Source organism: Phaseolus vulgaris, chromosome 3 (genome assembly GCF_000499845.2).
Source record: "Phaseolus vulgaris cultivar G19833 chromosome 3, P. vulgaris v2.0, whole genome shotgun sequence".
Lineage (NCBI taxonomy): Eukaryota > Viridiplantae > Streptophyta > Magnoliopsida > Fabales > Fabaceae > Phaseolus > Phaseolus vulgaris.
In genome coordinates, this window is record NC_023757.2 from 4,607,191 (window position 1) to 4,669,658 (window position 62,468).

Genomic DNA, 62,468 nt, shown 5'->3' on the forward strand with positions numbered 1-62,468 from the left:
TAGTATATCAATACCTAATAATATTAAAAGCATATAAATATTAGTATAACAATCTTTAGTCAATGTGGATCTCCAACACACCCCTCACGCCGAGACTGCCAACTCGTGCGTGGAACTATATATTTTGGGTGGTCCGATAGCGGGTGACACGATAGGCCCAACACAAACACTCGAACACTCGCTAGGATAAGCTCGAAATGACTCTGATACCATATTAAGAAGTGGACTTTAAGCCTAACTCAACCCCATAAAACCGGCTCGATGGGGTTAAGGTTTGCACCCACTTATATATCATGAAAGACTCTAATCTCTAGTCGATGTGGGATCTCCAACAATATAGTCCATATAATTTTTAAATTGTTTTATTTCATAAATTTTTCTTTTTAATTATGAATTTTTTACTTGATAATAACAGCTAAAATAATTAAATTATAGCACTTTAATGTTGTATTTACTGCTTATCAAAAATCTATTTCATAATAAAAAAATAATTTGTTAATGGTTACTTACATAGTCACATAGTTATAGTTATATTTAAATCTTTCCTTTAATTTAAACATTTTAATTATGGTCACAATTTTTTTTATAAAGAGATCTAAGTATCTAACATAAAAGCTATAACAGATAGATTTACATAATAGCTATAACATGCAAACTAATTAAATTGGTTTAAATCTTATATGGTTACTTACATAGTCACATAGTTATATAGTTATATTTAAATCTTCTAACCTTTAATTTAAACATTTTAAATATGTTCACAATTTTTTTTAAAGAGATCTAAGTATCTAACATAAAAGATATAACTGATAGATTTACATAATAGCTATAACATGCAAACTAATTAAATTGGTGTCATCATGTTGCTGTGACTTGGTCTGCAGTAGAGTGATGGGGGTCAACATATTGTAGCTACAAGCATCAAAAGTAATGTATATGGAGTGATGGCCCTGATGTTTCCTGGGAGTTTATGGTGCAATGATGAAGAATGAGCCAATTGTTTGTTTTTAAAGGAAGAGCAAAAATATCTTACTCTGTTATTCAATAACATACCATCATATAAACATATTCAATAACATACCATCAATAAACTCTGTTATTATCTGACTGCTTCATTTTTTTTTTTTGGCTGGAATTCCTTTTAAAATATTTATGCTGTAAAATGAGGAAGGTTGATACAGATAAAACTTTGACAATTCATTGCAAGTTGGATCAGATTTTGGGTTATTTATAGGTAGATAAATATTGAATTAATAGTTATAAATTATATAAATTAATAATAAAGATTTATATTATTATTTTTTAATTTTAAATATTTTGTATGATTGTGTTTTAACTTTACCTTGTACAAGCCTCATAAACTCCTTCCAAAATACATATTTTCCAAAATACATATTTTCCAAAATATGTATTTTCCAAAATACATATTTTCCAAAATACATATTTTCCAAAATACATATTTTCCAAAATACATATTTTCCAAAATACATATTTTCCAAAATACATATTTTCCAAAATACATATTTTCCAAAATACATATTTTCCAAAATACATATTTTCCAAAATACATATTTTCCAAAATACATATTTTCCAAAATACATATTTTCCAAAATACATATTTTCCAAAATACATATTTTCCAAAATACATATTTTCCAAAATACATATTTTCCAAAATACATATTTTCCAAAATACATATTTTCCAAAATACATATTTTTGAACACGAGTATTGTTAGCCGTTAGATTTAAATTAAATAAAAAATCTTAAATTTGGTGTCAGTTGTTTAATATATATTTCACACTTTTATTCAAATTTTTCTTCACATTTGTTTTAATATATATATTCTTCCTCACCACATCAAAGACATTTACTCAAAACGGTGTCAAAACAGTTTTGGTTGGGACAGGGTGCGTTAGCTTGAATCAAATAAATTCAAAGAGCAGATTCAGAAGTTAAATCTTCTTGAACCCAAAGAAATTGAAAGATCAGATTCAGACGTGAAAGCAATTAAAAAAAAGTGAGATATTGCAGTGATAAAGGGCCTGAAAGATCACAGAAAAATCAAATTCAGACGAGTGACACTGCAGAATTTGATTTCGCAAGTTTATGAAAAACGATTGATTGGACCGTAGGGTTATCAGGATCCATTCAAGAAGCTGAACTTGCACTTTACAATTCTTCAAATTTCAGAAAAACAAACTAAACCTAAAAACAGAGAGCAATGGTGCACGATGCAGAGATAGAGATGAAACAATTTGGTGCTGTTTATAAAGGCGTTCTCGCTAGGGTTTGTGTTTGCATATGGGGCTACAGGGCCTTCAGCCCAATTATTATCTTAGTTGTGAGGGTATTTCTTCCTACACCCCAACAATGCACCCTATCTGAGAAAAAGACTATTTCACCCCTTTTAAAATGACTTTATTTTGAAAATTAAAAAAATGTGTTTTGAAAAAGATATTTTAGAATGATTTTTTTTTTTCGAAAATACTTTTTACCTATGGAACATCCTTATTTCGGAATTAGCCAAAACTATTAAAACTTTGATATTTTGAAGAAAGTAGAGGTGCAGGAAGAAAATTGTAAGATTAGGAAACTAAGGAAACTAATTGTGATTTGATTTCTGCAATATAAAATTGCATATTTCACTCTTGTTTTACATATTTTAATAGTAAATATACATTGTTAAAAGAATATAGTATACTTTATTCAGTGGAAGTTTAATTTTAAAAATCAACACCAAACACTTTTTATTATGATATTTGACATTTTTTATTCTTAATTTTGCACTAATATTATATTCAAAATATAATCGGACTTTCTGTGTATTCTTAACAAAAAAATACAAATTACAAATGCCAAAGAAAATTTCTAAAAATTAAAAGTCCTCCCTATGAATGATTGTGTTAGTTCCACATAATTTATTTTTAATTTTCTCAACATAATTCCAAATTATCATTCTTTTTACAATCTCTTTATAATCACAGTCCCATTGAAAAATAACATTCTTTGTTTTTTTCCTTTTGTGTGATTTTCTGTACTTGGCGAAATATTTGTGTTATTATGCTGTTTATAATCTCTTTATAATTGTAACATTTTATAAAATTTGTTTTTTCTATGAGATTTAAACTAAAGACTTTTTTTCCTCTTTCATTGCCTAAATCGTTTAGTCGTTTAACTTGATTGAGTTATAAAATGATTTTTCTTAAAATAGTTATCTGTTGCTAAATATATTTTAAAAGTAATATGACAGATATTGTATTTAAAGTATATTCCATGATCAGTCTATTTCATGATCGAGCACACGGTACAAAGAAGTCAATACAGCTGACTCCAACTATAATTTTTGACATTGTTTAAGTCAGCCAACAATAATAGATACATTAAATGTACCTTACTACCTCAAGAATCAGGCATCAATAGGCTTCCAATAAGTGTTAATACGAGGACTCGAGCAAGATGAACAATAACATCATTGGTTGCATGACATGGCAGTTCCTGAAAAGAAAAGTGTTGTTAAGCCAAGACAAATTAATTGCATTTCCCTTTCACCGTTGTAGCGGGTGATATAAATCCGAGCAACTGCTCACACAAAGATATTAAATCACCACTAGTAATCCTGGTGACAACCTCTCCATCAATAGGTAAACCTAATACCAATTCCACATCTTCCAAAGTAACAGTTGTTTCACCGAGACAAAAGTGAAAGGTATGGGTCTCTATTCTCCATCTTTCCACTAATGTTGTAAGTAGTACGTGGTTGAAGTCAATGTTCTTAAATTTTAACAAATGTCCAAAATCAAAATGATTAATTAACTGTTTGACTCGTTGGTCAAGTATGTCCTCGTGCTTTAGTACCCAGATTGAATGTCTTATGGGTCTCAATAGTCTTTCATTACATTCCCATACGCCTTTAGTAACATGTTTCTCTTGGAGTCGCAATATAGACATATTCGCGGACGACGATGAGATGTCATAAAATTCTAATAAGATGATTCTTGAAAATACAACCAGTTTTTATAGTATTTTTTTAGATAATTCCTATAGAAAAGAATATTCCTTTGTAGATATCAAATATAAATACATTTTAGTTATTTTTTATTTTATTTAATAAAATTACACTTTAAATTATATTATACACTATTGTCAATAAACATTTATTTTTTTAAAATTAAAGATAAGAAAAAAGATATGTGTGGCTATGATATACTATAAATCTAATGAAAAAAGATTTATGTTTGGTCCAACCTAATGAATCCAGTCAAAATTTTACTTTGTTATCCCCATATGAAAAACCATGAACTTTTATAAATCACTTTACAAGTTTCTCTATACAAATATTTTGGGGAGAAAATTATCATTGTATGTACCTTGGCTCCTCAATGCTTGTTGATGTAATCTCGGACTTTGGATCCCTCACAGTAGAGGGGTCCCATTTTTCTTACTCCATAACCTCCCTTCCATTTCTGAAATATTCATCAATGGTATCAAGTTCCAACCCATTAGCACCCATTAACCAGTGAAACAAAGAGAATTCGGTGGTGAGTGAGAGAATTGAACGATCTCTTAAACTTGATAGCAATGTATTGAAAAGCAAATTGAGCTAAGAAAGGGTTATTGCCATTGCTACAACCTTTCTTCATATAGGGACTGATAAATGGTTTGAAATCACTAAACCATTCACATTGTGCATTGTGCTAGAGGAATGTGTTCAATCTTTTTCCTCAAGTAGATCAAATTTGGTGAGTGAGAATTTTTTTGTTATGGAAGGCTGGATGTGCAATGATGTTTTCAAAGAGAGCCTTAGCTACCAACATTTTGTTGGTAGAAACCCCTTTACTGTCTGTAATGTACTGATCATTCATAGTCAGATAAAGCAACTGAGAACATTACAACATCCGTGTCTTCAAACATCTCCAACCACTTGCACTTTGCTCCAAGCCTTTTAGATGTAATCTGATAAGTTGGTATCTATAAATAGAACATAAAGTGGGGGGTAAGAAATCACCTAACAAGTTAAAGCAAGTACACATACAGCATAAATAAATGTGTATGTATAATGTAAGTATCAGTTACTATATTCCTAATGAAGTTGGTGAGAACCTGAGAGAAGAGTCATGTTGATACTCAGCATACAAAGAATCCTCACTGCTTAATTTAGGAAAAGAAAATTCCATTGAAGTGAGGCTGTTGGATAATGATATGCCCTCGGCATACAAGATGTCCATATCAGATGGCTCATAGTATGTCTTTGAAATTTCAACAGCCTGCATGTGAGAGAGATAATGAGACTTTGATGAAAACCTTGTGTTCATTGATGTGATGCACCTACCATACTGATAACCAAATACCTTCACAATCAAAATGATTTATTCATCTACTGCTGAGCTGAGACAATAAATTGTTCATCAGATCATTATAAGTAAAGTTTATCACTTGAAGAAAATTTTACCACTGCTTAAATTCACAAAGTCTCTAGTAATCAAGTTAACTGATTTACATGGTCATGAACCTCATTGAAACACAGCATTCAAAAGGGATTGAAAGAGCAAAAGAAAAGAACAAGACTGTGAGTGTACTAATACAAGGATAAAGCTTTATTCAAATTCTATGCAAATTTATTGTCTAGTTTCATCTGATTATGTGTCAACTAATCAATGTTCCAAACTCCATGCTGAAACAAGATGAGCAGATGGACCACCAAGTATTAACTTACACGGTCTAAAAAATAGTTTGCACTTCTAGGCAGCATTTATAGTTCATTTCGCCCTTCGTACGTTGCTTGAATGGCTTTATTTATCCTTCCACAAGTGGTCCATATTCACCTATAGCAGCAGGAAATATTGCATCCAGGTTACCGGAGACCATGTATTTAAGTAGCCAATCTCAGAAAGCTTTCAGTCATGGGCCAATGGAATAGAGTGCTGATATTCCTGTTGCAAATTGAAATTCATGACTTCGCTCCATAACACTAATCTCCAACCCCACTAATACCAGACAAACTTCTTATATCATCTAATTAACAAGTGTCCCATCTTTTAGGACCAATGTGAAAACATAGGCACAAAACTGAAGGTGAAAAAATTTCTATTAAAACTGAAATCACATTACAAATAACTCTTGATAAAGTCTAAAAAACAATGAAATTCTGAAAAATAATTTTGTACTAAATTACTAATACAAATCAGATAGATTAAATAGTTTACTAATACAAGGAAAGCCGTACATCTATTGCAATTCTAAAACCCAAACATACATAGCTTAAGCATTTCTAGTTGAGAAACATATCAAAGTTGACAATACTTCTCTTATTTTGAAGATTGTCGAAGGAAGGTTCAAAAAATTGTTGTCCCCCCTACTTCATCCAAAGTCCAAATAGAAATAGTTTTCTGGTTAACATTTTATAGAAGAGAGAAACAATTACCTGATGAATTCAGCCACAGGCCTTTTTCTCCCCTCCAGCAGTATACCAAGGTAGGTAAAGAGGTTGCTTTGGATCACCAACTTGATATTTTGGAGCTCATTTTCAGAGAGAATATTATACAGAAGCTTGGTCTAAGATAAATGATTCAGTCTTTAGTGTCATCCAAAATGAAGGTTTTAATTTAAAGCATAAAGAATTATTCCGAACAGCAGTCACATATACAACAGAAGACGAATGTAAACTCCAAACTTTTGAAAAATTTCAACTTAACAAATAAATTTTGAAAATATAGATGAAGCACTCCAAAGTTATCTGGACCTCCTGAAAACTAGCAATGTGACTGCTAAGAATCCACAACTTGAGCTGTTATGACCCTAACATTGAGACTAATGGGTAAATTCAAGAGCTGTACATGAATTGGACTATTCCTCTGCATTTAAAATCACAGCAAACGCATGTGTTCTTCCAGTTCAGTAAACTGCATGCATTCGAGCGCATGAATAAAAGAAAAAAATGAGTTTTCTCAAGAGAAATTTACACGTGTTTTACAAAAGAAATGATACACGCGAGTCAAAGTAACCAAGAGAAAATTATGAAGTACTAATGAAATGTAATATAAATAACAAGCAGTCAAGAAATGTTCCAAAGAATATCACACGATATCCAATTGACATGTGACACTCAGTTCCAAAAGAGTCTAAGAGAAGATGAAGAAGCTTGAAGACGTGTGTGAGACTCTGGGTAAAAGAGTTGAAGATGAGATGAATTTCATTATATTTTTTTATTTCTCTTCGCTCTTCAACTTCTTTCTGCCCTTCACAAAAGGGCAACATCATGGAGCATTGTGATACTCTTAAAAGAGAGTATATTGAGGTCATAGTAAACCAACTATGGTCTTCAATATACTGGCTCTCTAATGAGATAGAAATAGAATCCAGATTAGTATCCTGCACATCAAATTAGTAACACATTATTTAAATAATGAAATCAAACATTTTAAGTCATAAAAGAATATGTCTAGCATAATACTTACTAGATGCGGATACTTCATCTAAAAGAACTAGACTTGTAGAAGAGTAACCTATATAAAGATCTTCGGATATCGTCCTTCCAATATTGTTAAGGACAGTAACAGTTTCATGGCTTATGTCCAACAAACGAAGCAAGTATTGTGCGGGGTTGAATTCCACACCAAACAACAACGTACCATCATCTCTGTGAAACAATAGAAAAGGAAATCCCAGTATATGCTTATGAATGTCAGGATTGATGCCAAATAAAGTTGAAGAGTACACGGTTAAGGGTTTGTTACTATTTTGAACAACAAATATCCCAACAAATACCCCGCTTTCACAGAGTTGAGGATGATAATGAGCGGCCACCAAACTATCAGCAAGTAAAAGCTCCCCAAAAACTTCAGTTTGAGGATCAAATGTCAGAATGAAATAATACCATGCGTTTTCAACCCATTTCTTCGCACCCCAGTGCAAAAGTCCATAGTAAACCACACCATTATAACCAAAACTCTCAGTAGTACAAAGTGAACAATTAGGAATTTCCAGAGGTCTCCAATCATCTTCTACATAAGTATAGACCCAAGCATTGCGCGGAACATTGCGCGGAGGAATGAGCTCACCTTTATCATTACGGTAGTAATACTTTGGATCTGAATCAATTTTAACAACTAAATAATCGGATAATCCACGACTAATAAAGCCGTAAGAGTAGATGGATCTACTACTAATAGAACCGTAAGAGTAGATGGATCCATCTTCATCATCATGTAAGGCAAGTTCAAAACAATACCGAATCATTGGATTGATGAAGAAGATATCGTGATTCCTTTCCATGCATATAATACCATTACATATACCGATAATTTTGTTATGAAAAGTAGGATGCACGAACGGCAACGTCAAGTTCTGAAACAGAGTTAGATGATCGTCATCCTCGCAGAGACAGGGGGTGGAGGAGGGCACAAGAACAAAAAACTTGTTGCGAGACTTGCTGTGATGTCGAGAGATAAAATCCGGTGAAATGAGTAAGGAATGGTGTAAATGGGAGAGAATCATGAATCTCACTATTGCCTTGCATGGAAGGTATGAAAATATCTCCAGTTGAAGATCAAGGGGAAGAATGGGAAGAGACATCGACATCCGTTATTAAGTGAGAGTGAGTATGAGTTTAATGGGAGTATTATGTATACATTAATATTCAAATTGTATACAAAATATCATTTATAATTTTTTTTAATTTAAAAAAATTATAAATTTTATTTATTATTTACGTATTTTTAATAAGATTTTAAAAAAATAGGTTGTTAAATATTATGATTTATTTGATTTTCATAAGAAAAATAAAATTCGAATTACAATTAGAAGATGAAATAAATAAAATAAATAAATAATGACAGTAGAGAAGAAAAAATAGAAATTGGTGAGTCACGAATTTTCAATAGAGAAACAGAAAAGGTAAATAATTTATATATATATATATATATAATTTTATTTTAGTTTTCAAAACCAAACTAAACTATAATATCATTCTTAAAATAAAGAGGAATCATTTTTATATATAGATATAATATATTCGTATTTATTAAAATAAATTATAAATATATATTTTTAATATAAATATGCAAATAATAATATTATTTTATTTGATTTTAAATATTAAAAAAAATTATGTAATTTAACCATTAATATTAATAAAACTAAATTTTAAATTTACTAATTTTATAAAAAAATAAATTACATTAATAAAATTAAAATCAATAATTAATTGTATCCACTAAAGCACTAAAATAGTGATTAGATACTATTATAGATATATAACAGAAATAATTTTTTCAAAATTCAAATTTAAAAAAAAAAAGAAAAAAAGTAAGGGTTAAGGAACTAACCATTAAACCAAGTTTTAATTCAAAATTTTATTTTACTTATTCTTTTCAAATAGACATAATGCATCTCTCAAATAATTTTTTTCAAATTTAATATTAATTTTTTTAGTTTTAAATTTAAGTAATTATAAAATAATGAAATAACCAAAATAAAATAATAAAATGAAATATTTACATCAGAATAAAATAGGAATAAATTTGTGTGAAAAAAAACAACAATAATGAGAAATATCCTTTATATATAATTATAGATATTTAATTTTATTATTTTTAATTTTTTAATTATTTTAAAATACAGTAGAGATTTAAGTAAATAATATCTCATCAATGCAATTTATTTTTTTATAAAAATAGTAAATTTAAAATTTGCTTTTATTAATATTAATAGTTAAATTACATAATTTTTTCTTAAAAATTTAAAGAATCTATATTCAATAATCTAAATAGAGAACAAATTGTGTATGTAAACTAATATTTAAAATAAAATAAAATATTATTATTCTCATATGTATATTAAAAGTATAAATTTATAATCTATTTTAATAACTACAATCTATACCTATATATAAAAATATTCTCATCTTTAACTTCTCTTAATTTTTTTTCTATTTTATCCTTATATCAATATTTGATTTTACTTTATGATCATGGGCATTGCGTCATTTTTTTTTTCTAAAACATTTGGTGTAGGCTGATTTTGAATTGAAAGAAAGGTGGAGGGGCATATTTTACATTTCAGTCATTTCCTATTTTTTAAATATTTATTAAATAACTAATTATTCTTATAATTAATTCAAAATTATTTTTTTCTAAACAAAAAACTAATATAGTGTCATTTTGTAAAAAACCAATTATCAATTTTAAAATGTAGAGTACGGACACGAAGATACGTATAATCTCTAAAATGTAGGAGACGGGGACACAAATCTATATATTATATAATTTTGAATTATATAAATTGAAAATAAATATTTATGTGCAAAAGTATGTTTCAGATTCTTTTGGGAGAATAAAGATATTTTTCATGACTGGTTCAAAAGAATTTGTTCTTTATTTTTATAATCATAATAAAAATTTATACAATAAATTTTAAATTTGAGTTTTTAGAAAAGTATTGTCCTACGAGTGTCCTACGAGTGTCCTACGAGTGTCCTACATTTTAGAGATTAGAGTGTCCTACGAGTGTCCTACGTTTTAGAGATTATATATATCTCTGTGTCCGTATGGTATCAGTGTCCGTGTTAAGTGAAAAAAATTAAAATAAAATTTTCAAATTAAAAAACTTCTTATTTAATCAGTTTAAAACATAAAAGTAACCAGTTAGGTGAACACAAAATAAAATTAACCTACCAATGTCATTTAAGTGTGAACAAATAAAATAAAATTTTAAAATTAAAAAACTGCTTTATTAACTTCTAATAAAATTATAAAATATCCAAATATCCAAATAACCAAAATAAATTAATAAAACAGAATATTAAGTAAGGATAAAATAGAAAAACAATTTAGAGCATTTAAAGAGGAGAATCCCTTTATATATAGGTATAGATTTTTGGTGTACACAAATTGTTTTCCTATTTTATCTTATATCAATATTTTATTTTATTTTGGTTATTTTGTTTTATAGTTACTTAAATTTAAAAGCAAAAAAAAAAGTTAAAATTAAATTTGAAAAAAACTGTTTAGTGGATACAATTAATTACTAGTTTTACTTTTATTAAAATATTTAATATTATAACTTTTTTTTAAATAAATTATTTTAAAATATAGTAGAGATTTAAGTAAAACTCCATAAATATCTCATCAATCAATTTTTTTTTATATAAAATTAGTAAATTTAAAATTTAATTTTATTAATATTAATAGTTATTTTATTTGGTCTTCCCTTTAAAAAAAATAATTTAATATTTTTTTTTCTTTAAAATACACATATATATATTTTTTTATTTTCTATATTTATTTATTTTTACATTTTTCTTCTTATCATTTTTAAGCATTAAGTGTAGCAATTGCATCAGTTTTTTTTTAGGATTTTGCATTTATGGTAGATAAACACTTCAATATTATTTGTGCGCTCAATATTAATTAATACTAATTGGCTTTGATTTTTGTATAATTATGTCCTGTATTTTTTACTTGAAATTAACATGATTAAGTCATCAATAACAATAAAAATAAATACTAATTTATGTTTATAGATTCAACTTTTATGTTGTTGTAGAGTTTAATTTTTAATTTTCTTCATTCTTAAAAACAAAATTTAAACTAAACATTTTTAAATTTATTACTTTTTTATTTTTATTTTGTAAATCTTATTTTTTTATTCATTAATTATATTTCTAACTATTTTAAACATTAAAAATACTTATTTTTTTAATGTATTCAAAATTAAAATTATAAAAGAAAATTAATTTATTATTTATTTATTTATTTTTGAAATGGTGCTAGATAGGGAAATAAAAAATTAAAGGGTGCTAGATAAGGAAATAAAAACAAAAGGGTGCTAGATAGGAAAATAAAAATAAAAAGGTGCTACATAGGGAAATAAAAGTGTAAATGGTGCTGGATAGGAAATTGAATCCACAATAGGTATCTTTAATTTAAAAAAATAGGGAATAAAATCAGTTTAAATCAGAATAGTAACGTACTCATCCTTCCACTCTCTCCACATCTAGCAACCACTAAGTGACAATAAAAAAAACTGAAAAAAAAAATTTCTTTTGTTAACTTTTAAAATTACAAAATAATCAAAATAAATTAACAATAATATAATAAAATAAATATAGAAGGATATTTATAAACTAATTTGAAGTAGCAAACATAAGATAGATAATTAATATTAAATGAAATATAAATAACATTAAAAATAAGATATAATGAAATTCAATAATAAATAATAAATTTCTATACATTTAGAAGGGTTTAATTTTATAAAGATAGGGAAGGAGGACATTGTAGATATCTTTAATTTTAAAAATAGAGAATAAAATCAGTTTAAATCAGAAAAGTAACATATCAATCCTTCCACGTCTAGCAACCATTATTTTTTTTTTCAAATCCAATTTAAAAAATAATTATTCAAATTAAATAAATAATTCAGTTTGTGTTCTTTTATCTTTAATTTTTTTCAAATCAAATATAAAAACCGATTATTCAAATTAATTAATATCTTATCATTCCGTTTGTTTTGATTTTTTTTTTTTTTATAAAGTTTTCGTGGTAGGCATCACTATGCAACTTGACATCTGAGCTAAGCTGACACCTCAAGTAACAACAATCATCTGCCATCACATAAAAAAATATTATTAAAAAAAAGAAAAAAGAAAGAAAATACAAAAATATGGGGGGACTAGACCAAAACCTATATGTTAACACAAACGATACATAGGTAGATTATACCTATTCATAAAGAATTCTAAGAACAGACTAGCTGAGAAGTATATTATACCAATGAAAAGATTCTCTATGAATAAATCCTAAATTAGCCAACTTATCAGCACACGCATATTATTTAATTATATTAAAATATGGAAAAAAATTAAATACAAAATTTAATCAAATTAAATAATATCTTAATATTTGTGTTAATATTTTATTACTTATATTTATATTTATTTTTAATTAAATAGGTTTAAAATAATTAAATAAATATATTTTGTAATTAGACAATTTTAATATTATTTTTATCATAACAAATCGACTGTAATATTATTGAAGAACTTAATATTTTAACAATGTGATTCTTAATGAGTAAAGAAATTGAAGTTATTAATTTATAAAATAAACTAAACATGTTTATTGAACAAAATTAAATAAAATGTATGCATTACGGAAATAGGAAAAGCAAAATAAGATAAATAAAAGAGATGAAATGTGAAGAGAATAAACAATACACAGTTTCAGATCTCAAAATTAGGGTTTTTGAAGCATTGAGGAGGCGGAAGACACGGTGGAGTGACGATGATGAAATGTGAAGAATAACAGTAATACACTGCTTCAGAATCTCAAAATTAAAGGGTAGAGCCAAGAAAAACTATGTGCACTTGCATTTAGATGTTGGAAGGGTCGCTAGTGAAGGCATTTGCTCACGCAGTGCTGCATAACTTTTTTATTTCTTCCTCTCCTATCTTCACTCACTTTGATTTTTGACTCGTTGTTAGGGTTTCGATTCTTCCTTGTGTGCTTCAGAAATATACCTTTGTTATGAAAGAAGAGGCACCGAAATTGAATTTGCACGCAGTTAGGAATATCAAATAGCACTCGACAACAGTTTTTTTTTTATTTATATTCTTTCTCTCACAGTCTTCTTATATATCACTCTTTTTACCTAAAATAGTTAACCGTCCATAAATCCACATTGTCACATTTCACGTCGTTAGCAGTCCATTAACCCATGTTTCACTGTCACTCCACTCTTATTTAATAAAACCTCTCAAACCATTTATTCCAAATTTAATTTTCAAACTCATTTTTTTAATCATTTCAATTTAAGTCACATTCCAATTTTACAATTTTAAAACAAATCAATTTTATTATATTTTAATATTATAGAATTTAGATAATATCTTGAATTTTTTATTTAATAGAAAAGAATATCACTATCATAAAATATCCAAATAATCAAAATAAATTAATAAAATAATATATGAAGTAAGGATAAAATAGAAAAATAATATAGAGAATATCTTGACTTTTTTATTTAAATAGAAAAGGAGATCATTTTAAAAGAGAAAGTAACATATCAATCTCTCCACTTTTCTCCTGTCAATTAAATGACAAAAAATAAAATAAAATTTTAAAATTAAAAAATGCTTTATTAACTCTTAAAATTATAAAATGTCCAAATAATCAAAATAAATTAATAAAATATGAAGTAAGGATAAAACATGAAAAGAATTAAGAAAATATCTTGAATTTTTTTATTTAATAGAAAGGAGATCACTTTAAAACAGAAAGTAAGGTACCAATCTCTCCACTCTCCTGTTAAATGACAACAAATAAAATAAATTTTAAAATTAAAAACTGCTTTATTAACTTCTAAAATTAAAAAAGTCCAAATAAAAAAAATTAATAAAATAAAATATACAATGTATAGGTTTATTAATGTTGAAAATGTCCAAACTCTCAGCTGCAGCTGCACATTTGCAAAAAAGAGATTAGATTGAGGGGCATAATTTATATTTCTCCCACTTAATATACTACACTTTGATTATATTAAGGGCATAACTTATATTTCTCATTTAGAGCAGATATTTTTTTTTTCACGAAGAATAAATTAAATAAACATGAATATTTAAAGAGATGTTCTAATCCTTAAAAGAAAAAAAAAGAAAAAAAAGGACACATCACCTAGCACAAACAAGGTGGCTTGCTTTTTAGCAAACAAGTATGTGCAATCCATTGCAAGAGGTTCAATTTCATCTACTTCTGACTGAGTATCACGACAAAGACAATTTCTCCTTGCAATTAACTCAACTATGTCATTCACCTCTTTCTCCATACTTGTGATTAATACTTCCTGCTCCTCAAATTTCCGCATCAGTTGAAAAACTTTCACCCTCATTGCACGGACTTTATCCTTTGTTGATTTCTTCTTCGTAATTCGACACCCAATTTGGTCAAAAGCTTCTTCAACAAATTTACTGCAAAGTTCTTCATTGGAAACACATAACTCAAGAAGAACCTGTTTGTTGACATATATAATTCCAAAATTAATTATCTACATTCAAAACAACATTAATGTAATACAAATTACAAAAAAAAAAACATACCTTATTTTTACGTAGACCACGTTCAAGTTCATGGTCACCAACTCTAACATTCATCCAATGCATGATACAGGGATATTTATTCCCACTCGTAGGTACTTGACGCTTATAAGAGAACAAATGTTCCATCGCCCATATCTGAACAATGAATACTAAAAGGCATTTATTAAAAGGTCAACACAGATGCACAATTATTACAAACATTTACCAATAACAAAAATGTTTCATTTTACCTGCAAGAGGTAAACGCAACCATCCACATGGATATACGACATATTTGCCCGCGTAATCCATTTTGAAGCTGAACACAAACTATCAACCAAAATCTCATACACTAACCCCCCCCCCCCCTCCCCCCTCCCTAACAAGGTTAAACAACCCATCATGAACTAAACCCAATCTAGTAGGGAGAATAAACTCCGACAAACCTAACAAGACATACAACTTACAAAAGTCCTCTGAGAAAATATCATTCCCAAGTTTCAAAATAACACAATATATCATTTCCACAGTTACATGACCTTCTTCAAAAAAACTCATTATGTGAGATATAATACTAGTTTTCCTTAAATCAATTTTTCTACCACCTACTCTAAGACCTACACCTAAACACACATCTACCAAACTAAACGACACAAATTGATACTGAATTGATAAACTTTGCTTCCTCTCCACCCAAGAACTACATAACTTACTTAAAAGTCCACAGCTCAATTTGATGTCCTCACGAACAAACAAAAGCCATCCAAATGGGGTGGACTGTATAATACTCTTTTGTTGCAAAGTTATAACCATGTTCACAACAGCCAAACGCTTTGACCTGCAATTATGCCTAAACACCTGTATATCAAAATCAAATACAAATACACTATAATAATTAAAATTAAAGATAAATAAATGTAATTGTTATGTCTACTTAAAAACAAAAAACATCATTTCAAAGAAACCTTAGCTTGACCCTCAGGATGACGATCAATCATAAGAATCTCCTTATCTGAACATTCGCTAATTGACATTATATCCTCAAACAATTTTGTGAATGTTTCCTGTTGAGAACGAAACCAACATACACTCTTATGACATCAGTATGCTTATGCTTCAATAATAGAACATTCAGTAAATTTAGAGCAACATGAATTGTGTAGGATGCCTACTTTTAATGGGAAAGTGGACTTACAAATACCTTAATTCTTAAATATATGTGCAGTTCTATTAATAAATAAGTTTTTTATTCTACATGCAGATTTGGGTCTATGCAAACAGTTTTGAATATTTTTTGGTGGCAGTGGTGGTCCTTCAAAGAAAGGCCCATGAGGATTGGGCAGTGAAACATAATTACAGTGTCTAATAATACAAGGCTTTTGAAATCATAGGGATTAAATTGCTCAACCTAAATAATCTCAAGGACTACCAACAGCTTACTCGTACTTATTTCAGTTGTGATCTTATACTATACTTTTATCTTGCTGGGTAAATATGACGTTGTTCATATTCTCTCACTTTTGATATTTTTGTCAATAATGTAAAATAGACATAGTTCAAGTCCCAGTGTTAAAAAAATTAAAACAATAATATAAAGCTATATATATATATGATACCCCAAACCTATTTAATCTTCGTTGATTTAAAATTAACAAAATAAAAAGTGTGTGAATGTTTTCTGTTCAGAACCAAACCAACATACACTTCTAATAAAGTTTTCTCCATACAAAGGGGAATCATATCTCTATTTGAATCTCACTAGTAAGAAATTATTTGTAAAAGATTGTCTGGAGGACATTACAGAATGCATGTAATCAATTTTAAATATTGGAAGAAGAGTTAAGGATCAGAATTACTATAAACTACAATTTAATTCCAAGCAATTACTAAGCAGTATGATCACAAAAGTGGCATCAATTGGCACTTGTCTTCAGCTCATCAAACAGGGCAACATACACTTACAAATGGGAGCAATCAGATTTTCAATTAACCAAGCCTTTTTCATCACCAGGTGGCGGCACATCATTAGCAACTACAAAGGGAATTAGAGAGAACATAAAACAATATTGTCCCACAATTTCATCAATAACTAACATAAAAGAATACTACCCTATAGTTGTTTGTTACATTAGTGTCTCACAAATTTAGGAACCAAATAGCAATTTCAACATAGTTGCAAATTTTAAATGAGTCAAATGTAGACCAAATTTACTACATCACCATGATAACTGGCAACCCTCCTACCCTCTGCAAAAAAACACTTCCAACTGTACCATCCAGCTTAGATCACGTATTCCACATGGTTGCAGAAAAAACATCTCAGCATAAAGGTATAGCACTAATGACCTCAAGAGGGAGTCCTAGTCCTGTGGCAATTGGCCTCAAAAGGCTCATCCACTGATGCCAAACTTCTTTTCCAAAGACACCAGCACCCGCCCCACACAAACAAAACCCGAAACCTCCCTTCATACATGGTAACACTCTTCATGGCCTCATAACATATAACGTTAGTCCGGGGATCTTTTAGTCTTTTCTCTTGATGGTTATGTTGTGCTGGTCACACCTACCTGTTAGCATGTTTTCTCCAGCAGCTTTCTCTCGCCACCAGACTTTTCTTTTGCTGGTTTTATGCAGATTCAGTTTTTGGGACTGAGTATCTTTAACTAGTTTAAGTTTTTTTAGTTAAGTGAATTGTTGAATGCCCTAAAGTGTTTCTTTTAAATTCTATTAATTCATTGCTGAGATTCAATAACCCAATATAACATTACACAACCTGCATAATATATCTTTCTTATGTACAGAGCAAAGGCCACCAAATCAACTCTTGTATTGTGCATATGCTCCACTCTACTCCACGTTGACGTCATGGTCCAATATTCTTCCAGCCCCTACACAAATGAAAACCTTCCAGCAAGAAAATCATGTCTAAAGATTATACCCTCCCTGCATATATTTTGCCTGAATAAGATCTGTTGTATGCATCTCCTCCTTAACACTTTTCCTCCAGACTAAGACAGGCTTCTACTGCTGGACCTCCAGCTCCTTCATTGCCTCATCCTCCTCTTTCATAACGGATATACGTAAAAATTCTTCCAAACCAGAACCTGTCTGCATGGGAGCATACAGTTGTTACTTAAAATCATATGACACATATGCACAAGCATACAAAAGTATCTGAGCAAGCAAAAAGAAACTGTTTTTTCCCATGAGATTTTCCCCAGCAAACAAATGGAAGGCAAGGAAATAGTTCCTGACCAAGACTGATAGTAAGATCCTTTACATTGAAAAACCCCAAACAACTTCACCTTGGCATGTCTCATGCTTAGGAATGAAACAAACACCCACAATTTATTTTTTCTAAGGTCATACAAGCAAAAAAGTAATTAGTTAGTATGTGTGAAGTACATGAAATCCACCCTATGTAAGTAATGCCATAATTATAGTAATACTGAACCAAGGTTTATTTCTCTTTCATGTTGAGATTCTGTGCTTCTTTTAGTATATTAGATTTATGGCTGGCTGTCTTAAAAAGTGGATTTGCTCCTATTTCAACACTATAAATGGACTTGTAATATAAGAATTGTCTCACTCATGTATTTTAACTTGGTCTCCCAATAATGATCCAACGAAAACATGATAGACCCAACAACAATACTTTCCGGGTAGCGTATATCAGGAAACACATTCTGAATTGAAGGAGTAATAGTGACTGTACCGTATTCTGAATTTGGTTGAGAGGTTCTTGCGTAACTTGGTCTCGTCAGTTTTGAAATAAATCATCCAAGGACTTGCATAAGGTGGCATTTTTACTGACCTCGAAATGAAGGGCGACTAAAAAAGGTTAGTAAAAGGTCAAAAACGTTGAACTGGAGGGAATAATGAGTGTGAGAAACCAGTTATTACAAAAACAAAAACATGAACATCAAAGAAAGCTAATTGTCTTAAACAATAACCGTAAGCAGTGAATGAGAGACCGTGAATGAGAGGCAGTGGATGAGAGAGAGAACAAAGAGAAGAATAAGAAAATAAGAAAACGAAAGTGATGTAATTGCAGTGAATTTGAGGTAGTGAATGAGAGAGAACAGAGATAGAAAAATAAAGAGGGTATAATTAAGTTTATAGTAACATGTTAAATACATACACAACATTATTACTTGATAGTTTGTTTGTCAAGAGAAATCTTCATCTATATGTTTTTGCATGTAAAAGTTAAAAAAAAAAATTAAAATACAATTCAACCCTCTATTGTGTTTTGGCATGTTCTCAATAATAATAATAAAAATAAAAATAAATAATAAAAGAAAGCAATTATATTATGACAAACGATTCTTATATCACATGCTCTTATAAGTTTTATATATTCTTAATATATGAATTAAAATTAATAATAAAGTTAAGATAAAACGCACTATCTATATAACCGTTAGACAATGTATAGTCTAACTAAACTAACACAACACTACTAAATACTCCTTTATATGTTTTTGATAAGGCGATCATGATTTATAGTCAATGCATCATTTATTCCAAACAATTTTTTAACTACAATTAAAGTTTAAAGTTTATGACATAAATTATATAATCCATTCAAATCATATACAAAATCTCGGAAGATTGTTTTCATGTATGAAAGAAAGAATAAGAGACATTATTAAAAATTATATAACTATATGTTTTATTATTCATTATAGAATTGTTTATGAAAAAATAATTAATATTTAAAATAATTTTAATTTAATTATTAAAAAGTGATTGGAATATAAAAAATATTACATATGTAATTTTAATTTTAATAAATACATTCAAGTATATAAAATTGTAATATTATTACAGTAATTATAATGTAACTAAATATAATGAAGATGTGAATATTTTCTAAAACACACTACGAGAAAAGGCTAATTTAATTAATGATGGTTGTAATGTTTTTTTGTTAACAATCTTATAAACATATTGATACAATTCTCTTTAGACTTCATTTACAAGATTTCATATATATTGACTATTATTTTTTAAAAATAAAGGTTTTGAACAAAATCGTCATGTGTATACTATGTATAGGTTTATTAATGTTGAAAATTAGTACACAAATATGAGGAAAGTTATGGTAAAATCGTTATGATATTCTTTTTTTTTCTACTATTCTCAATTAAACAACCTCATATATTAAACAACCAACCAAATTCAACAATATTATATAAAAAATATATATCAACTAGCATAAAACAATAATAAAATTAATTATATCAAAACGAATTGTAAATAAGTATTTCAAATGTGAAAAAAATTTAAACATAAAAATCATAAATAAAAAATAAATTTAGAAAACAAAGTTAATAAATTATTTTAATATTACTTATCCTAATGTGATGTAGAAATTGATTAAATAGGTTTCTCATCATGTTGATATAACCTATTTAATGGGTTCGAAATCAAAAATAGTTGTACATTGATGAAATAGTGCAAACACATAACTTCAAATTAGTCCATAAACTAGACTTAATTTATTTCATAATAAATTAGTTAAACATAATGATCTAGATCTAACATCTTTCAATAATGACTCGTATAATGATTGTTATTTATTCCATTATATAATAATTACACATTTTTTTAACTTGTTTAATACATTACCATTCAATAATAATCTAATTAATATATTTAATTAAAAAAAACAAGCAAAAACAATGTACATATAATAACCTAATTAATATATTTAATTAAAAAAAAAAGTTAATGTGCATGTAATAAGTCGCCTTGCAAGACAAATTAATTTCATCCTTATATGTGGGGACTTTTTTCCACTATCCTTACAAATAAGCAAATCGAGAACTAAAAACTTACTTTAATATATGACGCTGCCAAAATGAACATACTAATTAAAAAATACTAAAATAATTGTTAAGAATAATTTATATATTTATTAAATATTAGGTATAAAATATAAAAAAAAAATTATGAAGATAAGATTTATTTTTACAATAAAAAAATCTTATTTAACAATAATATGTGAAGTGAAAAGTTATCACTCATTTTGTGTCGCCTTGGTTTCAAACAATGAAATGAAATTTTTTATACTACCCATTAAAAATATTCAAATGGTAAAATGACGTTTTTATTTCATTTTATTCCATTTCATCTTATTATATTTCAATTCATTTGTTTTATTTCATTGCATCCCAATATATTCTAATCTATGTCATTTCATTAAGAATCACGCATCCAAGCATACAATTAATGTGATGGAGATTGAACTATTCTTTTTTATAATAAAACCAGAGTCCAAAAGGCCCATTACCAGTTTTCTAGACAGCAATAATCGTAATTATGAAGAATTAATCTATCAATCCTCTCTTCTAGCTTCCCGTTTTTGAGAAAGAATGAGTAAAGAAGTATCATGAAATAAATAACATCATTATTTAAAATTATTTTAGTTAAACTAATTAATAAATAAACCATATTGAAACAAATTTAGTTCAAAATATAACCTGGGTCCCTGCAACAAATTTTGCAAAGATGCTGTCGAAAAATATAAAATAAATATATAATTAAAATTAATGGTTCAACCAATTTGGTCATCGTACAAAATAAATGGTAATTGTACAAAATAATATTATTTTACTTCCACAATATACAGGGAAAAAGAAATTATGGTTCAACTAGTTCAATCCAATTTGAAGAAACATTATTGACTTGTTTTTCTTTATATATTTTGAATGTATTAAACATAGTGTTTGACATAAGTACACAATTGTTTTTGTACGTAGCAATAAAAATAATCTAAAGAAATTTATTTATTTATATATATATTAATAATACTAACTAGATGTATTTAGTAATGAATATCACATCATATTAATTTGAATGTTTTTGTGTCGCCTTGGTTTCAAACAATGAAATGAAATTTTTTATACTACCCATTAAAAATATTCAAACGGTAAAATGACGTTTATTTCATTTTATTCCATTCCATCTTATTATATTCCAATTCATTTGTTTTATTTCATTGCATCCCAATATATTCTAATCTATGTCATTTCATTAAGAACCATCAATCCTCTCTTCTAGCTTCTCGTTTTTGGGAAAGAATGAGTAAAGAAGTATCCTGAAATAAATAACATCATTATTTAAAATTATTTTAATTAAACTAATTAATAAATAAACCATATTGAAAAGATCTGTCGAAAAATATAAAATAAATATATAATTAAAATTAATGGTTCAACCAATTTGGTCATCGTACAAATCAAATGGTAATTGTACAAAATAATATTATTTTACTTCCACAATAAAATGACGTTTTTATTTCATTTTATTCCATTTCATCTTATTATATTCCAATTCATTTGTTTTATTTCATTGTATCCCAATATATTTTAATCTATGTCATTTTATTAAGAACCACGCATCCAAGTATACAATTAATATGATGGAGATTGAACTATTCTTTTTTGTAATAAAACCAGAGTCCAAAAGGTCCATTACCAGTTTTTTAGACATCAATAATCGTAATTAAGAAGAATCAATCCATCAATCCTCTCTTCTAGCTTCCCGTTTTTGGGAAAGAATGAGTAAAGAAGTATCCTGAAATAAATAACATCATTATTTAAAATTATTTTAATTAAACTAATTAATAAATAAACCATATTGAAACAAATTTAGTTCAACATATAACCTGGGTCCCTGCAACAAATTTTGCAAAGATGCTGTCGAAAAATATAAAATAAATATATAATTAAAATTAATGATTCAACCAATTTGGTCATCGTACAAAATAAATGGTAATTGTACAAAATAATATTATTTTACTTCCACAATAAACAGGGAAAAAGAAATTATGGTTCAACTGGTTCAATCCAATTTGAAGAAACATTATTGACTTGTTTTTCTTTATATATTTTGAATGTATTAAACATAGTGTTTGACATAAGTACACAATTGTTTTTGTACGTAGCAATACAAATAATCTAAAGGAATTTATTTATTTATATATATATATATTAATTATACTAACTCGATGTATTTAGTAATGGATATCACATCATATTAATTTGAATGTTTTTGTGTCGCCTTGGTTTCAAACAATGAAATGAAATTTTTTATACTACCCATTAAAAATATTCAAACGGTAAAATGACGTTTTTATTTCATTTTATTCCATTCCATCTTATTATATTCCAATTCATTTGTTTTATTTCATTGCATCCCAATATATTCTAATCTATGTCATTTCATTAAGAACCACCAATCCAAGCATACAATTAATGTGATGGAGATTGAACTATTCTTTTTTATAATAAAACCAGAGTCCAAAAGGTCCATTACCAGTTTTCTAGACAGCAATAATCGTAATTATGAAGAATCAATCCATCAATCCTCTCTTCTAGCTTCCCTTTTTGGGAAAGAATGAGTAAAGAAGTATCATGAAATAAATAACATCATTATTTAAAATTATTTTAGTTAAACTAATTAATAAATAAACCATATTGAAACAAATTTAGTTCAAAATATAACATGGGTCCCTGCAATTAATTTTGCAAAGATGCTGTCGAAAAATATAAAATAAATATATAATTAAAATTAATGGTTCAACCAATTTGGTCATCGTACAAAATAAATGGTAATTGTACAAAATAATATTATTTTACTTCCAAAATAAACAGGGAAAAAGAAATTATGGTTCAACTAGTTCAATCCAATTTGAAGAAACATTTTTGACTTGTTAATATAAAATAAATATATAATTAAAATTAATGGTTCAACCAATTTGGTCATCGTACAAAATAAATGGTAATTGTACAAAATAATATTATTTTACTTCCACAATAAACAGGGAAAAAGAAATTATGGTTCAACTAGTTCAATCCAATTTTAAGAAACATTATTGACTTGTTTTTCTTTATATATTTTGAATGTATTAAACATAGTGTTTGACACAAGTACTGTTTTTGTACGTAGCAATAAAAATAATCTAAAGAAGTTTATTTATTTATATATATATATTAATTATACTAACTAGATGTATTTAGTAATGGATATCACATAATAATAATTTGAATGTTTTTGTGTCGCCTTGGTTTCAAACAATGAAATGAATTTTTTTATACTACCCATGAAAAATATTCAAACGGTAAATGATGTTTTTATTTCATTTTATTCCATTTCATCTTATTATATTCCAATTCATTTGTTTTATTTCATTACATCCCAATATATTCTAATCTATGTCATTTCATTAAGAACCACGCATCCAAGCATACAATTAATGTGATGGATATTGAACTATTCTTTTTTATAATAAAACTAGAGTCCAAAAGGCCCATTACCAGTTTTCTAGACAGCAATAATCGTAATTATGAAGAATCAATCCATCAATCCTCTCTTCTAACTTCCCGTTTTTGGGAAAGAATGAGTAAAGAAGTATCCTGAAATAAATAACATCATTATTTAAAATTATTTTAGTTAAACTAATTAATAAATAAACCATATTGAAACAAATTTAGTTCAAAATATAACCTGGGTCCCTGCAACAAATTTTGCAAAGATGTTGTCGAAAAATATAAAATAAATATATATTTAAAATTAATGGTTCAACCAATTTGGTCATCGTACGAACTAAATGGTAATTGTACAAAATAATATTATTTTACTTCCACAATAAACAGGGAAAAAGAAATTATGGTTCAACTAGTTTAATCCAATTTGAAGAAACATTATTGACTTGTTTTTCTTTATATATTTTGAATGTATTAAACATAGTGTTTAACATAAGTACACAATTGTTTCTGTACGTAGCAATAAAAATAATCTAAAGAAGTTTATTTATTTATATATATATTAATTATACTAACTAGATGTATTTAGTAATGGATATCACATAATAATAATTTGAATATACTAACTAGATGTATTTAGTAATGGATATCACATAATAATAATTTGAATGTTTAGTGTGCTTGACTTGGATAAATTATGAGATAAGAGTATTATGAGAAGTTTATGATTTCCTTTAGATTCTTGTATTATAGAGAGCTGACATTTTCATGTTTTGAACATTTTGATTGTTTAAGTGTAGCTTTTGTTATTCTTAAGCTCTTTATTACTAATATTAATCAGACTAAGTTTTTGAAGTGGAAGAGTTTACCTTTTTTAACCATTAATAAAATGGGATAATAACAAGTGACAACAATTTATAATTATTTCAAAGAAACATTAAAAAATATCACTAATTTATTTAAACAAAAATACATATAAGTAACGGAGTAACACTCTCATAAATATCACCTACACGGAGGCTGAATACATTGACAATTACCAACATAAATTTAAAGTAAAAGAATATCTTGTTTACTAAAGTTTCTTACCAAAGCTGTTGATAGCAATGATTCTTTCTCTTCATGTCTTTCATGACCGGCATAAAAGGAAGATCATATTATTTAGATGTATTTTTTTAGAATAAAATGTATTTTAGTTTTTTAAAGTATAATTTAGTCTCGCAATAAAAAAATTATATTATTTTAATCCTCCAAATAGTCAAATGTTTTATGGATGAATGAAAAACAATTTAAATATTGTATGAAAGACTAAAAATTTTGTATTTCAAATTAAAGAAAAAAGTGTTAAAACAAAAACATATAGAGTAATGAAACAAACATTTTATCCTATTTTTTAAAACCTTTCACAAATATGAACATACCAACCTGAGATCTAAGTGTGTGATTCTGTTGATCATTGACACTTGATTTATGTATGTTTTTCATATATAATTGTTAGAAGTTAAATTTAATTTTAAAAAATTTATGTAAAAAAGAAACTATTTAAAGTCGTATCCACTTAAACTTAATTGTAAATCTAATACATATATTATAAATTCTTCTATGAAATGAAACAAAAACGAGTGAAAATATAATCCATGAACTAACTTAAGATGATTCGTGTGAATGTTTTTCAGCTCAAAATTATTATTAACATCCAAAACGTCGGACGTACATAAAATAATATAATATATTAAAAAAAATTATTAATATAAAGCAAAATATTATAAATTTTAAAAATAACATTTTGCAATGGAGAGACTTTCATTCAGATGAATATGCATCTTGCAGATTATATATATATATATATATATATATATATATATATATATATATATATGGTTTCATCGACATGAAGAGTAATCTATTCGAGCTCTGGTATCATAATAAAATAATAATTAAAACTTAAATATATGAAGAATAAATCAAGGTAAAGAACGAAAAAAAAAACTAATATCTAATTTAACCTTTATTACTAGATAAAAAGGTAACAAAGTTTATTTGAAATTTGATTTTGGTATGAAAGATTCTATTTTATAACCTCCAGTCTCCCCTCCTCGAAGAAGTGAGACAACTGTTTATTTTCGTTTTCTAAAAAATGTCGTACAATAATTGTGTATACTTTATTAACTCTAAAATAATTGTGTAAATACAATACAACAGCTAAAATAATTAAACTCTAGCAATTCAATATCAATTGTTGTATTTACCTGTTTTTCAAAGTCTACTCCAGAAATACCACGATACAGCCTCAATAAGCTAGATGGTAATGACGAAAGTCTATCATTATGTATGATAAAAAAGAACGCAACCCTCTTAATAAATTAGCAACAAAATTCTTTGCAATTGAAATTAGGTCTAAATATTTGCAAACAAAAATCTGTTTTCTCCCTTATTTACAAAAGTAAAAAAATGGTTAATAGTATTACATTGAATAAAAATCTATTATATTAAGTCATCACATAATAAACAAATAGTTTGTCAATGGTTACTTCATTAAAGTGATAGTTATGTTTAAATCTTCCAACCTTTAATTTAAACATTTTAAATATGTTCACATTTTTTTTGGAAGAGATTTGTATGTAACATAAAAGCTATAACAAGAATAGATGTACCTGTGAATGACTTAGCAAACTAGTCATTTCATGACAATTAAGTTGGTTTAAATTTTGTATGTAACTTATATAAATATTTTTCTTTGCGTAATCTTCATTATCAAAATCACTATAAGAAAATGGTAAAAAAAAAAGAATGATATATGAAGACTTTTTCTCACCAAATTACAAGCTAATTAGGTAGGGATCCACTAATTATGATATTCTATCATTATTAAATTATTGCGTACAAGTACAATAATTGCATACAATAATTGTGTATAATTTGATAATTATTATTTCTATTAAATATCACTTTTAAAGTTTGGTTTTAAAATATCACGTAATAATTCTGGAAAGCTTCTCCTTTCCTCTACTCCACCGTGCAAGCTAGAAAGCAAGCAAAACGTAGAAAGGGTGTTTGGGCTTATCAAAGTCTACTCCAAAAATACCACGATGCTGCAAGCTCAATAAGATAGATGACAATGACGAGATTCTAACATCGTGTATGATAAAAAAGAACGCAACTTTCGTTATAAATTGGCACCAAAAGTCTTTGTAATTCAAATTAGATTTAAATATTTACATTACTTCTGCAAACAACATAATTTATTCGAGCTCTGGTATTATAATAAAATAATAATGAAAACGTAAATATATGAAAAGAATAAATCAAGGTAACAACTTTCAAAACAAAATAGCTAAAGAACGAGAAAAAAAGAAAAAAACTTTTGGGCTTATCAAAGTCTACTCCAGAAATACCACGATGCTGCAAGCTCAATAAGATAGATGACAATGACGAGATTCTAACATCGTGTATGATAAAAAAGAACGCAACTCTCGTTATAAATTGGCACCAAAAGTCTTTGTAATTCAAATTAGGTTTAAATATTTACTTTACTTCTGCAAACAACATAATTTATTCGAGCTCTGGTATTATAATAAAATAATAATGAAAACGTAAATATATGAAAAGAACAAATCAAGGTAACAACTTTCAAAACAAAATAGCTAAAGAACGAGAAAAAAAGAAAAAACTTAATATATAATTTAACCCTTATTATGAGGTGAAAAGGTAACAAAGTTTATTTGAAACCTGATTTTTTTGTCCGAAGGATTCCATTTTATAGCCTCCAGTCTCTCCCAACTGTTTATTTTCATCATCTGCGTACAATAACGTACAATAATTGTGTATACCCTATTAACTTTAAAATAATTGTGTAATACAATATAACAGCTCAAATAATTAAACTATCGCACTTCAATATCAATTGTTGTATTTACCTGCTTATCAAAGTCTACTTCAGAAATACCACAATGCAGGCTCAGTAAGCTACATTACAACAATGAGAGTCTATCATTGTGTGTATGATAAAAAAGAACGCATCACTCGTTATAAATTAGCACCAAAAGTCTTTGTAATTCAAATTAGATCTAAATATTTACATTTCTTCTGCAATGTGTATGATAAAAAAGAACGCATCACTCGTTATAAATTAGCACCAAAAGTCTTTGTAATTCAAATTAGATCTAAATATTTACATTTCTTCTGCAAACAAAGATCTGTTTTCTCCCTAGTTTACAAAGGTAAAAAAATGGTTCATAGTATTACATAGATGTTTGTTTATTTTCATTTTCTAAAAAATCATCTGCGTACAATATCGTAAAATAATAATTGTATAATACAATATAACAGCTAAAATAATTAAACTCTCGCAATTCAATATAGTATTACATAGATGTTTGTTTATTTTCATTTTCTAAAAAATCATCTGCGTACAATATCGTAAAATAATAATTGTATAATACAATATAACAGCTAAAATAATTAAACTCTCGCAATTCAATATCAATTGTTGTATTTACCTGCTTATCAAAGTCTACTCCAGAAATACCACGATGCTGCAAGCTCAATAAGTTAGATGACAACAACGAGAGTCTATCATTGTGTATGATTAAAAAAAAAACGTGCAGCCCTAGTTATAAATTAGCACCAAAAGTCTTTGTAATTCAAATTAGGTCTAAATATTTACATTCCTTCTGCAGACAAAGATTTGTTTTCTTTCTGGTTTACAAAAGTAAAAAAAATTGTTCATAGTATTACATAGAATAAACATCTATTATATTAAGACATTACATAGAATAAATCAAGGTAACAACTACCAAAACAAAATAGCTAAAGAATGAGAAAAAAAGAAAAAAAACTAATATCTAAATCATGAGTACAACCAAATTAATTGCATATAATTGCATACAATATCGTATATAATAATTACATACAATTATTGTGTATAATTTGATAATTATTATTTCTTTAATCAAATTCAACTTCATTAAGAAAATATAATTGAATAATTTGAAAAAAACAATTTGAAACTTGTATAGTCTTTTTAATGAATGATACATAGTTTTAAATAAGAATTAGATGTGGACCAAGTTAATTGATTAAATATCACTTTTGAAGGCTGGTTTTAAAATATTTGCTAATAATATTAATGTTATGCAGTCAAAAATAAATAAATCTTTATTACTAATATGTACTTAGAATGTCTTTGAATTTCATAATACAAAATTTCAAAATCGTGAATTACTACACAACCATGTCTTACATGTTGCAAATGCTAAGTATTTGTCCAAAAAAATTATTTGAAAATAGAATACTTTAATTGTCACAGTTTTAAGGATTAATAAGTACGATAAAATGAAAACCTTAATCAATCAGGTAGTCTACTCGCAATAACAAAATATCCTGTAAGATTGTGATTTGGTATGAATACAAATGTATGTGTAAGAATTCATTCTTCTAAATAAGTGATAAAAAATGAAAAGAGAAATAATAATATAGAGAAATAATAATATTGTCAAAGATGTGAAATTAGTATCACAACTCTTAATCAACCATGGTTAGAGAATACAATGGTCTAGAAAACAAAATTGCTTTTACCTTTAAGAAAAAGCTCACTCGATGTTTGTGCTTTATAAGCTTTGTTGGCATGCATCTTGCATCTGAGTTAATAATGTGTTAATCATTTTGATGTTAGAGGAAACATAAATCTAAACAAATTAATATTAATTGGTTTAATTTAGTTTGAATTCAAAACTTTTTCAACTAATCCTAACCAAATTAATAATATATGAATTGGTTCAGATCACTTAAAATTTAATTGAAAAATATCAATATGTTTTTTTAAAAAATAAAAAATAAAAATTTAATTGAAATTCACTATGTATTTGGATTGATGAGAGGATTTGTGGGAAGGGAGGAAGTGAATTTGTGAGGATTAGAGAGGATATGTGAGGTTGTTTGGATTGAGATGATAGAATGAATTTGTGAGGATAGTTTATTGTAAGTTTACAAATTTATCCTTGTTATTAAAAAATATTTAAATAATGAATTGTGATTTTTTTTGTCTAGGTTTGAATCAATTAAAATTTTCTAATATACACTATCCATAATTACTTATATTTTTTAATAAAAAATTAAAAAATATAATAGAAGATAATATTTATTATTATAATTATTTGTTATTTTATATAATTATATATGTTTTTGTTGATATTATAATTTTATTTTTTATTTTTATTATTTATAATTATATGTTTTTATTGATAGTATAATTAAATACTTTTGAAATTATAAATAAATTTAAATAATATTTAATTTTGTATATTTTAATAAAATGCATGCACAAGGGTATTTGGATAAAATACAATAATTCTATATGAATATCACAAATCTCTTCATTTGTGTGAACAATGAAAAAATCCTCCACCCTCTCTACCACTCTCAAAACCATTGAAACAAACACAAAAAAACACTCATTCCCTCCTCCCCTTCCTTCTTCATACTTGTATACAAACACATAATATAAAATCTTCAACATTATAAATAATAAAAGAAATTAAATATATTTAATTTTTTTAATTTGCTTTAGATTTTCAAATTTTAAAACTGTAAACAAAAGCTTATTAGTTCAGTTTGGTTCGATTTTGATTGAAAAAAAGAAAAACAAAATCAAATCAATTAAATTAATTCAGTTTGTATCTTAGATCTATGAAAACCTCAAATTAATACTCTAAATAAATTGTAAACTTTTAACTTGTTAAATGTAAACCTTTTACTATTAGTATATCAATACCTAATAATATTAAAAGCAGGAAAATATTACTTATAGACATATAGTTCATAATTGTGATATAGTCCATATAATTTTTAAATTGTTTTATTTCATAAATTTTTCTTTTTAATTATGAATTTTTTACTTGATAATAACAGCTAAAATAATTAAATTTTAGGTTGTATTTACTGCTTATCAAAAATCTATTTCATAATAAAAGAATAATTTGTTAATGGTTACTTACATAGTCACATAGTTATATAGTTATATTTAAATCTTCTAACCTTTAATTTAAACATTTTAAATATGTTCACAATTTTTTTTAAAGAGATGTAAGTATCTAACATAAAAGATAAGTGATAGATTTACATAATAGCTATAACATGCAAACTAATTAAATTGGTTTAAATCTTATATGAATATTTTGTTTTTGCATAATTCTTCATTATCAAACAGTCAAACAGAACGATGTCAAAATGATACAGATGTTAAAAAAAATTGAAAAAAAAAAGACAGAAAATTACCTCTAAAGAGGAATAGCATGTATAGACTACAAAAAGAAATTATTAAATACAAAAAAGTCTTACGTATTGTAGCTACAAGCATCAAAAGTAATGTATATGGAGTGATGGCCCACAGTGATGTTTCCTGGGAGTTTATGGTGCAATGATGTAGAATGAGCCCATTGTTTGTTTTTAAAGGCAGAGCAAAAATATCTTAACACAGTAGATTGAAGAGTGTTTTCTATTTTTTTTAGGTTGAGTATTATAGTTGGTTTCCAATAACATACCATCAATAAACTCTGTTATTATCTGACTGCTTTTTTTTTTTTTTTTTTGCTGGAATTCCTTTTAAAAGTATTTATGCTGTAAAATGAGGAAGGTTGATACAGATAAAACTTTGACAATTCATTGCAAGTTGGATCAGATTTTGGGTTATTTATATGTAGATACATATTGAATTATATAATTATAAATTATATAAAGATTTATATTATTATTTTTTTAATTTTAAATATTTTGTATGATTGTGTTAAAAAAATTTGTTTTTTATTTTTATAATATTAATAATAATAATTTATATAATAAATTTAGATTTTCAAAATTTGAATTATACACTTTACAAGGGTGTCAAAACAGTTTTGGGACAGAGTGCGTTAGCTTGAATCAAAGAAATTCAAAGGGCAGATTCAGAAGTTAATTTTTCTTGAACCCAAAGAAATTGAAAGAGCAGATTGAGAAGTGAAAGCAATTAGAAAGAAGTGAGATATTGCAGTGATAAAGGCCTGAAAGATCACAGAGAAATCAAATTCAGACGAGTGACACTGCAGAATTTGATTTCGCAAGCTTATGAAAAACGATTGATTGGACCGTAGGGTTATCTGGATCCATTCAAGAAGCTGAACTTGCACTTTACAATTCTTCAAATTTCAAAAAAACAAACTAAACCTAAAAACAGAGAGCAATGCAGAGATAGAGATGAAACAATTTGGTGCTGTTTATAAAGGCGTTCTCGCTAGGGTTTGTGTTTGCTTATGGGCCTACAGGCCCGTTCAGCTAAACTAAGGCAAATTCCTCCTGAATTTAAAAGGACGAAAATGCTCTTACAAAATGATGAAAATGAACTTAAATGAAATGTGTGTGAAAAAAATAAGTACTTCTAAAATCTTTTCACTGGATTTAAATTTCCGAAACACAGAATTTTAAATTTTCAAATCCAGAATAGAGAGTAATTTTGAAAAGGAAAGTTCTTCTTGCACCATATCAATTTCAAAATACACCTACCATCTTTTTAAATTCTTTTTATAATCAGTCTCATATAAAAGTAGCATTCTTTGTTTTTTCCTTTTGTGTGATTTTCGGTAGTTGGCAAAATATTTGTGTTATTATTCTTTTTATAATCTCTTTATAATTCTAACATTTTATAAAATCTGATTTGTTTATGAGATTTAAACTAAAGACCATTTTTCCTTTTTCATTGTGTAAATCGTTTAGTCGCTTAACTTGATTGAGTTATAAAATGACTTTTCTTAAAATAGTTATCGTTGCTAAATATAATTTAAAAGTAATATGCAGCTATTATATTTACTATATTTCATATTATTATGTTGCCAAATTCATTCTCTACCTTCATAGTTTCTTCCGACACATCCATAATTATTATTATTATAATTTCAAAAGTACCCTTCTCCAAATATTTGTGTAGGTTAAGAGTTATTATTGGAGGTGAATAAAGTTAGTGGTAAAGTATGTGAAACTTGTGATGTTTGTTGATTTCGTTAAGAGTTGTAGTGGTGAAATATGGTTGTTTTTGATAGTTTGTGATGACCATAGTAAACTTGTTTGAGGTAAGTTGTTGACTTTGTTTTTTCATTTATGAATTGTAGAACATTATAGGTTCTAAATTGTAAAATTCATAATATAAAGTTATATTCTGAATTCTAGAATTCATAATATAAAGTTGTATTATGAATTCTACAATTTAAAAAAGTTTTTCTAAATCCAAAAATTCACTTTCATAATGTAAAATTTGGAATAGAAATTCTACAATTCAAAAGTGATTATGATTTTAGAAATTAATTTTTAAATTATAATAGTGCCAAAGTTGCCTTGAAATAATCCACATAAATCATAATATTCACCCCTAAATAAAACAAAAACAAGGGCTTCCATTTCACCAAATTTTAAGAATTGTATAGTTTAGAAAAGAAATAAATTAGAACTCTAATCTTTTGTATGGATTAAAAGAAGAAAATGGTAGGCTAATTTGGAAAGATAAAATTGTGAACTTGTTTTTTTCTTCCACGGTTTTCTTTCTTATCATACCTTTTCTTTTCAATGTCTTTTCAACCAAAGAGAAAATTCAAAACCATTCCCTATTTTCTCTCCCAATCAAATATGCCAGGCAATATGAGGCATATGGATGAACAAGGATTAGGGAACTTGAGTACAGGGTTTACCCCAGTAACCCCCAACCACATTGGTTTACATGTTATATCATCTGGAGTCTGTAACTCATGTGTCATAATAAGAAAATTCTTTAAGTTTACACACCACCCAGATTATTCAATAACACTTTAGAAAAATTATAGTACTTAAACAATGAATAATACAATTATTAGAAAATAATAGGGCTTAATACAACTCAAAAGCTAGCTAAAAGGAAGGGTAGTCCAAGCCTTATACGAGTATTTTGCCTATATTATTTGTCAATGCAGGAAATCTTAACAATCAAACCAAAAGAAGGAGAGTTAAGGACTTAGTAAACATGGAAGAATCAGAAAATCAACATAAGTATAAGCTAGCAGATACATATGAAAAACAAACAGAGTGGTGTATGAGGAAGATCAGGAAAGGGTTCCTATACCAATATAACCAGCAAGCCCAGTCGAACTGTATTCGTTCTTGATGAGCTCTGTGGTGTTGAAGATCACCCCAGGCTGGCCAACACTTGGCATACCCCGGGATCAGCAGAAGAAAGCTCATCCAAGGTTTTGGCCTTTTTAAGTTTTAACTTCACCACCCAGTACAAGGGAAATCCGTCTAGGACGGTGCAGTCGTACTCGGAGCAACACACCCTGAAGAATTTTCCCTTAAACCCCTTGTAAGACTATTGGAACAGGGTAAGGATGACTCTCCCTGTCACCCCGTTGAAGCTAACCCAGAGGTTTTTCCCAGGATTTTTTACCTCAAAGAAATGGAGGAAAACGTCTACGGAGGGGGCATGGCCAACGTTGTTACAAAGAATGGAGAAAGCCCTGATGAAGGTCCAGCTGTTGGGATGTAGCTGGGTAGGGGCGAGTTTATCTCAGTTAATAACTCCCTTTCGAAGTTGTTAAATGGGAGGCGTTGCCTAATGCGCTTGAAGACAGTCTGATAGAAGAAGAAGAATGGTTCACCGTCGTTGGCGCGGTTGTCCACGGCCACGGGTTCGCCCTCTACGCAGGGGCGAACCGTGATGTAAGCATCACACTCTCTCCCGAACGCCCTACCCTTGAAACCAGGTTCGCTGTCCAGGTGTGCCCTCCAGTCAGCGAGAGAGGTGGGGAGGAGGTTTTAGCGAGGAGCTCGTTGGAAGCCCAAGGGTATAAGGGCTTATAGTTGACGCTAGGAGAAGGAGGGTTGGCGGTGACTTTCGTTTGTGCCATGATGAAGGAAGCTAGGAAAAACAAGGAAAAGAAGAAAGCAAAGGTTCAACAAGGGGGACTATGGTGTGAAACTAAAGAAACCCAAAAAAAAAACTTTACCCTCGTAGAAAAACCCAGAAAACAGAGGAACAAAGAAGATGCAGACGAAAACTCAAATGTGGAAATTTAGACAGTCCCAGACAGTTATCAATGCGTAAATCAGAAGTAAAGAGCAATCAATGGAGAAAAACCATACCTTTGATTATTGATGAGCAAAAGTTTTGATATTTGCGAAGAAAGGAAACTAGAGAGCTCGAGGGAGAAGATGAAGAATGCAAGAGAAGTTTCAAGTGATGGAACAGTGCATGAAGCGCACGTTTTTGAAAGACTTAACGTAAACTTGAGAAGTGCAAGCGACGTTAAGTCCCAGCCGCCTGATTAAGACACGTGTGTGCTGTTTAAAGCATGAATAGGAAAGCGTCACTTCGGTACACTGTACACGTCCTATCACATGGAGCCACGTAGGTCGGTAGGGCGAGGCCATAGTCTCTTCGTTGAACAAGTTGACAGCTCGAGACTGGGGGGCTTGTGTACCGACCGGTCCTCGGACTCGGGCGTTGACCAAAGTCAAGGTGGGGCCCCGAAGGCTGAGACCACTGGAAAGTTCAGCAGGATAGGGAGGAGTCTTGTTAGGCTCATGGGTAAGGGGAGCCGAGGAGGGGCGGCATCGAGGCAGGGCGTGGAGGCCTCGGGCCTCGACACCCCAACAGTAAAGATGGACAAAAAAGGTGGTTTTCAAGCCACATCCTAGTTACCAGTAGGGAGAGGCCCAAATCACGAGGGTCTCGATGCCCAACATAATTCCAAATTATCATTCTTTTTACAATCTCTTTATAATCACAGTCCCATTGAAAAATAGCATTCTTTGTTTTTTTTTTCCTTTTGTGTGATTTTCTGTAGATGGCGAAATATTTGTGTTATTATTCTGTTTATAATCTCTTTATAATTCTAACATTTTATAAAATTTGTTTTGTCTATGTGATTTAAAATAAAGACCTTTTTTCCTATTTCATTACCTAAATAGTTTAGTCGTTTAACTTGATTGAGTTATAAAATGATTTTTCTTAAAATAGTTATCCGTTGCTAAATATATTTTAAAAGTAATATGTAAATATTGCATTTAAAGTCTATTCCATGATTGATCTATTTCATGATCGAGCGCACGGTATAAAGAAGTCAATACAGTTGAACCCCAACTATAATTTCTGACATTGTTCAAGTCAACCAACAATAATAGATACATTAAATGTACCTTATTGCCTCAAGAATCAGGCATCAATAGGCTTCCAATAAGTGTTAATATGTGGGCTCGAGCATGTTGAGCAATAACATTATCGGTTGTAGGATGTGACAGTTCCTAAAAAGAAAAGTGTTGTTAAGCCAAGACAAATTAATTGCATTTCCTTTCACCATTGTAGCGGGTGATATAAATCTGAGCAAGTGCTCACATAAAGATACTAAATCACCACTAGTAATCCTGGTGACAACCTCTCCATCAACAAGTAAACCCAATACCAATTCCACATCTTCCAAAGTAACAGTTTTTTCACCGAGAAAAAAAGTGAAAGATATGTCTTTGTTTTCCGTCTTTCCACTAATGTTGTAAGTAGTACGTGATTAAAGTCAATGTTCTTAAATTTTACAAATGTCCAAAACCAGAATGATCAATTAACTGTTTGACTCGTTGGTCAAGTATGTCCTCGTGCTTTAGTACCCAGATTGAATGTCTTCTGGGTCTCAATAGTCTTTCATTACATTCTCATACGTCTTTAGTAATATGTTTCTCTTGGAGTCGCAATAGAAACATATTCACGGAAAGGCGATGAGATGTCATAAAATTATAATAAGATGATTCCTGAACATATAATCAATTTTCATAGTACTTTTTGCAGATAATTTCTATAAAAAAGAGTATTCCTTCGTAGATATCAAATATAAATGCATTTTAATTATTTTTATTTTATTTAATGAAATTTCACTTTAATACAGAGAGCCGTGCAATAAATTGTTATTTCAGATAGAGGGAGATTTCTATTAATATTAAAACAACAACCATTATTCAACAATTGTTCAAAATATGAAAAAAAATTCATTAATCCTTAAATAAAATAAGAAAAGGGTAAAATGATCCAAATTTGTTAATTTTGGAAAAACCATAAGAGTGACTCAGCTAGATAAGGATTGGAACCTTCAACTTTCAGTTATTCCATAAATATTTTTTCACTTGCTCTCACTCTGAAATTATAGAGTGACTTACCTGGAATACATGTGCAATAGCGAATTGCAACTGGGATAGAAATCCAAGAGTCACATGCCCTTTCTATGTGGTGCCATAAAGATCTGCATTTATTCTGACATGGTTATTTTGTAAATCAATAGAATTGACGATGATGAGAAATTATATCATACTTAAAACCTATCATTTAAAAATTAAGGTTTCAATAAACCTTTTACCTTTGTTTTTATGGTTTGCTCTGACTTTTCTGTTTTACTTTTTATCACTCCGTCCCTCAAAGGAATATTATGTTTTTTTATACCATATTAAAGTGTTAAGATATGATAAGGATACATCCAAAATAAAATTTGGATTGGTAAAATAAAATTGCATAATGTTACTTTTATAGATTACAAAACGTGTTCACATTTAGTTAACAAGTGATAGGTTGACAAAAAAAAAAACTAAATATCAAAAACAATTTATTTTAATTAAAAGACAATAGACCATAACAAATATATATATATATATATATATATATATTATTTATACTAAGAAGATATATTTATTAATGAATATCACATAATAATTTATCATGAAGGATTTTACCTTTATTAACCATTTTATTGATAATACCAAGTGGCAATAATTTATAATTTTTGAAAAAAAAAAGTGAGATATGTCACTAACTTATTTAAACAAAAATTTATATAACTAACACTATCATAAAACATCAAATACGATGCGTGATGGGAAGGGAAGGCAAGCTCGCCATTCGCAAAGATACGATGGGATTAGCTCAGGTCAAGAACATAAGGGAAGGGAAGCTCGCCATTCGCAAAGGCAAGTCGGGGTCCGCGCAGGTCAGAAACACAAGTATGACTTCACCACCTTCTTCTTTTCTAATTTTCCAAATGGGTTTGGAGAGATGGATATGCACAAGGTCTTCCAAAGATGGGCAAGAGTAAAAAAAGTGTTTATTTCTCGAAAGCTGAACAAGTGGGGCAGGAGATTCGGTTTTGTCCGATTTTTTGAGGTGAGACATGTGGGGAAATTAGAGAAGGAGTTGGATCAAATATATATAGGTAACATGAAGCTTCACGTGAACGTACCGAGGTATCGAAGACTTGAGTCAGAACCCAGAAGGGAACAGAGAAAGGGCGAAAAGATACCTTTTTTGGAGTCACAAGGAGGACCTAGGAGGTGGGGCCAGGCTGATGGCCCAGTAGGAAAAGGAAGGGCGATCAGGAAGGAGATCTGGGTGGAAAAAAGAGGGAAGAAATCTTATGCAGAGATAGTCAAAGGAGACAATCAGCAGAAGCGGAAGGATCCAGCTATTGCAACTCATAAACAGATTCTATCGTGGATGGAGAATAGTGTCATTGGCCAGTTCAGTGAAGATCTAGACTTTGAACAGCTGGAGGATGAGGTTCTGAAGGGGGGCATGAGCATGATAAATGTACGCTACTTGGGTGATAATCTAGCCATGCTGACGCCAAGAGAAGGGGAGAGTATGGAGAATTTGATAAATCTCAATAAGGATTGGTTTGAGAGTGTCTTTGACAGCATCAACCCGTGGTCGGAGAATCACGTAGCGGGTCATAAAATTGTGTGGGTAAGGTGCTATGGGATACCCATCTCTCTCTGGAACAAGGATTGCTTCTCCAAAGTAGTAGGTGAAATGGCATCGTTAGTGTCAATTGATAAATCTACTCTCCTATGGGAAAACCTCGAGTATGCTAGATTACAAGTCCGGCTACTGATAAATCAGAATGCAAGGTTGGAGAAAAGTATGTGGATCAATGACCATCTTTTCAACATACTTGTAGAGGAGGAAATACCTTGCGAAAACAGAGGTCCATGTAAATGCAGCTATGAAGGCTTTGCTTCCTCTGATAGCATCTCCTCGTCGGAGACCTATGTAGAGGAAACTGCGTGCTCTATCAATAGTTGTGAAGAGGAGGTCGGGAGGAGGGACCGAGAGGCACGGTGGTCGAAGGAGGAGGTGAACGGAGGAGGGGTGGGGGGAGAAGGAGAGAGAAAAGCAGAAACGACAAATTGTTTGGTATTGGAGGAAGATATGCTGCAGGGGGTACAATGTCAGAGTAAAAGTAATAAAGGTTTCACATATGAGGTAAGGGGGGCCCAGAGGTTGTTAGGCGAGGCTGCGGACCTGAAGTCTTTTAATCAAAAGGTTGTATCTTCCCAATACAGCCCTCTCAAACAGGATGACATGGCCAAGTTAGTGGTCGACGTGGAGTATGGTTATGCTATGACTGAATCCTTCATGGGTTTGGGCCAAGTGGGTGCAAGGGTGGGCCAGAATGGTCAAGGGCAGATTAAAATTTTAGCCCAAGAGGAAGAAGGAACTAGTGAGCGCATACATGCGGGATGTGGGTCAACATGTGAGGAGATAAATTCTAGTACAAACCAGCTCAACCCAAAGGCGGTGCAGGAATTAGAGCAAAGTCACGAAGAAGGAAATATGTTGAAAGGTCTACAAGATGGTGGTGGACCAGGGGATAGTGAGTGTCAGTCCCCACCACGTAGAAGTAGGATGAAAGGTTTGTGGGAAGTGGGGGAACCAAGTACACACCCACGACGATCAGCTAGAATAAGTGCAAGGTATAACCAGGTGAGAAATACTCCCTTCCTTAAAGCTGGTACCTTCTCTGCTTCTGTCTCTGACGGGGAGATTGCTAAATGCAATTCTCCGTTTTGGGATCCATAAATTAGGATGGAACCAGTAAAGTTGTGGGACTTAGGTAAGCATCTGGGAATTGCTTGTAGAGGGGTTAAGGAAGAGGCTGTTCAGGAAATGCAGTGTATGGAATTGAGAGACGAGGAGTTTATGCAGAGGTTCAAGGAGGGTGTAAAAAAAGGTTTTTTATGCTGATAGTTAATCTGAATATAAGAGGTTTGGGGGGAGGAACGAAGACCAGATATTTGAGACAATTAATTGCTGGGGAGGGAGCAGAATTTGTAACTTTACAAGAAACGAAAACAACAAATTTCACAGAAAGCAGATGCTTTGCCCTATAGGGGATAATCGAATTGGATGGGTTCACAATGAAGGTGAAAATGGAGGAAGGAGCTTACTATCCATGTGGCACAAAGAAGCCTTCTGCTATGAGAGCCATATGATGGGGAAGGGTTTTGTTGTTATTGTTGGCCAACACTTAAGTTCTAAAAGAAGATGTGTTATAGCAAACATCTATTCTGCTTGTACATTAAGAGATAAAAAGATACTTTGGGAGGAGCTCACCAATATCAAAGCGGCCTCTCAGGAGTCGGTTTGGTGTTTCTGTGGGGATTTTAATGCTGTAAGAAGTAGAAGGGAAAGAAAAGGTTCTAGTGGTAGAGGGGACCAATCTGGTAACCACGCAAGCGAGATCAATGGTTTTAATAGGTTCATAGATTCCAATTTGTTATTGGATCTACCTATAGTTGGCAAGAAATACACGTGGTTTAAATCAAATGGTTCAGCTAAGAGCAGGCTTGATAGAATTCTTGTTTCTGAAGAATGGATGAATATTTGGCCAATGTGTAAGCAGTATGTCCAGCATAGGGAAGTTTCAGATCACTGTGCTTTGGTGGTGAAGTCCATGGAGAAGGACTGGGGTCCTAAACCGCTCTGAACCATTGATGCATGGCATATGGAGGGAGGCTTTAATGGGATGGTGAAGGAAAAGTGGCAGTCTTATTCTATACAGGGGAATGAAATCTTGAAAATCAAGGAAAAGTTGAAACTGCTTAAGGGGGATCTGAAAATCTGGAATAGGGATGTGTATGGTAATCTGCATACTGCAAAGAGGAACATTCTGAGAGAAATGGAGGCTCTTGACAATCAGGACTTTGAGGGAGATGCGGTAGGAAGCGTGAGCTTGGTAAGGATGGATCTAACAAGTCGGTTAAGGGATGTAGATAGAAAGATAGACTCACTGATCTGCCAAAAAGCAAGGTCAAACTGGTTCAAGTATGGGGATTCTTGTACCAAATTCTATCACTCATCTTTGAGATGGAGAAGGCTTAGAAATGAAGTGAAGGGAGTAGAAGTTGGGGGTCAGTGGTGTGAGGAGCCATGCACGCTCCGAGTTGAAGCGAAGAAACTGTTTGAGAAGAGGTTCAAGGCTACAAGAGATTTTGGCGTAAGGCTTGATGGTGTACAGTTTAAGGCTCTATCCTCAGAAGAAAACCTGACCCTCATATCTACTTTTAGGGAGGAGGAAATCAAGGAAGCGGTGTGGCAATGTGATGGGTCAAAGAGCCCTGGTCCTGATGGGTTCAACTTTAAATTTATCAAGGAAAGTTGGGCGTACATAAAAGATGAGCTTATTAAAGCCTTGGCCTTCTTTCATGAGTCTGGTACCATACCCAAGGGGTGCAATCCATCCTTCATAGCCCTGGTTCCAAAAGTTAAGGAACCCTCTAAGCTAGAGGAGTATAGACCTATCTCTCTAGTGGGGGCCATTTATAAAATTATATCGAAGGTGTTGGCTGGCAGAATAAAGAAAGTGTTAAACTCAGTCATCGATGAAAGGCAGTCTGCGTTCCTAAAAGGTAGAGGGATGTTAGATAGTGTGGTCATGGCTAATGAAGTGGTGGAGGACCTTAGAAGGAGCGGGAGGAGAGGTTTATGCTTGAAGGTTGACTTTGAAAAGGCCTATGACTCGGTGAGATGGGAGTTTCTATACGACATGCTACATAAATTGGGGTTTCATAATAAGTGGATTATGTGGATGCGAGGGTGTCTGGAATCGGCCACAATCTCAGTGCTAGTTAAGGGAAGTCCGACAGAGGAATTCAAACCAACAAGAGGCTTGAGACAAGGTGACCCGCTTGCCCCCTTTCTCTTTTTAGTGGTAGCTGAAGGGCTAGCTGGGTTAGTAAGGCAAGCAAATATGGTTAATATGCTGTCAGGAGTTAAGTTTGGTAGAGAGAAGATAGAACTAAGTATCCTGCAATTCGCAGATGATACTTTATTCTTATGTGAAGAATCACACAGTAATGTGGTAACCATGAAGGCGATCTTAAGGAGCTTTGAGTTAGCCTCAGGCTTAAAAATTAATTTTCATAAGTCCAAGATTGCTGGAGTGAATGTTGAAAGTAAATATCTGGGTGTAGAAGTGGGAGGAAACCCAAGGAAGACTAAATTCTGGGAGCCCGTACTAACAAAGTTAAAAGCTCGACTCAGTGTGTGGAAAGGAAGATTTCTATCCTTGGCAGGGAGAATTTGTCTAATTAAATCAGTCATCTCCGCGGTTCCTCTTTTTTACCTCTCCATCTTTAAAGCACCAAACTCCATCTACCAAAGTATAATCAGAATTCAACGGAGGTTTCTGTGGGGGTGGGGGAAGGAAAAGAGACCGATCTCATGGGTCAGCTGGGAAGACGTATGTAAAACAAAAGAGGAGGGAGGCTTGGGGATTAGAGATATCCAGAAGTTCAATTATGCTCTCCTAGCTAAATGGAGATGGCGTCTTGTGTCGGAAGAAAAAGGGATGTGGAAGGACCTCTTAATCTCAAAATATGGGCAGGATCAGGATAACCAACAAACTCCAGTGAAACTGCAAACATGGTGGTGGAAAGACTTGCAGAAAGTATGTAAAGAAGGAGAAGGAGCAGGTTGGTTTCAGCAGCAGCTTAGATGGAGACTAGGAGGGGGCGAAAAAGTGAAATTTTGGGAGGATGAGTGGATTGGAAGCAGTAGTCTTAAATCTTTGTATCCCAGGTTGTTCTCACTATCGTTAAATCAAGGTCAAAGGGTGAATGAGATTGGGGAGTGGGAAGATTCAGCTTGGCAGTGGAAAATAAGGTGGAGGAGGGCCAGATTTGAGTGGGAAGTTCCTTTGGAAGCTGATCTTACTCACCAAATGTCCCAGGTAAGCTTGTCTAGGGAAAGGAAAGACGTTCAGATGTGGGGGAGGTGAAGATACAGGAGTCTTCTCTGTCAATTCAGCGTATAGGTACCTAACCAAGCAGATCAGGAATTCTCAGCAAGAGGTCTTTATATCTCTTTGGAAGACCAAAGCACTACCCAATGTCATAACCACAGCTTGGAGGGCCCTCCTAGGTAGACTTCCAACAAGAGTGAACCTGAGGAGGAGGAGGGTGTTGCTAAGCTCGACTTTATGTGTATTCTGTCATACTAAGGAGGAAACCTGCCAGCATATCTTCTTTGAATGCGAATTTGCCCAAAAGGTGTGGACCCTGTGCTTTAAATGGATAGGCGTACAGTTTGTACAACACAATGACCTGTTGTTTCACTTTGAGAATTTCTCTCTGTCACAGTTGAACTGTAAACAAAATCTTCTGTGGAAAGGAGTATGGGCAACTATTGTGAGGTGTATTTGGGAACATAGAAATTCCAATGTGTTCAAACAAGGAGTTGTAGATGTGGAAGAGATATTCCAGATGGCTCAACTCAAGATGTGGCAATGGTTAAAACACAGGAGTTAATCCTTTAATTATTCCTTTTAAGACTGGATTCTAAATCCACTGATCTGCTGCAGAAGCTTTAAGTAACAAGATGGTGGTGGGAGAGTAATTGCGAAATCAGAGCTGGAAGGATGTATTATCTATATGAGGGTGAGGTTAATGCTGAAGTACTCCTAAAGGGTGAAAGGTGTGGTTTGTATGAGGCAAATTCCGCCATGATCGCCGAAGTTATGCAAGGTCGATGAACCGACGATCTCCACGCGGGCGTAGTCGGTGGTCGTCGAAGGTCTGCAAGGGTCAACATGAAACGGCGATCTCCATGTGTGCGGAGTCGGTGGTCGTCGAAAAAGGCGATCTCCATGCGTGCGTAGTCGGTGGTCGCCGAAGGTATGCAAAGGCCAACATGATCGCCGGTTAATGAAGCGGCGTTCTGTCAACATGATCGCCGATCGAAGAAGCGGCGTTCTCCATATGTGTGTAGTCGGAGGGTGCAGAAGTTTTACAAGGACAACATGATCGCCGGTCGATCAACCGGCGATCTCCATCAACATGATCGTCGGTCGATCAACGGGCGATCTCCATGTGCGTGGTCGGTGGTCGCCGGAGGTATGCAAAGATCAACATGATCGCCGGTTGATGAAGCGGCGATCTCCTTAGGTCAACATGACCGCCGATCGATGAAGTGGCGTCCACTATATGTGTAATCGGTGGTCGCCGGTGTTGGTTATTTTTTGCTGCTGAGGTGCCAAAGCTGGGTTCAGTAATTGTTGGTTTGAACCTTGGTTCTATCGTGAAAAGTGAGCTTGTACGTGGACCTGATTTCAATTCTTGTGTGCTACTTAAAGCTGTGAAATCTTAAGAGGTAAGTGCCGAAGCAGGGAAGTCTTGAAGGAGTGAATTGGAAAGGACAGAATTGTATTGAAGTTTGGAGCTGTACCAAACTTGATACCAGCAGTGCAGCAGCTGGTCCTTGATGGTTTGAAGGTGGTGGTTTGGTGTGATGTCCGGGGTAGGATGAGACTATCTCATGAAATACGGGATGGTTCAAGGTGCCAAGGTATGAGAAGAGTCGACCCCATATGGTGGTTGTGGAGAAGTGGGATTGTATTCCATGTTGCTGTGGTGAGAAAGTGGGCATATGTTTCTGCTCTTTAATACGTGTTGTGTCCCCCTTTTTTTTTCACATAGAAGCTTATGCTTGGGTAGTTGTTTTATAGGGTCTTATGTGTTTTTTCTCTACCATGCTTTTCTAAAGTTTTTGTAGACTAGATTGTGCTGGTTTGTATAAGGGTTGGGATACCCCTGAAGTATCCCCTTTAATTTATTTAATTCTTTGCTGATAAAAAAAAAACACTATCATAAACATGAGGTTGAATAAATTGACAGTTGCGATTATAATTTTAAAGTAAAAAAATATCTTGTTTACTAAAGTTTCTTACAGAAGTTTTGATAACCATGGTCCTTTAGCTTTATATCTTTTATGATCGAAATAAAAGAATATATTTTAGTATTTTTTTTAAGTATAATTTAGTTTCGCAATAAAATTTTTATATTATTTTAATTCTCCAAATAGTCAAATGTTTTATGGATGAATACAAAACAATTTAAACATTGTATGGAAGACTAAAAGTTTTGTATTTCAAATTATAAAATAATATTGACGAAACACAATTCTTGTCCTAGATAATCACGAAACGATGTAATAGATTGACCTAAACCATTGATAATTTGATCTTTTACATCTAATTCAATGTTGGTCAATCTCTCCTGATTGTTGCATTTAGAGATGACAATGTGGGCTGGCTCGTCCCGCATAGGTCCAACTGCGTTTGGCCCGCAAAATACGGGTCAGTAGGTCTGCCCCACATAGTGAACGCAGACTGATTTCTCTGCCCATCCCACATAAGGCTTAGCTCGCGAGTCTGCGATCCAACCTGCGTACAACTTTTTTTTTAATGAAATTCAATAAAAATGTTTGATACTGAGAAATTGAATATAAAAGAATTCAATCAAAATATTTGTTACATTTTGCATTGCTATTGAGAAATTATTAATAAAATTCAATAATTATAAAAAATGGATATAAATTGATTATAATTGAATAAAAAATTGAACATATAACATCAATATTATTTTCTTCCATTTCAAACCTACTCCAACATTAATAATTCAATTAAGATAAAGACATCAATATTCTTCCATTTAAAAACATATCCAAACATCAATATTCTTCCATTTGAATATTGATTGGATGCATGTTAATACATTCCTCATCAATTCCAATCCAATTTGCAATTTTTGCAAATTAAGAATCTGTCGAAAAAATATAAAATAAACATATAATTAAAATTAATGGTTCAATCAATGTGGTCATCGTAATAAATAAATATTAATCATACAAAATAAAATATAATTCCATTCCCACAGTAAACCGGGAGAAAGAAATGTCATCCATTCCAATTCAATTTGCAAGTTAAGATTGTGTCGGAAAATATAGAATAAAACATATAATTAAAATTAATGGTTCAACCAATATGGTCATCGTACAAAATAAATGGTAATAATAGAAAATAAAATATGATTCTACTCCCACAATAAACAGGTTCAACTAGTTCAGTCCAATTTGAAGAAATATTATTGACTTGTTTTTCTTTATATATTTTAAATGTATTTAAACATAGAATTTGACATAAGTACACAACTTTGTTTTTTATTTTTACGATGAGCATAAAAATGATATAAATATATTAATTATACTAACTATATGTATTTACTAATGGATATCAAATAATAATTTGAAAGTTTAGTGTGCACTTAGAACAATTATGAAATGAGAGTGTTATGAGAAGTTTATGATTTTCTTTAAATTCTTGTTATGAAGAGTTCACATTTTCATGTGTTTGAACATTATGATTGGTTTATTCTTAAGCTCTTGGTTACTAGTATTAATATGTTCTTGAAGTAGAGGAGTTTACCTTTATTAACCGTTAATAAAATGGGATACTACCAACTGACAATAATTTATAACTTTTGAAAAGAAACAGTAAAAAATATCACTAACTTATTTAAACAAAAATACATAAGTAACATTATCATAAACACCACCTAGGTTTAATAGATTGTCAGTCGCAAATAAATTTAAAGTAAAAAAATATCTTATTTACTAAAGTTTCTTACCCTTTTGCTTCATGCCATTATTTAAATATATTCTTTTAGGATAAAATGTATTTTAGTTTTTTTAAGTATAATTTAATTTTGCAATAAAAGTTATATTATTTTAATCTTCCACATAGTCAAATGTTTTATGGATGAATGAAAAACAATTTAATTATGGTATGGAAGACTAAAAGTTTTGTATTTAAAAAAAAATGTTAAAACAAAAACATATTTGAGCCTATTTTAGAAAATAAAACATTGCTTTAAAAATGTTATATAGAGTAACGAAAGAAGCATTTTACCCTATTTTTTCACCAGAACATAGAAACATGACATCTAAGTGTGTGTTTTTGTTGAGCATTGATACTTATTTATGTATGTTTTTTTTTATATAATTGTTAGAAGTTAAATTTAATTTAAAAAAATTTATGTAAATTTTTTTATTTAAATTCGTATCTACTTAAAATAAATTATGAACCCAATACATATATTCTAAATTCTTCACTAAAATGATACCATTAACATGTGAAGCTTTTTTTCAGCAAATAATTAATTAAATTAAAAATAAAAGAGACACTTCATTGGTTCCAATCCTTATACAAACTACACTCAACACCATCATGCTTCCAAATCAAATTGCAGGATTAAACACAAATTGTTCATGACTCAATAGAGATTGCATAAAAAAGGTTTGCTTCCCCTTTCATGAAAGCTGAGCCACCTCGCAAGGCCACCTACAAATCTGCAGAATTTGTTGCATCACACCCAGCAAACACCTCATGGTCCCTCAGCTTAAATCTGCTTCACCGTGGTTACAGATTGGACAATTGTTGTGTTTCCTAATTGTAGCCTCATCTTCCTCTTCATATACATTTCGTATTTCCCTTCCACTACAAAGTCCCTTGCCCCACCAGTAATCAAAGCCATTATCCATCTAATCATAGCAGCGTTTTATTTTATTTTATTAGATGCAACTCTCTTGCTTCCTTAACACCTTGTTTTCTTCCTCTATCAGTGTTGGCTGCAAAAGCTTCTTACGAATACTAGCATTTGCTGCCCAAGAAACAACTCTCCTGACTCCTCCCTTCAAACTTCCGAACATCTTCATCTCAGCACCAAAACTGTCTTTTGTTCCTCTCACTAACAGCTGCTACAACTTCTCTTTTACCCCTTCCAAATTCTTTCCCTCTACTTTCTCCTCTGATACTTGTTATTCTCTGCTCCTCTCCTTGTTTACTTGCATCACAAAGCACTACCTTCTACACCTCTCAAGTAATTCAAAGATACAGAACGTACCATAACAGTGAATATGAAAAAATCAAACTAACTTTTTGGTACAGCCCAGCGTTTCATGCTTTGCATATAGAACATAGAATAGTTACACAGGTTGCAACAGGCTAAACTTACTTTGTTACCATCTTAATGTAGGTTAAAGGTGATAAAATCCAATCAGAAAAGAGAAATTAACTTTCCTTTCTTTATGTATCATCCATATCCAAGATTGTACTTGTGCCAAAGTAAAGATTTTCTCTGCATCTACATTTGCTTGGTTAAAAATAACTATGTTTCTATACTTCCATATACACAATACAACTGAGACCCAAAGGCTTTTCCATAACATATTACATTTTTTATTTAAGCATATGTAAGAGAATTGTTCGAAATGATAAATCAACTCATTGTGGTTCACCGAATTAATTCTCATCCAGCTAAAGCACATATTCCATACTTTAATTGATTCCTTACATGAAACAAGAATGTGTGAAGTTGTCTCCTCCTCCCTCCCACATAAAATGCATAAGGTATCTCCCGTTGTGACGCCTCTTCTCCGCAAATTCTGTTTAGTCGCTATTCTATTCGAAAAAGCCCTCCACACATAAAATAGAGCTGAAGGCATAACCTTTAAATCCCAAAGATGTTCAAACACCTCCAAACCCCCCTAGATCTGTGATTTACTAACTTATTATAAGTTGGTTTAACCGAGAAAGTTTATGATGGAGGGTCGTTCCATAACTGTTTGTCCTCTATATCTTGGTGTAGTGACACCTGTGCTATAATTGTCATAAATTCCTCTACCATAGTTTTTTCCCACTCAAACCACTCCCATCCTTCTGTAGACCATCTTCCAAAACTACCTATAGACTTATCCTTCAACTCATAGTTATTATATAATCTTTCGTATCTTTTTTTGAGTTGACCATTGTCTAGCCATTCATCTTCCCTAAATTTGACCTTCTCCCCAGTTCCAACTTTCCAGACCATGTTCGAATTGAACCAGTTGTCGCCTTGGTCTGAAATTCTGACTTTTGTTAAATCCTTCCACCATCTAGAAGTATACATGTTTCTTTTCGGTATCGGTGAGTTTGTTAGCCTCCACGAACCATACTTCGATTCGAGAACTTCCTTCCAAAGTCATGTCTGTGGTGAATCCATTCTCCATAACCATTTAGCCAATAGTGCCTTATTGAACAAATCAATTCTCTTGATTCCTAGTCCACCCTCATTTTCCGCTTTACAAATGTTCTCCCAGCTAGTCCAAGCGATTTTTCTCCCTTCTGCTCCCCACCCCCACAAAAATTTTCTCTGTAATTTTGTGATCTCCTTACACACTCCAATCGGGGCTTTAAAAAAGGATAGAAAGAATAGTGGTATGACGTTGATGACAAATTTTAAAGACAAACTCTTCCCGCGAAGGACATGTTCCTCCCCTTCCATACCGAAAGTTTCTTTCTAATCTTTGATAGTACAAGCTCCCAAAAGGAACACCTAGATGGATTACCTCTGATAGTTAGTCCTAGGTACGTAAAGGGTATATCAATTAGACTACAGTGGAGTATTTCCGAATACATTTTCACCTCATTTCTGTCTACTTCAATTGCGCCAATTTTGCTCTTATAGAAGTTAACTTTGAGGCCAAAGCTTAATTCAAAACATCTTAAAATAGCCTTAATGCACATAATATTTTGTACTTTCGATTCACATACAAAAAGAGTGTCATTTGCGAATTGGAGTAGATTCACTTCCACCTTTTTTTCCCCAACTTTTATTCCAGAAAACAGATTTTTTCTTGTTGCTTGTTTTACTAGCCCTGCCAGACCTTGTGCTACAATCAGAAGCAAGAACGGTGCCATTGGATCCCCTTGTCTAAGGCCTTTAGAAGGTTTGAATTCTTTTATCGGACTACCATTTACCAAAATTGAGATTGTAGCTGATTCAAGGCATGCTCTAATCCATTGTATCCATCTTCCACAAAACCCTAGTCTTCCCATCATGTAAAATAAGAACTCCCAACTCACTGAATCATACGCCTTTTCGAAATCAAGTTTCACAATCACCCCGCTTTTTCTCCTTCTTTTCAAATCATCCAACACCTCATTCATTACTAGGACACTGTCTAGTAATCCTCTATTAGACAAAAACGCCGATTGTGATCCATCTATCACCTTCTCAATAACTTTTTTAATCCTATTAAATAACACTTTGGTCAAGATTTTGTGCATACAACCTACGAGTGATATGGGCCTACTCTTCAAGAGATTGAGGATTCTCAGACTTTGGGATCAGCTTTAAGAAAGAAGCATTACAACCTTTCAGGATTTTTCCTTCTCTGTGAAAGTGTTTCAATGCTCCCAACACATCCTTATTTAATAGACCCCAATACTTTTTAATGAAACTGAAAGTTACTCTGTCTGACCAGGGCTTTTATGACTATCACAATTCCAAATGGCTTCCTTAATTTCTTTTTCATCAAAGGACTCAGTCAAAAATCTATTGTCAGATTCTGTTATCTCCTTAAATTCAATGTTATCCAGCCTTACTCCAATGTCCTTTATGACCGACATCTTTTTCTGGTAGAATTCTTCAACCATCTCCTTCACTGTATTTGGCTCTTCCACCCAATTACCTAAGTTATGGCAATGTATTCCTTTTTATCTCATTCCTTAACCTTCTCCATTTAATTGACGCATGAAAGTATTTTGATTTGGAATCCCCTTGCTTGATCCATAGTGCTCTTGACTTCTGTTGTAATAAGGATTCATTCCTCACATTTATATCCGGTAATTGGCTCAAGAGTTCTCTTCTTTCCCTAATCTTGTTCTCATCCAAGTTATCTATATCGTCACTCATATCCAGCTCTTGTATTTTCCTCAAAATATCAAGTTTTATCTTATCAGTATACCCAAAAACATCTTTATTCCATCCTTTCAGGTCACTCTTTAGCATTTTCAATTTCTCTTTTAACACTACTATTTCGTTGCCTTGCACCAAATAACTTTCCCATTTTCTTTTAACAAAATTATCAAACTCCTTATCTTCCTACCAAATATCTAGGAACCTGAATGGTTTTGGTCCCCAATCTACCACATTCGATTTTAGCACCAATGCACAGTGGTCATAAATTTGTCTATCTAAGACATATTGCTTACAATCTGGCCAATGTTGCAACCATTCAAAAGTAGTTAAAAACCTGTAAAGCCTACTCTTAGCTTTGCCATTAGGTCTATACCAAGTAAATTTTCTTCCGATACCGGGTATATCCACCATTTCCATTTCATCAATGAATTTATTAAAACCTTGTATTTCTCTCTTATTACCACTTGCCCGATTAATCCCCTTGCGTTCCCCTTCTTTTCTTATGGAATTGAAGTCCCCCAATATGCACCATGATTTGCAAGGTTCACTATGTCTAATATTTTTTAGATCTTTCCACATTTGCATTTTGACGAGCAAATTACACGAAGAATACATGTTTACTATGACAACAAGAATACTATTCTCCTCAAAAAAACCGAAAAACACAATGAACTGACTATTAATTATGTGGTTAGAACATAGTTTTTTTTTGTGCCAAATTGTGAGGATGCCCCCTGCCCCCTTAGATGGTTCACTATAGAGATAATCAATATCATTATCTCCCCACAACTGACAACATTTATTAAAACTGAAATTTACCATTCTTACTTCTTGCAAAAACACCATTGTTACACCTTCCTTTCTAATAATATCCTTAATATACCTCCGCCGCTGCAATGGAATTGGTTGGAAGTGCTATGATTGCCTCATTACAAGGTTTCTCATGGTGGGCGATAGCTTCATTGTTCCAGAGATGTCCAACCTGTTCTAATTCACCTATAGCATATGGTTTTTCAGTGTTGATCGGGCTTCCAAGAGATCCCTTCCACAACTTCTCCTCCTATGTGCTAACAGTTGGGCCTGTTTTCGAAATAAACTCTTTGTGATTTCGATTTCTACACCTCCCTTCCTCAGCCAAGTGGGTTGTTTGGTTCATCACACATTGGGCCGTTTCTGAAAGCCCATTCCACTTTGCCACGTCAGCCCTTCTTAGAGCCGTTGGGAATTCAGATCCTAGGTTTTCCTTTCCCGTAATGTGCAACGATTGGGTGTCGAGAAAGCTCCTAAGGGGTTTGCTAGAAAAGGCTCATAGCTTTGTAACGGTGCTATTGGTTCTGATCTCAGACGATTCTGTGCCGACAGAGACTGTGCATAACTCATTTCCACCATTGGTTCTTTGAAATCACGACTCCCCAATTGTCCTGATGCATGAGACGCTGTTAAATCCACCTCTGTTTCGACTCCCTCAGATTACATGTGAAGATTAATATATGAACTAAGTTACGTCGAGAGTATTCGTGGTGAATATGTGTTAGCTAAAAATTATTATTAACATTCAAAATGTCGTACGTACATAAAATAATATAATATATCACAGACATTTATTAATATAAAGAAAAATATTGTAAAATTTAAAAATAACATTTTTCTACAAGTCATAAGTTAACTAAATATACTAAATTCCTGTTGTAAGCATAGTCTCTTCCACCGTGAATGTTCGACCAATACACATTTTCATTATACCCGATAACAAAAATAATAACCTGAATTATAAAACACAATACTTGTCCTAGATGCTGATAAAAAAACAATACTTGTCCTAGATAATCACGAAATGAAATGATGTAATAGATTGACTGGTGTAAACAATTGATAACCTGATCTTCTACATCCAATTCAATGCTAGTCATTCACTCTTGATTGTTGCATTTAGGGATGACAATGTGGGTTGGCCCGTCCCGCATAGGCCCAACCCACGTTTGGCCTGCAAAATACGGGTCGGGTTGATCCGCCCTGCGTAGTGAACGCAGACTGATTTCTCTGCCCCGTCATGCATACATTTTTTTTTTTAAGAAATTCAATAAAATTGTTTGCCACTGAAAAATTGAATATAAAAGAATTCAATCAAAATATTTGTTACTGAGAAACACTGAATAATAAAATTCAATAATTATAAGAAAAATTAATAAAAATTGATTATAATTGTATAAAAACTTGAACCTATGTTTGCTACTGTGATGTAAAACATCAAACATCAATATTCTTTTCTTTAATTTCAAACATAGTCAAACATCAATAATTCAATTAAGATAAAACATCAGACATCAATATTATTCAAGTTCAAAACATACTTAAACATCAAACAACTACACACTACATTAAACATAGAAAATTCAAAAACATCAATATTCTTCCATTTCAATAACATTGGATGCAATCTAATCCAATTTACAAATTTTGCAAATTAAGATCCTGTAGAAAAATATAAAATAAATATATAATTAAAATTAATGGTTCAACCAATTTGGTCATCGTACAAAATAAATGGTAATTGTACAAAATAATATTATTTTACTTCCACAATAAACAGGAAAAAAGAAATTATGGTTCAACTAGTTCAATCCAATTTGAAAAAACATTATTGACCTGTTTTTCTTTATATATTTTGAATGTATTAAACATAGTGTTTAACATAAGTACACAGTTGTTTTTGTACGTAGCAATAAAAATAATCTAAAGAAGTTTATTTATTTATATATATATTAATTATACTAACTAGATGTATTTAGTAATGGATATCACATAATAATAATAATTTGAATGTTTAGTGTGCTTGACTTGGATAAATTATGAGATAAGAGTATTTTGAGAAGTTTATGATTTCCTTTAGATTCTTGTGTTATAGAGAGCTGACATTTTCATGTTTTGAACATTTTGATTGGTTTAAGTGTAGCTTTTGTTATTCTTAAGCTCTTTATTACTAATATTAATCAGACTAAGTTTTTGAAGTGGAAGAGTTTACCTTTTTTAACCATTAATAAAATGGGATAATAACAAGTGACAACAATTTATAATTCTTTCAAAGAAACATTAAAAAATATCACTAATTATCTTGTTTACTAAAGTTTCTTACCAAAGTTGTTGATAGCAATGATCCTTTCCCTTCATGTCTTTCATGACCGGCATAAAAGGAAGATCATATTATTTAGACGTATTCTTTTAGAATAAAATGTATTTTAGTTTTTTAAAGTATAATTTAGTTTCGTAATAAAAAAATTATATTATTTTAATCCTCCAAATAGTCAAATGTTTTATGGATGAATGAAAAACAATTTAAATATTGTATGAAAGACTAAAAATTTTGTATTTCAAATTAAAGAAAAAAAGTATTAAAACAAAAACATATAGAGTAATGAAAGAAACATTTTATCCTATTTTTTACAACCTTTCACAAATATGAACATACCAACATGAGATCTAAGTGTGTGTTTTTCATATATAATTGTTAGAAGTTAAATTTAATTTTAAAAAATTTATGTAAAAAAGAAACTATTTAAAGTCGTATCCACTTAAACTTAATTGTAAATCCAATACATATATTCTAAATTCTTCTATGAAATGAAACAAAAACAAGTGAAAATATAATCCATGAACTAACTTAAGATGATTCGTGTGAATGTTTTTCAGCTCAAAATTATTATTAACATCCAAAATATCGGACGTACATAAAATAATATAATATATTAAAAAAAATTATTAATATAAAGCAAAATATTGTAAATTTTAAAAATAACATTTTCGTACAAGTCATAAGTTAACCTAACATATTAAATTCCTATTGTTGTCAGAGTCTCTTCCACCGCGAATGTGAAAATAAATTAAATCATAAAATGATATTGATCAAACACAATATTTGTCCTAGATAATCACAAAACGAAACTATGTAATAGACTGACTGGCTTAAACAATTGATCTTCTACCTCCAATACAATTTTGGTTAATCTCTCTTGATTATTGCATTTAGGGATGCCAATGAGGACTGACCCATGCCGCATAGGCTTAACCCACGTTTGGCCCGCAAAATACGGGGCAGGTTGGTCTGTTTCGTGTATTTAGGGTTTAGGGTTTAGGGTTTAGGGAACCTAACATATTAAATTCCTATTGTTGTCAGGGTCTCTTCCACCGCGAATGTGAAAATAAATTAAATCATAAAATGATATTGATCAAACACAATATTTGTCCTAGATAATCACAAAACGAAACTATGTAATAGACTGACTGGCTTAAACAATTGATCTTCTACCTCCAATACAATGTTGGTTAATCTCTCTTGATTATTGCATTTAGGGATGCCAATGAGGACTGACCCATCCCGCATAGGCTTAACCCACGTTTGGCCCGCAAAATACGGGGCAGGTTGGTCTGTTTCGTGTATTGAATGCAGGTTGATTTTTCTGCCTCGTCCCGCATAAGGATTAGCCTGTGGGTCTGCGATCCAACCTGCGTACAATTTTTTTTTTAAGAAATTCAATAAAAATGTTTGTTACTGGGAAATTTAAAATAAAAAAATTCAATATAAAAAAATTCAATATAAAAAAATTCAATCAAAATATTTGCTACATTTTGCATTGTCACTAAAACACTGAATAATAAAATTCAATAATTAAAAAAAATGAATATAAATTGACTATAATTGTATAAAAAATTGAACCTATGTTTGCACTAATGCAAAATAACATACATCAATATTCTTTTCTTCCATTTCAAACATAGTCAAACATCAATATTATTATATTTCAAAACATACCTAAACATCAAGCAACTACACCACTATATTAAACATAGAAACTTCAAAAACATCAATATTCTTCCATTTCAATAACATTGGATGCAATCTAATGCAATTGCAAATTAAGATTTTGTCGGAAAATATAGAATAAACATATAATTAAAATTAATGGTCATCATACAAAATATTCCAACACAATTTGTAAATTAAGATCCTGTCAGAAAATATATAGTAAATATATAATTAAAATTAATGGTTGAACCAATATGGTTATCGTACAAAATAAAATATGATAAAGAATTGTAAATTAAGATCATGTCAAAAAATATAGAATAAACATATAATTAAAATTAATGGTTGAACCATTATTGTCATCGTACAAATAAATGGTAATCGTATAAAATAAAATATGATTCTACTTCCACAATAAACAAATTAATGTAAAATTTTCTGACTCTATTGCTTACAAATTAAGTAGTTTTCTAAGTTTAAAGTTTATAAAATGAAATACTTCTTTCAATTATGAAATTTAAGTTGTATTTACTATACTATGAAATTATAAGTATAAGAATTAACTATATATATATATATATATGAAATTTATCTCTCCTATCAGTTAAAAAAACACTTCATAAAAATGAAGGTTAACTCACATTTGGTAATTTGATGCAAGAACCATGTTAGAGAAATCTAAAGCATCAGGATCTACTGCTAGTTTTCTTGTTCTATAATTCTGTAATTCAATAAAAAAAATACTAGTTCAACTGACTTAGTTTAAACCTGTAACAAGTGTATCCTTTAGAGATACGAACAAAATGTAATGATATCAGCCAGCAAATATTATACTTAATGTATTCATTTCCGTTGACATATTTTCTAGGTCATTTGTAACCATTAAAATAATGGTAACATGTTGCAACTAGAAAGCAAAATTATAATTGTTCATGACAAAATTATTAGTAAGAATAGAAACATATCTCACAGATGATTCAAATTGTCATAGCAAAATTATTACTAGGAATAGAAACAAAACTCACATATGGTTGACATTGTGCATGTTCACATATGGTTGACATTGTGCATGTTGTACATCATATATGAATATTCTATCAAATTTTGTACTTGCACACACAACCTAAAAGGTAGTAAGTAAATTCAAGTGTCTTTATTAAAAATCCATTATAGTAAGAAAATAAGAATGATTGTTTGAGGATATTACAAAAACCTGATCCCAAATATGAACACGAATCAACTTAAATATTGCATTAAAAAAAAGAACTAAAAAAAATTCACTTTTCCTTCTTGATTTTGCAATGGAGAGACTTTCATTCAGATGAATATGCATCTTGCAGATTATATATATATATATATATATATATATATATGGTTTCATCGACATTCAGATGAATATGCATCTTGCAGATTATATATATATATATATATATATATATATATATATATATATATGGTTTCATCGACATGAAGAGTAATCTATTCGAGCTCTGGTATCATAATAAAATAATAATTAAAACTTAAATATATGAAAAGAATAAATCAAGGTAAAGAACGAAAAAAAAAACTAATATCTAATTTAACCTTTATTACTAGATAAAAAGGTAACAAAGTTTATTTGAAACTTGATTTTGGTCTGAAAGATTCTATTTTATAACCTCAGGTCTCCCCTCCTCGAAGAAGTTGTTTATTTTCGTTTTCTAAAAAATGTCGTACAATAATTGTGTATACTTTATTAACTCTAAAATAATTGTGTAAATACAATACAACAGCTAATTTAACCTTTATTACTAGATAAAAAGGTAACAAAGTTTATTTGAAACTTGATTTTGGTCTGAAAGATTCTATTTTATAACCTCAGGTCTCCCCTCCTCGAAGAAGTTGTTTATTTTCGTTTTCTAAAAAATGTCGTACAATAATTGTGTATACTTTATTAACTCTAAAATAATTGTGTAAATACAATACAACAGCTAAAATAATTAAACTCTAGCAATTCAATATCAATTGTTGTATTTACCTGTTTTTCAAAGTCTACCCCAGAAATACCACGATGCAGCATCAATAAGCTAGATGGTAATGACGAGAGTCTATCATTATGTATGATAAAAAAAGAACGCAACCCTCTTAATAAATTAGCAACAAAATTCTTTGCAATTGAAATTAGGTCTAAATATTTACATTTCATCAATAAGCTAGATGGTAATGACGAGAGTCTATCATTATGTATGATAAAAAAAGAACGCAACCCTCTTAATAAATTAGCAACAAAATTCTTTGCAATTGAAATTAGGTCTAAATATTTACATTTCTCCTGCAAACAAAAATCTGTTTTCTCCCTGATTTACAAAAGTAAAACAATGGTTAATAGTATTACATTGAATAAAAATCCATTATATTAAGTCATCACATAATAAACAAATAGTTTGTCAATGGTTACTTCATTAAAGTGATAGTTATGTTTAAATCTTCCAACCTTTAATTTAAACATTTTAAATATGTTCACATTTTTTTTGGAAGAGATTTGTATGTAACATAAAAGCTATAACAAGAATAGATGTACCTAAGAATGTGAATGACTTAGCAAACTAGTCATTTCATGACAATTAAGTTGGTTTAAATCTTGTATGTAACTTATATGAATATTTTTCTTTGCATAATCTTCATTATCAAAATCACTATAAGAAAATGGTAAAAAAAAAAGAATGATACAGTTAAATGTATGAAGACTTTTTCTTACCAAATTACAATTAGGGATCCACTAATTATGAGATTCTATCATTATTAAATTATTGCGTACAAGTACAATAATTGCATACAATAATTGTGTATAATTTGATAATTATTATTTCCATTAAATATCACTTTTAAAGTTTGGTTTTAAAATATTTGCTAATAATATTATTTTTATGCAATCAAAAATAAATAAATCCTTATAATGTACAATAATTGCGTACAATAATTGTGTATATCTTATTAACTCTAAAATAATTGTGTAAATACAATATAATAGCTAAAATAATTAAACTCTAACCATTCATTCAATATCAATGGTGGTATTTACCTGCTTATCAAAGTCTACTCCAGAAATACCACGTTGTAGCCTTAAAAAGCTACATGACAACGACGAGAGTCTATCATTGTGTATGATAAAAAAGAATGCAACCCTCTTTATAAATTAGCAACAAAAGTCTTTGCAATTTAAATTAGGTCTAAATATTTAATTCCTCCTGCAAACAAAGATATGTTTTCTCCTTGGTTTACAAAAGTAAAAAAATGGTTAATAGTATTACATAAAATAAAAATCAATTATATTAAGTCATCACATAATACAAGAATAGTTTGTCAATGGTTACTTACCGGATAAGAAGAGGTAGTGGAAGTTAATTTGGAGGAGGGGTCTGTTTGATCGGGAAATATGCCAGGAAGTCCAGCTGTTACAAGAAGTGCATGGAAAGACCCCTATCTTGAATTCTGCAGATAGTCGAGTTTGGAAGGCTGGTAAGGATAGTGGTTTCTCGGTAAAATCTGCCTATGATCTTTTAAGAGGCCTTGTTGAGGGAAAAAGTGTGTTTGTCTTTCTCTGGAAGACTACTGTTTTGCCCTCAGCACATATTATCGCTTGGAGGGTGTTGATTAATTCGATTGCCACAAAAGCTAACTGGGAGAGACATGGAGTTTTGGTGGATACCAATCTATGTAGTTTTTGCAGGATGACTGTGTGAGTCGACAAAACACATGTTTTTTGATTGCAGGATAGCTTGGTTAGTCTGGAATCAGTGCTATACATGGTTAGGGATTGCGTCGGTTGACCATGCTGTCCCAACAGCTCACTTCTTGCATTTTATTTTGCTAAATGCTCCTGTCCAGGTTAATGTAGTTTGGAATTGTGTTTGGATAGCTGTAGTTTGTGAATTATGGAAGTACAGGAATAAACATATTTTCCAAGGAGGGGTGATCGATCCTTCGGAAGTGTTCGCTTTGGCACAATTAAAGACTTGGTCTTGGGTAACTTCTAAAACTGTTTCTGCTAGTTTTACTTACTCTGAGTGGTGCATTGATCCTAAGGCTTGTATGTTTTCAATAAAGTGAGCTTTTATAAGAGTTACTCATTCGGTTGGGTTATTTGTATATCGTACAATAACATATAATAAATGCATACAATAATTGTGTATAATTTGATAATTATTACCGCATTATGTTGTTTGTAAATAAATTGGAACCACTTCAGGGATGATTCAACCCTTATACACGGTGCCCAAACACCCTTTCTACGTTTTGCTTGCTTTCTAGCGTGCACGGTAGAGTTGAGAAAAGGAGAAGTTTTTCAGAACTAGTACGGCACGCGGAGGAGTCTGGCTGGTGAGTTAGTTCGTAATGCAGTGATAGCTGGTTCGTGGCGCCTCGGCGGCGGCTAGGGCAACACGCGACGCGGCACGCGGCGTTGGTGAGTTAGTTGGTGGCGCGCAACGAGTGAAGACGGGAATAGAGTCTAACATCGTGTATGATAAAAAAAGAACGCAACTCTCGTTATAAATTGGCACCAAAAGTCTTTGTAATTCAAATTAGGTTTAAATATTTACATTACTTCTGCAAACAACATAATTTATTCGAGCTCTGGTATTATAATAAAATAATAATGAAAACATAAATATATGAAAAGAATAAATCAAGGTAACAACTTTCAAAACAAAATAGCTAAAGAACGAGAAAAAAAGAAAAAACCTAATATATAATTTAACACTTATTATCAGGTGAAAAGGTAACAAAGTTTATTTGAAACCTGATTTTTGGTCCAAAGGATTCCATTTTATAGCCTCCAGTCTCCACTCCTCGAAGAACTAGGGCAACTGTTTATTTTCATCATATGTGTACAATAACGTACAATAATTGTGTATACCTTATTAACTTTAAAATAATTGTGTAATACAATATAACAGCTAAAATAATTAAACTATCGCACTTCAATATCAATTGTTGTATTTACCTGCTTATCAAAGTCTACTTCAGAAATACCACCATACAGGCTCAGTAAGCTAGATTACAACAATGAGAGTATATCATTGTGTGTATGATAAAAAAGAACGCATCACTCGTTATAAATTAGTACCAAAAGTCTTTGTAATTCAAATTAGATCTAAATATTTACCTTTCTTCTGCAAACAAAGATTTGTTTTCTCCCTAGTTTACAAAGGTAAAAAAATGGTTCAAAGTATTACATAGATGTTTGTTTATTTTCATTTTCTGAAAAATCATCTGCGTACAATATCGTAAAATAATTGTGTAATACAATATAACAGCTAAAATAATTAAACTCTCGCAATTCAATATCAATTGTTATATTTACCTGCTTATCAAAGTCTACCAAAAGTCTTTGTAATTCAAATTAGGTTTAAATATTTACATTACTTCTGCAAACAACATAATTTATTCGAGCTCTGGTATTATAATAAAATAATAATGAAAACGTAAATATATGAAAAGAATAAATCAGGGTACAACTACCAAAACAAAATAACTAAAGAACGAGAAAAAAAAACTAATATATAATTTAACTCTTATTATCAGGTGAAAAGGTAACAAAATTTATTTGAAACCTGATTTTGGTCCGACAGATATATATGAAAAGAATAAATCAGGTACAACTTTTCATGACAATTAAGAAAGCACGATGATATAAACACTTAATCAAGTAGTCTTCTCGTAATAAATATCATTATCAAATTAATTACGTATAATTATGTACAATAATTACGTACAATAATTACATACAATAATTACGTGTAATTTGATAATAATTATTTTCTTAATAATTTTAGTCCGAAAGATTCCATTTTATAGCTCCAATCACCGCTCCACGAAGAAGAAGTGTGACAACTTATTATTTTGCATTTTTTGAGAAATCATATGCATGCATGCACCACTGATGTTGAAACAAAAGGTTTAAATCATGAATACAACCAAATGAATTGTAAAAATAATAATAATAAACATAAAGTTATTTTAAGACGTAGGCTAGGAAGAAAAAGAAAATCAAAATCACAAATTCAACTCCACTAAAAAAATAATTGAATAATTTGAGAAAAAAAATTTGAAACATGTATAATCATTTTAGTGAATGATACTAGTTTTGAATAAGAATTAGATGCGGACAAATTAATTGATTAAATATCACTTTTGAAGTCTGGTTTTAAAACATTTGCTAAAAATATTATTGTTATGTAATAAAATAAAATAAATCCTTATTATCAATATGTACTTAAAAGGTTTATGAATTTTATAATACAAACTTTCAAAATCATGAATTACGACACAGTCATGACTTGTCCCAGATGCTAAGTATTTGTCCTAGAAAATTATTTGAAAATAGAATACTTTAATTGTCACAGTTTTAAGGAGTAATAAGAAAGCACGATAAAATAAACACTCAATCAGTAGGTCT

General features: G+C 30.5%; 2 protein-coding genes across 2 annotated transcripts; both read right to left on the reverse strand.

The window, feature by feature from the left end:
- Nucleotides 1-7,425: 7,425 nt before the first annotated feature.
- LOC137838999 (F-box/kelch-repeat protein At4g19930-like) lies at nt 7,426-8,580 on the reverse strand. Its single transcript, XM_068648129.1, has one exon. The coding sequence runs from the start codon at nt 8,578-8,580 to the stop codon at nt 7,426-7,428; it is 1,155 nt and encodes a 384-aa protein (XP_068504230.1).
- A 42,831-nt stretch (nt 8,581-51,411) lies between these two features.
- Nucleotides 51,412-51,843, reverse strand: LOC137839000 (uncharacterized). Its single transcript, XM_068648130.1, has one exon. It carries the CDS (start codon nt 51,841-51,843, stop codon nt 51,412-51,414), a length of 432 nt encoding a protein of 143 aa, XP_068504231.1.
- Between the last annotated feature and the right edge of the window lie 10,625 nt (nt 51,844-62,468).

Coding starts and splice junctions, on each gene's coding strand:
- LOC137838999 (XM_068648129.1), bottom strand. CDS start 8,580: ATGTCGATGTCTCTTCCCATTCTTCCCCTTGATCTTCAACTGGAGATA.
- LOC137839000 (XM_068648130.1), bottom strand. CDS start 51,843: ATGTATTCTTCGTGTAATTTGCTCGTCAAAATGCAAATGTGGAAAGAT.